Source organism: Nicotiana sylvestris, chromosome 12 (assembly GCF_000393655.2).
Source record: "Nicotiana sylvestris chromosome 12, ASM39365v2, whole genome shotgun sequence".
In the NCBI taxonomy this organism is placed as follows: Eukaryota; Viridiplantae; Streptophyta; class Magnoliopsida; order Solanales; family Solanaceae; genus Nicotiana; species Nicotiana sylvestris.
In genome coordinates, this window is record NC_091068.1 from 150,447,247 (window position 1) to 150,519,335 (window position 72,089).

At 39.8% G+C, this 72,089-nt stretch overlaps 3 protein-coding genes and 1 long non-coding RNA gene across 7 annotated transcripts; 2 read left to right on the top strand and 2 right to left on the bottom strand.

Annotated features, from left to right (window-relative positions):
* Positions 1–3,254: 3,254 nt before the first annotated feature.
* Positions 3,255–3,962, top strand: LOC138883935 (secreted RxLR effector protein 161-like). Its single transcript, XM_070164658.1, has one exon. It carries the CDS (start codon positions 3,255–3,257, stop codon positions 3,960–3,962), a length of 708 nt encoding a protein of 235 aa, XP_070020759.1.
* Positions 3,963–4,457: 495 nt separating this feature from the next.
* Positions 4,458–6,846, top strand: LOC104220244 (uncharacterized). The gene is made up of 3 exons (XR_709456.2): positions 4,458–4,746; positions 5,762–6,344; positions 6,425–6,846. It is a non-coding gene; the product is annotated as an uncharacterized lncRNA (long non-coding RNA).
* LOC104246306 (regulatory-associated protein of TOR 1) lies at positions 5,706–51,776 on the bottom strand. Of its 4 annotated transcripts, XM_070164954.1 has the most exons (24): positions 51,308–51,765; positions 50,834–51,140; positions 42,568–42,670; positions 40,899–40,981; positions 40,621–40,779; positions 40,427–40,543; positions 40,142–40,302; positions 39,346–39,500; positions 39,111–39,255; positions 38,952–39,030; positions 38,756–38,857; positions 37,598–37,681; positions 37,377–37,487; positions 30,626–30,979; positions 30,349–30,538; positions 29,132–29,728; positions 28,650–28,982; positions 28,411–28,534; positions 27,472–27,596; positions 27,218–27,363; positions 25,714–25,815; positions 7,279–7,364; positions 6,815–6,896; positions 5,706–6,595 (listed from the first exon to the last, which is right to left on the bottom strand). In XM_070164954.1, the coding sequence occupies exons 2-24, from the start codon at positions 51,101–51,103 to the stop codon at positions 6,260–6,262; spliced, it is 4,044 nt and encodes a 1,347-aa protein (XP_070021055.1). In that variant the 5' UTR covers positions 51,104–51,140; positions 51,308–51,765; the 3' UTR covers positions 5,706–6,259. The 4 variants fall into 4 exon arrangements, with proteins under 4 accessions (XP_070021055.1, XP_070021056.1, XP_009800404.1 ...); XM_070164955.1 differs by lacking the exons at positions 40,899–40,981; positions 42,568–42,670; positions 50,834–51,140; positions 51,308–51,765 and having other exon boundaries at positions 40,644–40,774; XM_009802102.2 differs by lacking the exons at positions 5,706–6,595; positions 6,815–6,896; positions 7,279–7,364 and having other exon boundaries at positions 25,772–26,640; positions 50,834–51,776.
* Positions 51,777–52,504: 728 nt separating this feature from the next.
* LOC104246307 (alanine--glyoxylate aminotransferase 2 homolog 3, mitochondrial-like) lies at positions 52,505–56,940 on the bottom strand. Its single transcript, XM_070164956.1, has 10 exons — positions 56,552–56,940; positions 55,703–55,933; positions 55,303–55,473; positions 54,723–54,866; positions 54,455–54,634; positions 54,059–54,284; positions 53,671–53,784; positions 53,496–53,582; positions 52,856–53,395; positions 52,505–52,755 (listed from the first exon to the last, which is right to left on the bottom strand). Exons 1-9 carry the CDS (start codon positions 56,783–56,785, stop codon positions 53,352–53,354), a joined length of 1,431 nt encoding a protein of 476 aa, XP_070021057.1. The 5' UTR covers positions 56,786–56,940; the 3' UTR covers positions 52,505–52,755; positions 52,856–53,351.
* Positions 56,941–72,089: the final 15,149 nt, after the last annotated feature.

Consider the following 72,089-nt stretch of genomic DNA (forward strand, 5'->3'; position numbering starts at 1 on the left):
AAGCTTCAGCAGCTTCATCTTCTCGACACAAACACACACACGCACAGCCCCTCTATCGACCACCCTATCTCCATCGTCGTCCTCAAGTAGCCATCGTCGTCCTCAAGCTGCTTCACTACTGCACAACCAAGCTGCACCCGCTGCGTTGCTGCTGCCTTAGCTCCGACCAACTTCCATCACTGCTGCGTCTTCATCTTCTCCATGGCGAGCTCAGGCTCGTCCATGGCTGCCCTCAACCTCGCGTCTGTTTCTACTCCATCTCCAAACGACCACCATCTTGCTAACCAAAACAGTCCCCGACGTTCGTCATCGCCATCGTCCCCAGCTACTTCCTGCTGCCTCTGTGTCGACCTTCTCCAAACGACCAGCTGCTTCTGCCTTCTGCTTCATCGACCTCCATCCCCAGCTACTACTGCTTCTTCTTTGCTGCATCCAAACAGACCCCATCGCCATCACTGTTTCTGCTACGCGGCTGTTTCATCGTCTTCGTCGTGGTTTGATCGAGTTTTGGTTGGGGTCGTCAAAACAGTCCATACGAGTTCGTCGTTGGTCAGTCATTGTTCGTCGTTTCGATCCGGTTAGTGGGTTTTGAGTTTTATTTTTGTCCGTATTTCGTTTTGATATTCTCGAATCTAAAATCGGTAAATGTTTGATTTTTGTTTTGTTCGTGTTCATGGTTTTGTTAATTTTTCAGTTTGTTCATGTGAAATTGTTAGTTTAATGTTTTTTAGATTCAAATTGAAGTTTGAGTAATTATTTCTTCAATTTGTTCCAATGTGTTTTATGTATTTTTCAGAAATTGTTAATGCTGTTAGATTCAAGTTTAAATTCATAATTGTTTCTTCTTCGTTTTTTTTTTGTTTTTTTATTTGTCTAAAAGAATTTAGTTGTAATAGGGAAATATGTTGGTTTAATCATTTGAATCCGTCATGTTTGTTATTTAATATGGATTTAATGCATGTTTATTCTTTGTTTGAAGTTCATCCAGTGATTTAATGTGAGTTTTGGTTTTGGTTTTTGATTTGTTGATTTAGTGTGAATCATGTATTTTGTTGTTGATGTTGTTGTTTCCTTGCTCATCCATTTTTGGTCTAAGTTAACCAGGATTGGTTCCCAATATGGTTAATTTATTTCCATTAATTTGAAGTTGTATGATTCATCTGTGTTCATATGATTTGTTGTTGAATTTGTTTAGAAATTGGTCATATTGGCTATATTTTGGTTGAGATTGATTAGGTGAATTGGTTATAGCTGATGGGGTAGTTTGGTAAATTGCAGTACGTTCAGGGGTAAAATGGTAATTGCAATAAGGTCGGAGGGGTAGTTTGGTAATTGAACATTTTGAATAATTTTTTATGTTAAGCATGGGGGACAAAATGTAATGGGGTGGGGCTTGATATAATTATTTAATATAATGGGGGACAAGACATAATGTAGTGGAGGGGAATATTGTAATTGTTTATGTTAGGCATGGGGGACAAAATGTAATGGGGTTGGGATTGATATAATTGTTTAATATAATGGGGGACAAGACACAAAATAGTGGGGAATAATTCATTTGTTTAAGAAAGTGGGAAACAAAGCATGTTTTGAGGGGAATATTTCGGGTTGGGGATTCAAGACAAGAGTCTTGTTATATATAGGGTCATTTGACACATTATTGAGGGAGAAGATTATTATTTAGAGAGACTTTTACACTTGATAGCTGAGGGGACTGAAAAAAACGGGCAGTTTAAAAAAGAAAGAGAGTTTTAGACTAAAACTTGGGACGAAAAAAAAGGGAAATACTTGAGAGCTTTTAGTTTGAGGAGAGTTTTTTTAGAAGAGGACTTTGGCACTTGAAACATTTTGAGAGTAAAAGAGAAAGGCAATTTGAACTTTCAGTTGAATAATTTCCGTTTGCCTTTCCTCGAGTGTGATTCAAAATCAGTAAACTACTGCATCTTGTATCCGTCTCTCTTCTGCTTTGACTGTGATTGCACTTTGGTATTGCTGATTTTTCAATCTGTTGCTGGGTTATTCTATTGGTTGTTACTGGTTTGGTGGTGTTGCTGAACCTGTTGTTGCTGTGTTATTACTGTTGCTGACTCCTACTTCTTTTCTTCTTGTACTGCCATTTCCAGGTACACATTTGTACACTCTCGGCTTGAAGCGAAATGAAATATTAATCAGGCTTTGTTCCTGTTGAATTCCTCCTGTTTAGATTTGTGTTTGAATATAATTTTCCTTTCTTTGTATAAAAATGTAGTTGACTGATTAATGAGTAACGAGGTTGCATAACTTCTTCATCTAATAATGTTAGTTTAAATTAATCAAAGAACAAGTAATCTGTTTTGATATTATTGTGCGTCAATCTCATGTTCCGGTGTTATTAAATAATAGAATATAGAACGGAAGCAATCTCTCTTTGTACAAACTCGATTGCTATTTTCCATTTGCATTAGCCGTAAACTAATAACTAATAAGTTCGACTTTTTCAGCATGTAATTAATTGAGGGATTTTCTTTTATTTTAGAGACAAACTTATAGAAAATGTAGTCACTGTAGGTTTGTTCTTTTAAATAAAAATGAGACGAGACTCGCCAAATAAATCACACATCGCTGGGGCCCTCAATAAATGTACATTTAATCACTTAGACTTCGGGAGGAGCTGTTTAGTGAATTTCACTGCCTTCCCCAAAGACAATAACGCGTTAGACTCTTTAGGCGCGATTTAATTAATCTTACCTTCTTAAACTCGGGTGCGCATTTCATGCGACCCAAATCCAAATCCCAAAACATTGAATAAAACTGTGTTCCGGATTGCGGGTGCATTTCATGTGACGCAATCCAAAGACATGTTTTTAAACGATGTTCACATTCTTTTAAAAATATAATAATAAAAGCGGTAAAGAGTTAAAACTTGCACATAAGTTCATAATTGTATAAAATCAGATAAACAAGCCGAATATGACAGTTGAGCGACCGTGCTAGAACCACGGAACTCGGGAATGCCTAACACCTTCTCCCGGGTTAACAGAATTCCTTATCCGGATTTCTGGTTCGCGGACTGTAATACAGAGTCATTCTTTTCCTCGATTCGGGATTAAAATTGGTGACTTGGGACACCCTAAATCTCCCAAGTGGCGACTCTGAAATAAATAAACAAATTCCGTTTCGATTGTCCTTTAATTGGAAAAAACTCCTGTACCCTCGCGGGGGCGGAAAAAGGAGGTGTGACAACATACACTGAAAAGGTTTTAAAGCGATTTTACATGGATAATGCACATCTATTGAGTACTGCAATGGTTGTAAGATCGCTTGACATAAATAAAGATCCATTTCGGCCTCAAGAAAATGATGAAGAGCTCGTTGGTGATGAAACCCCATATCTTAGTGCTATTGGGGCCCTGATGTATCTTGCCAACAATACTCGACCAGATATTGCTTTTGCAGTAAGCTTATTAGCAAGATTCAGCTCCTCTCCAACAAGAAGACATTGGAATGGTGTTAAGCATATATTTAGATATCTACGGGGAACCATAGATATGAGATTGTTTTATTCTAATGAATTCAAGTTAGAAATGATTGGTTATGCCGATGCAGGTTATTTGTCTGATCCACATAAAGCACGATCTCAAACAGGCTATTTATTTACATATGGAGGTACTGCTATATCATGGCGTTCAATGAAACAAACAATAGTTGCCACATCTTCAAATCATGCTGAGATAATAGCCATTCATGAGGCTAGTCGGGAATGTGTTTGGTTGAGATCAATGACTCAGCATATTCAGGAAATGTGTGATTTTCTTATGAAAACAGATAATCCAACTACACTATATGAAGACAATGATGCATGCATTGCTCAACTGAAAGGAGGATACATCAAAGGAGACAGAACAAAGCACATTTCACCAAAGTTCTTTTTTATGCATGATCTTCAACAAAATGGTGAAATTAATGTTCAACAGATTCGTTAATGTGAAAATTTGGCTGATCTGTTCACTAAGGCATTACCAACCTCAACATTTGAGAAGTTGAGACAGAAGATTGGAATGCGCCGTCTTTGGGAAATAAAGTGATGTTTTCATGAGGGGGAGTAAGATATGCGCTGTACTCTTTTTCCCTTAGCCTAAGTTTTGTCCCACTGGGTTTTACTGGTAAGGTTTTTAACGAGGCAGCAAATAAAGCGTATTACAGATATGTGTACTCTTTTTCCTTCACTAAGATTTTTTCCCTACAGGGTTTTTTCTTAGTAAGGTTTTAACGAGGCACATTATCTATGGACATCCAAGGGGGAGTGTTATGATAAATATCACATTATGGTGGATGTCTACTCTTCTTCCATGATTTTCATCTCAAATGCTTAATGACATATTCAATGACATATTTTGTATGTTCAATGACATATTCCATGACATATTTTCTTCACTTTTTATGCCTATATAAAGGCCTTGTAATAGATAGGAAAATACACACAATAGAAGAAGAGAATCTCTTCCTTTTCTCTATCTTTATTTTTGTTCATGTTTTACTAAATTACTTTTATTTCTTGTTCATGTTTTACTAAATTGCTTTTATTTTATAACAGCACGAAGTTATTTATCTAATGATAATTTTCATATCAGGGCACTGAAACCAGCTGACCAGTGGGAACGCAAGAAGGCAATAGACTACGTACTTATGCAAGAAAATAGCTCAGTTAAAAGCTTTCCTGCATGTTCTTAAAAGCTTTCCTGCATGTTCTTAAATCCTGTGGCAAAGGTATACACCATATTTATTATAAACCAAAATTATTTTAAGATATTATTTTCCATAGCTCATTTTATATTTTATAGCAAAATAAGTATTTATGATATATACTATCATTGAGGAATGAAATATGCTATTTATGTTACTGTATTCGTGAATACATGGCGCGAATACATATGAATATATGCACTTACAGCTAGACTGTTGTATTCATGAATACTTGGCGCGGATGCATGTGAATACATGCACGTACAGTTGAACTACCTTAATTTTTAGGCGCTTTTTATTACTGTATTCATAAATACAGCAGCGCGAATACAACGCATACACTGCCGTAACAACTGAATAGTAGCTATATAAAGTTAATAGCCACTAAACAATAGTGATTTCTAAAAATTCACTCTCAGAGAATTACAGGTAGAAGTTACATTTAGTTTTTTCTTTTTTTGAAGTTACATTTAGTTTGCGACATATCTTCACATATAATACTATTCCTTTAGTCCATCCAATTCGTAACTTAAAAGATAGAGTCACTTATTTGATTAAAGAGAGGAAAATATTTCGTAAAATGGTAAATTGTAATAACCCGAAGTCGTTGGAAAAAAAAAAGCAATAACAATTTTCTTCTTTTTTTGAAAATTAAGAAGAATGAACCAAATACAAATATAGAGAAAAAGCATTTCTGATTTATCATTAGTTTCTGCCCCCCCCCCCCCCCCCACCACAAATAAATCTGAACCTTTGATATTTAAATGTAGCGTCAAAAAAAAAAACCCAACTTTGGAAATGGAGAGAACAAAAAATGGACTAGCCTGATCCAATATCGGACATCAGTCGTTAAAAAGCTGTGCTTTATTGACGTAGTCAATGAATAGCTAAACCTATTCAAACTCATTATTGAAGTCGATTGCAGTCGTTAAACTGCTGTTTATATGAAAGTGAGCAAAAATAGGTGATCCAAAAGTAAAAGATTGTCCAACTATCATCCCTTTTGAGGACTGTTTTTAACATTAAAATTATTATTCAGGTGAAGGCATTACAAATGGAGGTTAGTTGATAAGTACAAATTGACTTAAATGGGTGAGAATGGAGAAAAGAAGGTAAGCTAAGCAGAGAGAAGATTGAACTAAAGCAGGAAACTAGAGAAAATGGAATTTACAAACTAGAACAACAAAGAATGAAGATATCTACATCTTTTTACCTCTGTATCAAATTATTCTCCAACGCTTCCCTCCAGTATGTTGATTCTTCTCAACTTTCCACCACTCTGAAGCTGACTCTCAAATTCTCAATAAATAAGTAGCATGCAACCTCAGTGAGCCAATCCGTATTTGAGAGAGGTTGACAGCAACTGACCAGAAGATAACTGCAATCTCAGTGAGTCAATCAGTATTTCAGAGAGGTCGAGAAGGGACCAGAAGATGTCAACAATGCATCCACCACTGACCACCTTAAAGGAATACCATAAGTCTGAAAATCTTGTCTCTCAATCTGAAGGTTTGTAGACGAAGCTATGAAGTTGTTATCATGGTGGCGGGACCTCATCAGCATAGATAGAAACACAGGCATCAGCTGCACCAGCAGCAAGCAGCATTTGATAGGGGTGGAAGGTAAGACATCTTACAGATCCTATCTTCTGAGCCATAAAGGTGGACAAATACCTAATGGTGCCTAACTGCTCACCCTCCAGGTTGAACACTTTGATAAGTTGCTTAGATGAACCGCTCGCTACAAGGGGTGCATGACGATGGACCGCCAGAGATGTAAGTGATCCCCTGTGAGCATAAATGGTCAAGTATGCCTCCTTGAGATTTCTCATATCAAGGAACTGAATATCACCAGCCTGAGATGCACTGACAACCTGAGAAGAAACAAGAGAAAGTTCATGACTTCTCATTTGCTTTGATAATATAGAACTTTTGTGTGAAAAAAACTTGTCACAAGAAGTAATTGTTGTAACAAGTGATATTAAACACAGAGAGTGTGTATGTGTGTGTACATTTTTTTCAAAGATGGTCTACTGACAAATCAGTAGCAGACAAGTTGACAGGCCAGATATGAAGAGGTTAATGATAATCACCTTCGCTGGTTGAAGTCCAGGTTGAAAGCCAACCCCAACAACTCTTTCCACTTCGGGGTGAGGTCGTGTTGCACAAACAAGCCTAAACAAACACAAATTAAACAGTCAAAAACCACTGAATATTGATGTATTTTATGCATCAAAAAATTACATGCATGTGTGGATAGTGCCTAATGTATGCATTCTGAGAGAAACCATGCAGAGCGGATACCCATCTTTGAGGTCCGAATTTGTCCTCACCTCATAATGCCAAAGACAACATTATTATCCTGATATCTATAAATCACGAACTCCAGGAGACGTAATTCCTACACCCTAACCCCACTCGAAAAACAGAAGACTTGTGGTCTAAGTTAATGCAAGTCCACACTACCAATTCGACTAATGTACTTGAGTTCCATATACAAGAAAAAGTGTGCGTTCGGACATATATATGCTCATGAATTACTAGTACTACATCTTACATTTCTGGCATCCGAATATCGAATAGTTTGACAGATCCATCCACGAAGCCAGTAACAAATTGACCCGCATGAACTTGAGAAGCAGACTGCACAAGGCATGAAAAAGAATATGTCATCACAAAAGTAAGTGGCATGGTTAGAGCATCCGGCAAAAACATGTAACATATAGACGTGGTAAAGTTGTTTAAAATGCCAATAAAACACTACATGTTTTAGCACAGAACCTGAGGATAGCGGAAAAAGGGGATAAAGCAAAGACGAACAAGAGATCCAAGAATTAGTACTACCAAAAGAGACAGGCCAGCCTATTTAATTGAAAACAAATATATATGTTACCTCCTCCTCCACCCAATGCAAGCCTTACAGATATATCATGACAATGTAAGCAGGTGTGGAAAATAGGTTCAGGTAGGTGAATGTACACTCCGTAGATGAGTGGTTTATACCACCTTCAATAATTGATTTATTCTTCATTGATTCTATATGAACACAGAGCATGACATTATTTGTTTTGAATTTAAATACACACAAGAGCTTATGATGGGTTCCAAGGAGTACATGATCATATATACTGTTACGCGGCGCCTTCCTGAGATTCCTTGGAAGGGCGACGTAAGGCTAAGCAACTGATGTCAGTGCAGTTACTGTCCGCCAACTGAGGTCCCCTCCGTACGCTAGACTAGATTGTCAGTGCCGTACGGGAAAACCAATGTCAAGAGAAATTGAGAGAACAGGAATGAGAATTGAGAATGAAAGAAAGCTTGATTGCATTAATGAAAGCTATTACAGAAAGGAAATGCGGTGTCGAGGGGGAGAGACACCAGTACAGAGAATTGTTTGCTTGCTAGAAAGTTTTGATTGTTTGGTCCCCCTTAATAATGCTTAAAAAAAATAATCCAAAGCTACAAGACTAGACTTGATTAAGCTAGAGAAACATAATGAAATTACATGGAATAAAACTACTCTATATTTACAATGAAAAAGACTTAGTTTGCTATAAGGCAGAAAACATGGCCGTTGTCGGCAGCATAGTCTTTGGCATCAGGATCTGCGCGCGCGGCATTGTCTGCGCGCGCGGCGCTGTTGGCATCTGCCTGCGGTTGGGCGCTGGCGAGGGATATCGGTGGGGCGACAGAGGCACATGCGCGCTTGTCACTTGGCGCGACCAAGACCACGGGGCCGTCCGTGGCGCTAGGCATTGGAAGGCTTGCTAGGACGCCACGGGGCGCGCCCAAGGGGTCATGGGGCACGGCTGGAAAGCCGCCCATGACATTCTCCCCCACCTGAGTTGGCGACGTCCTCGGCGCCTTACTTGCAAGATAATCTTCAATTAGGCTCTTGTAGGCTTTGAGGTTTGTTCCCCTCTCCCAAGTGTTCTCCTCTGTATCACAGCCCTGCCATTTCACCAAGAACTCCTGGTGATCTTTCCTTGAGGCATGAATCACTCTATCATCAAGGATAGCTTCAACACGCCTCTTCCCGGTTGAATTGGGCCCTCGAATACTGGGTATTGTGAGCTGGCTCCTTGAAGGATCCTCTGTATCTTCCCGAAAAGGTTTCAGGAGGCTGACATGAAAAACAGGATGAATTTTCCACCAAGCTGGGGTATCCACCCGGTATGCAACTTTCCCAATACGCCTTTCAATGGACAAGGGTCCAATATATTTTTGCAATAAGCGAGGGTCATGGACCCCTGCAAATAAGTAACGTTTTGGAATTTTGACCATCACTTTGTCTCCTACTTGGTATTCAACAAAGCGACGATTCTGATCAGCATGCCTCTTCATCCGCTTTTGAGCCTTGACAAGATAGCTCCGCACTATCTCCAAATTTTGCTTCCACTCTTTAGAGAAGCTAGCAGCTCGAGGAGATTTAGACATATTTGGTGCATTGACGGTGTGTGGGAGTAGCGGTTGCTGTCCGGTAACAATTTCAAAAGCGCTTTTGTTTGTACTAGAGCTCTTTTGTGAATTGAAACACAGTTGAGCAGCATCCAGAAGCTTCACCCAATTCTTCTGCGATCCGGTTACAAAATGACGCAAATATTCCTCCAACATACCATTGAACCGCTCCGTCTGGCCATCAGATTGCGGATGAAAACTTGAGCTGTGATTCAGCTTCGACCCAAGACACTTAAAGAGTTGGGTCCAAAAGTTGCTAGTGAAGCGTGAGTCACGATCACTAACAATATCTTTGGGTAGGCCCCAATATTTGACGACATGAGAGAAGAAGAGTCGAGCTGTATCTTCTGCTGATATATATTGTGGGGCAGCAATAAAGGTAGCATATTTGGAAAACCGATCTACCACAACCAAGATAGTTGTTAGATCTCCGACCTTGGGCAATCCGGTGATGAAATCCAGGGAAACACTTTCCCAAGGTCTCTTTGGGACAGCTAGTGGTTCCAAAAGTCCCGCCTGTGTTAAGCGGTCTGACTTGTCCTTCTGGCATACTAGACAAGTCTTCACATACTGAGCAACGTCATCGGCCATTTGAGGCCAATAATATGCACGGCGAAGTAACGCCATGGTGCGTTCTTCACCGGGATGGCCGGCCCACAGAGTATCATGACATTCCGCTAGAAGAGTCCTTCGTAGATCTCCTCCTTTAGGAACATAAAGTCGGTTCCCTTTCACTTTCAGAAAACCATCTTCCATGTAGAACTGGCGAGTCTTGCCTTGTCCTACCAAATCAACCAAATACTGTGAAGCAGGATCTCTGATGAGTAGATCTTGTATCTGGTCCTTGATGGAGGTGGCTACCTCGCTCCCCCTTAGGGTGGCGAGTAAGCACACTGATGCTAGATCAGCTCTCCGACTGAGCGCATCAGCAACATGATTGGTCTTCCCACTTCGGTATTCCAGGTTGAAGTGGAATTCAGCTAGGAGTTCCTGCCACCTGGCCTGTCGACCATTCAACTTCGGCTGGGTCATGAAATGGCTAACAGCTGTGTTGTCTGTCTTGACCACGAACGGGGTTCCCAGCAGATAGTGCCTCCAGAGGCGCAAGCAGTGGACGACAGCCAATAATTCTTTCTCATGGGCGGCATAGCGCCGCTCTGCATCTTTTAGCTTCCGGCTCTCGTACGCCACAGGATGCCCTTCTTGTAGCAAGACGCCACCGAGGGCATAGTCAGATGCATCTGTTTGTACTTCGAATGGCTTGGCCAGATCAGGAAGGGCCAAGACGGGGCTACTAGACATAGCCGCTTTCAATGCGTTAAAGGCCTCCGCTCGCTTGGGTCCCCATTCCCAAGGCGTGATCTTCTTGAGGAGTTCTGTCAATGGTACTGCAATGAGGGAGTAGTTTTTCACGAATCGCCGATAGAAATTGCATAGACCAAGGAACGCCCTCAAGGCATGGATATCCTTAGGTGGCGGCCAATCTGTGATTGCCTGAATCTTCTGCTGGTCCATCTTGATTCGCCCTTCCCCAATGACATGTCCGAGGAAGTCAATTTGCTTTTGAGCAAAGGAGCACTTAGATAGCTTCGCATATAGTTCATGCTCCCGCAATCGAGCTAGGACCTTCCGCAAGTGCATCAGGTGTTCCTCCAATGTTTTGCTATATACCACAATGTCATCCAAGTAGACCACCACGAATTCATCAATGTACTCCCGGAAGACTTGGTTCATCAAAGTGCAAAATGTAGCTGGGGCGTTAGTCAAGCCGAATGGCATAACTAGGAAATCGTACGAGCCATATCTTGTCACACAGGTCGTCTTGTGCTCATCACCCTCTGCAATCCGAACTTGCCAATAACCTGTCTTCAGATCTATTTTGGTGAACACTGTCGCGCCACCCAGTCTATCGAACAAGTCTGCCATTAACGGAATAGGGTACTTGTTCTTCACAGTAATTTTGTTTAGAGCCCGATAGTCCACACAGAGTCGTAGACTACCATCATGTTTCTTTTGGAATAGCACAGGGGACCCGTATGGGGATTTGGAGGGCACGATAATCCCTGTGTCTAGCATTTCCGTCAATTGTCTCCGAAGTTCGGTGAGTTCGGGTTGTGACATTCTGTAAGGCGCCCGGGCAGGTGGCTTCGCGCCCGGCACCAGCTCAATTTCATGATCCACAGTGCGCCTAGGCGGTAGTCGCTTTGGCATGTCTTGTGGCATGACATCTTCAAACTCTAGTAGTAGCTCCTTCACGGGTTCAGGAATGGGACCCGAGGAGCATTCTACATCTTCGATGCAGAGGGTTGCCAGGAACGTAGGTTCGTTTCTTTTGACCCCCTTCTTCAACTGCAAGGCCGAGATGTTTTCAACGGCCATCTTCATGGGCATGCACGGGATAACGCAGGGCTTGGCCCCGTTTGCTCCCATCATCAGTAACATGTCAGCATACGGTACAGGCATGGTGTTGGTTTGCCTCAGGAATTCCAATCCAACTATCAACTCGAAGTCATCTATGATCACCACACGCAAGTTGAATTTTCCTTCGTAAGGGCCAAGCTTCATCGGTACTTCTTTGGCTATTCCACCCACTGGCTGGGGAGGTGAGTTGATAGCCTTGACACGGCCTCTACCTTTCCCTACGACTAGACCAAGGCGCTCCACCTGAGTCGAGGCTAAGTAGTTGTGGGTAGCACCCGTGTCTACCATGGCCCGAATGGGCTTGCCATTCACCTTCATCTCAACGAACATTAAGGTCCTCTCGTGCTTAAGAGGAGTCTCATCATCCGCCTTCTTTTTCCCTTTCTTGGTGACGGGACATGGGTCCTTCTTCTTACGGATACCAGCACTAGTCTCTGCTAATGCCTCAGAAATGGAGCCAACAATTGCATTGAAGGCACCTACGGGTTCAGTCTGATCCGCATCGTCTGAATCGTCATCTGTCCCATCATCAAAAGTCTGATGGGCATTCATCTGTGCATGTGGGCACTCATTGTTCCAATGTGGTCCGCCACAATGACGGCACCCTGAAGGAGGCTTCCTCCCCCGATCATTGTTGTTAGATGCAGCACTGTTGCTGCCTGTGGAGGGAGCCTTAGGTTTGGTTGAGCTCCGATCTCCCCCACTTCTGCTAGGGCCACCATTGCTAGACTGGCCCCCTTTGAATCCCGCTCGGGTAGGCGGTTGAGGCCTATCCTTCCGGGCTTCCATTTGATAGTCCCCAAGGCATTCAGCTGCTTGGATCGCCTTGGGCAGGGTATCTACCCGTTGCCTTTGTAGCTCCATACGGGCATAAGGTTTCAGCCCTTCTAGGAAAGTAAAGAGCTTGTCTTTGTCCCCCATGTCGCGTATGCTTAGCATGAGCGCGGAGAATTCCCGCACGTAGTCCCGCACAGATTTGGTCTGACGGAGCTCCCGTAGCTTTCTCCTTGAATTGTATTCAACATTCTCGGGGAAGAATTGTAGGCGGATGGCTGCCTTCAGTTCTGCCCATGTTTCGAGAGCATCTTCACCGGCCTTGATAGCTTCGTATTTCACCCGCCACCAGAGTTTAGCATCACCCTGAAGATACATGGCAGCAGTTGCTACCTTCTTGGCTTCTTCTAGGCCCCCAACAGCATCAAAATATTGTTCGACATCAAAAATGAAGTTCTCCACTTCCTTGGCATTCCTAGCTCCACTGTATGGCTTTGGCTCAGGAATTTTCAATTTTTGTGTCGCGGAGGTGGGGTTTGCAGCGCCCCCGACCTGGTTTCCACCGCCTCGCAGTAGGCCCTGTAAGGCAGCATTGACAACATTGAGCTTGTCTGTCAAGTCGTCAATAGTTTGTTGCATGGCAGTCACCCTATCTGCCTCTTGTGCCCTGTAAGCTAAATCCTCGGCACGCTCCTGTTGGAGTCCCTCGAATTTGCCAAAAATTTCGGCTGCCTCTGTGGCTGCTGTTTGTCGATCTCCCTCGGAGTCACGACTGATGTTTTCTATGTCAACTTCGGCCTGGAGCACCCTGCGGTCCAGGTCATCCAACCTTTGCCCTAGGCTGGTTCTTAGTTCAGGCATCGTATCCATGATGGGCAGTAATCCGTCAACCGTCTGTTCAAGGGCCGCAATGCGGTCCCCATGATTCACCATGGTCAGAAATGGTGATAATGGCAATGCGTTCCCTCGTCCGATGTCGAGCCTAGGCTCTGATACCAACTGTTACGCGGCGCCTTCCTGAGATTCCTTGGAAGGGCGACGTAAGGCTAAGCAACTGATGTCAGTGCAGTTACTGTCCGCCAACTGAGGTCCCCTCCGTACGCTAGACTAGATTGTCAGTGCCGTACGGGAAAACCAATGTCAAGAGAAATTGAGAGAACAGGAATGAGAATTGAGAATGAAAGAAAGCTTGATTGCATTAATGAAAGCTATTACAGAAAGGAAATGCGGTGTCGAGGGGGAGAGACACCAGTACAGAGAATTGTTTGCTTGCTAGAAAGTTTTGATTGTTTGGTCCCCCTTAATAATGCTTAAAAAAAATAATCCAAAGCTACAAGACTAGACTTGATTAAGCTAGAGAAACATAATGAAATTACATGGAATAAAACTACTCTATATTTACAATGAAAAAGACTTAGTTTGCTATAAGGCAGAAAACATGGCCGTTGTCGGCAGCATAGTCTTTGGCATCAGGATCTGCGCGCGCGGCATTGTCTGCGCGCGCGGCGCTGTTGGCATCTGCCTGCGGTTGGGCGCTGGCGAGGGATATCGGTGGGGCGACAGAGGCACATGCGCGCTTGTCACTTGGCGCGACCAAGACCACGGGGCCGTCCGTGGCGCTAGGCATTGGAAGGCTTGCTAGGACGCCACGGGGCGCGCCCAAGGGGTCATGGGGCACGGCTGGAAAGCCGCCCATGACATTCTCCCCCACCTGAGTTGGCGACGTCCTCGGCGCCTTACTTGCAAGATAATCTTCAATTAGGCTCTTGTAGGCTTTGAGGTTTGTTCCCCTCTCCCAAGTGTTCTCCTCTGTATCACAGCCCTGCCATTTCACCAAGAACTCCTGGTGATCTTTCCTTGAGGCATGAATCACTCTATCATCAAGGATAGCTTCAACACGCCTCTTCCCGGTTGAATTGGGCCCTCGAATACTGGGTATTGTGAGCTGGCTCCTTGAAGGATCCTCTGTATCTTCCCGAAAAGGTTTCAGGAGGCTGACATGAAAAACAGGATGAATTTTCCACCAAGCTGGGGTATCCACCCGGTATGCAACTTTCCCAATACGCCTTTCAATGGACAAGGGTCCAATATATTTTTGCAATAAGCGAGGGTCATGGACCCCTGCAAATAAGTAACGTTTTGGAATTTTGACCATCACTTTGTCTCCTACTTGGTATTCAACAAAGCGACGATTCTGATCAGCATGCCTCTTCATCCGCTTTTGAGCCTTGACAAGATAGCTCCGCACTATCTCCAAATTTTGCTTCCACTCTTTAGAGAAGCTAGCAGCTCGAGGAGATTTAGACATATTTGGTGCATTGACGGTGTGTGGGAGTAGCGGTTGCTGTCCGGTAACAATTTCAAAAGCGCTTTTGTTTGTACTAGAGCTCTTTTGTGAATTGAAACACAGTTGAGCAGCATCCAGAAGCTTCACCCAATTCTTCTGCGATCCGGTTACAAAATGACGCAAATATTCCTCCAACATACCATTGAACCGCTCCGTCTGGCCATCAGATTGCGGATGAAAACTTGAGCTGTGATTCAGCTTCGACCCAAGACACTTAAAGAGTTGGGTCCAAAAGTTGCTAGTGAAGCGTGAGTCACGATCACTAACAATATCTTTGGGTAGGCCCCAATATTTGACGACATGAGAGAAGAAGAGTCGAGCTGTATCTTCTGCTGATATATATTGTGGGGCAGCAATAAAGGTAGCATATTTGGAAAACCGATCTACCACAACCAAGATAGTTGTTAGATCTCCGACCTTGGGCAATCCGGTGATGAAATCCAGGGAAACACTTTCCCAAGGTCTCTTTGGGACAGCTAGTGGTTCCAAAAGTCCCGCCTGTGTTAAGCGGTCTGACTTGTCCTTCTGGCATACTAGACAAGTCTTCACATACTGAGCAACGTCATCGGCCATTTGAGGCCAATAATATGCACGGCGAAGTAACGCCATGGTGCGTTCTTCACCGGGATGGCCGGCCCACAGAGTATCATGACATTCCGCTAGAAGAGTCCTTCGTAGATCTCCTCCTTTAGGAACATAAAGTCGGTTCCCTTTCACTTTCAGAAAACCATCTTCCATGTAGAACTGGCGAGTCTTGCCTTGTCCTACCAAATCAACCAAATACTGTGAAGCAGGATCTCTGATGAGTAGATCTTGTATCTGGTCCTTGATGGAGGTGGCTACCTCGCTCCCCCTTAGGGTGGCGAGTAAGCACACTGATGCTAGATCAGCTCTCCGACTGAGCGCATCAGCAACATGATTGGTCTTCCCACTTCGGTATTCCAGGTTGAAGTGGAATTCAGCTAGGAGTTCCTGCCACCTGGCCTGTCGACCATTCAACTTCGGCTGGGTCATGAAATGGCTAACAGCTGTGTTGTCTGTCTTGACCACGAACGGGGTTCCCAGCAGATAGTGCCTCCAGAGGCGCAAGCAGTGGACGACAGCCAATAATTCTTTCTCATGGGCGGCATAGCGCCGCTCTGCATCTTTTAGCTTCCGGCTCTCGTACGCCACAGGATGCCCTTCTTGTAGCAAGACGCCACCGAGGGCATAGTCAGATGCATCTGTTTGTACTTCGAATGGCTTGGCCAGATCAGGAAGGGCCAAGACGGGGCTACTAGACATAGCCGCTTTCAATGCGTTAAAGGCCTCCGCTCGCTTGGGTCCCCATTCCCAAGGCGTGATCTTCTTGAGGAGTTCTGTCAATGGTACTGCAATGAGGGAGTAGTTTTTCACGAATCGCCGATAGAAATTGCATAGACCAAGGAACGCCCTCAAGGCATGGATATCCTTAGGTGGCGGCCAATCTGTGATTGCCTGAATCTTCTGCTGGTCCATCTTGATTCGCCCTTCCCCAATGACATGTCCGAGGAAGTCAATTTGCTTTTGAGCAAAGGAGCACTTAGATAGCTTCGCATATAGTTCATGCTCCCGCAATCGAGCTAGGACCTTCCGCAAGTGCATCAGGTGTTCCTCCAATGTTTTGCTATATACCACAATGTCATCCAAGTAGACCACCACGAATTCATCAATGTACTCCCGGAAGACTTGGTTCATCAAAGTGCAAAATGTAGCTGGGGCGTTAGTCAAGCCGAATGGCATAACTAGGAAATCGTACGAGCCATATCTTGTCACACAGGTCGTCTTGTGCTCATCACCCTCTGCAATCCGAACTTGCCAATAACCTGTCTTCAGATCTATTTTGGTGAACACTGTCGCGCCACCCAGTCTATCGAACAAGTCTGCCATTAACGGAATAGGGTACTTGTTCTTCACAGTAATTTTGTTTAGAGCCCGATAGTCCACACAGAGTCGTAGACTACCATCATGTTTCTTTTGGAATAGCACAGGGGACCCGTATGGGGATTTGGAGGGCACGATAATCCCTGTGTCTAGCATTTCCGTCAATTGTCTCCGAAGTTCGGTGAGTTCGGGTTGTGACATTCTGTAAGGCGCCCGGGCAGGTGGCTTCGCGCCCGGCACCAGCTCAATTTCATGACCAGCTCAATTTCATGATCCACAGTGCGCCTAGGCGGTAGTCGCTTTGGCATGTCTTGTGGCATGACATCTTCAAACTCTAGTAGTAGCTCCTTCACGGGTTCAGGAATGGGACCCGAGGAGCATTCTACATCTTCGATGCAGAGGGTTGCCAGGAACGTAGGTTCGTTTCTTTTGACCCCCTTCTTCAACTGCAAGGCCGAGATGTTTTCAACGGCCATCTTCATGGGCATGCACGGGATAACGCAGGGCTTGGCCCCGTTTGCTCCCATCATCAGTAACATGTCAGCATACGGTACAGGCATGGTGTTGGTTTGCCTCAGGAATTCCAATCCAACTATCAACTCGAAGTCATCTATGATCACCACACGCAAGTTGAATTTTCCTTCGTAAGGGCCAAGCTTCATCGGTACTTCTTTGGCTATTCCACCCACTGGCTGGGGAGGTGAGTTGATAGCCTTGACACGGCCTCTACCTTTCCCTACGACTAGACCAAGGCGCTCCACCTGAGTCGAGGCTAAGTAGTTGTGGGTAGCACCCGTGTCTACCATGGCCCGAATGGGCTTGCCATTCACCTTCATCTCAACGAACATTAAGGTCCTCTCGTGCTTAAGAGGAGTCTCATCATCCGCCTTCTTTTTCCCTTTCTTGGTGACGGGACATGGGTCCTTCTTCTTACGGATACCAGCACTAGTCTCTGCTAATGCCTCAGAAATGGAGCCAACAATTGCATTGAAGGCACCTACGGGTTCAGTCTGATCCGCATCGTCTGAATCGTCATCTGTCCCATCATCAAAAGTCTGATGGGCATTCATCTGTGCATGTGGGCACTCATTGTTCCAATGTGGTCCGCCACAATGACGGCACCCTGAAGGAGGCTTCCTCCCCCGATCATTGTTGTTAGATGCAGCACTGTTGCTGCCTGTGGAGGGAGCCTTAGGTTTGGTTGAGCTCCGATCTCCCCCACTTCTGCTAGGGCCACCATTGCTAGACTGGCCCCCTTTGAATCCCGCTCGGGTAGGCGGTTGAGGCCTATCCTTCCGGGCTTCCATTTGATAGTCCCCAAGGCATTCAGCTGCTTGGATCGCCTTGGGCAGGGTATCTACCCGTTGCCTTTGTAGCTCCATACGGGCATAAGGTTTCAGCCCTTCTAGGAAAGTAAAGAGCTTGTCTTTGTCCCCCATGTCGCGTATGCTTAGCATGAGCGCGGAGAATTCCCGCACGTAGTCCCGCACAGATTTGGTCTGACGGAGCTCCCGTAGCTTTCTCCTTGAATTGTATTCAACATTCTCGGGGAAGAATTGTAGGCGGATGGCTGCCTTCAGTTCTGCCCATGTTTCGAGAGCATCTTCACCGGCCTTGATAGCTTCGTATTTCACCCGCCACCAGAGTTTAGCATCACCCTGAAGATACATGGCAGCAGTTGCTACCTTCTTGGCTTCTTCTAGGCCCCCAACAGCATCAAAATATTGTTCGACATCAAAAATGAAGTTCTCCACTTCCTTGGCATTCCTAGCTCCACTGTATGGCTTTGGCTCAGGAATTTTCAATTTTTGTGTCGCGGAGGTGGGGTTTGCAGCGCCCCCGACCTGGTTTCCACCGCCTCGCAGTAGGCCCTGTAAGGCAGCATTGACAACATTGAGCTTGTCTGTCAAGTCGTCAATAGTTTGTTGCATGGCAGTCACCCTATCTGCCTCTTGTGCCCTGTAAGCTAAATCCTCGGCACGCTCCTGTTGGAGTCCCTCGAATTTGCCAAAAATTTCGGCTGCCTCTGTGGCTGCTGTTTGTCGATCTCCCTCGGAGTCACGACTGATGTTTTCTATGTCAACTTCGGCCTGGAGCACCCTGCGGTCCAGGTCATCCAACCTTTGCCCTAGGCTGGTTCTTAGTTCAGGCATCGTATCCATGATGGGCAGTAATCCGTCAACCGTCTGTTCAAGGGCCGCAATGCGGTCCCCATGATTCACCATGGTCAGAAATGGTGATAATGGCAATGCGTTCCCTCGTCCGATGTCGAGCCTAGGCTCTGATACCAACTGTTACGCGGCGCCTTCCTGAGATTCCTTGGAAGGGCGACGTAAGGCTAAGCAACTGATGTCAGTGCAGTTACTGTCCGCCAACTGAGGTCCCCTCCGTACGCTAGACTAGATTGTCAGTGCCGTACGGGAAAACCAATGTCAAGAGAAATTGAGAGAACAGGAATGAGAATTGAGAATGAAAGAAAGCTTGATTGCATTAATGAAAGCTATTACAGAAAGGAAATGCGGTGTCGAGGGGGAGAGACACCAGTACAGAGAATTGTTTGCTTGCTAGAAAGTTTTGATTGTTTGGTCCCCCTTAATAATGCTTAAAAAAAATAATCCAAAGCTACAAGACTAGACTTGATTAAGCTAGAGAAACATAATGAAATTACATGGAATAAAACTACTCTATATTTACAATGAAAAAGACTTAGTTTGCTATAAGGCAGAAAACATGGCCGTTGTCGGCAGCATAGTCTTTGGCATCAGGATCTGCGCGCGCGGCATTGTCTGCGCGCGCGGCGCTGTTGGCATCTGCCTGCGGTTGGGCGCTGGCGAGGGATATCGGTGGGGCGACAGAGGCACATGCGCGCTTGTCACTTGGCGCGACCAAGACCACGGGGCCGTCCGTGGCGCTAGGCATTGGAAGGCTTGCTAGGACGCCACGGGGCGCGCCCAAGGGGTCATGGGGCACGGCTGGAAAGCCGCCCATGACAATACATATGTACATGCCTTAAAAGAAAAAAAATACATATGTAGATGTTTACGCGCGCGCGTGTATATGTGTTGAGGAATGAGGGGTGTTTTTTTTTTTTTTAAATGATAACATTTGAATATATTATAAAATCAGTACATAGGTTGTACTGGAAACCATATTTACAGGTAAATGCTAACTAGATTTGCTAGTGTGCAATCCTAGCAAGATCCTTATATGTCTATGATTAACAATGTATCTTCTGTGTAAATATGTTTACACCAAAAACAAAAAAGAAGAATACAATTGAGTTTGATCTTCTGTATTGAGTTACTTGTGTCTTCAAAACATCTAGCAGTCCTTTCCTTCCAAACTGTCCACCAGATGCATGCTGGGACAGTCCTCCATCTATCTCTGTTGGTTGCTTCAGCTCCAGCTTCTTCCCAACTAAAAAGAACTTCATTGATCCTATGGGGCATTGTCCATGAAATACCCCTAAGATTAATAAAAATTTTCCATAGTTGGTCTGTTATCTTGCAGTGTAGAAATAGATGGCTAACTGTCTCAACACTTTCCCCACATAGAAGACATCTTGAGCAAAAAGAGATTCCTCTCTTTATGAGATTATCCTGAGTTAATATAGCCTCCTTTGCTAGTAGCCAAGTGAAACAAGCTACCTTATAGGGAATCTTAGTTTTTCCATATATGCTTCCATGGCCAATCTCTTATCTGTGGGTTATTTTGGTTCAAAATCTTATATGCTGCCTTCACCTGATAGACCCCTCTGTCATGCCTCTGCCACCAAAATGAGTCCACCCCTTCCTGTATTCCTTTAAATGTCTCCAGCTTGTTATAAAGGTCAGTTAATCTTACTATCTCCCAGTCATTCAACTGCCTTCTAAGAATTAGTTCCCATCCTTGAGAACTCCACGTCTCAGCTACTGTCTTCTGTTGGTCTTGTGCCAAACCAAACATATCAGGGTAGAGTTCCTTTAGGCATCCATACCCCAACCAGTTATTATTCTAGAATGAACCTTTCCTTCCATTGTTCACTCTTATGAAAGTGTGGTTCTTCATTGTAGGCCCCAGTTCCCTGATGGATTTCCACACACTAACTCCATATGATGCACTAACTTCCTTTTGACACCCAGTTATTTTCCTCCCCATACTTTGCTTTGATCACTTTGCTCCATAAGGTTTGGAGTTCTTGAGAATACCTCCATAGCCATTTCATTTTGAGAGTCTTTCTTTGATTCTTCAAGTTTTTGATTCCCAGACCACCTTGCCTTTTCATCACTATGATGGATTTCCATTTGACCAAATGGAAGACCTTTTTCTCCTTATTCCCTTGCCAAAGGAAGGATCTTCTGAGTTTGTCCAATCTCTGTATAATTCCACCTGGAATTGGGAACAAGGACATCATGTAAGTGGGAATTGAATCTAAAACTGAGTTGATTAAGACTAGCCTTCCCCCCATTGATAAATATTGAGTTTTCCATCTTGACAACTTCTTCACACATTTTTCAATAACTGAATTCCAGATCTCTTTGGATTTTGATCTTGCACCCAGAGGCATCCCCAGATAGATGGAAGGTAGAGACCCTACTTCTCCTCCCACTACTAGTGACAGTTGCTCCATATTGTGGACTTCATCGATGGGGTAAATATGGCTCTTTCTCCGGTAGATGTGAAGTCCTGAAATTCCTTCAAACAATACTAAGATGATCCTCAAATATCTAAGCTGCTCCTCTTCAGCATCACAGAAGATTAGAGTATCATCAGCATATTGGAGATGTGTGATCTTTAGACTATCAGCACTATTCCTGTCAACCTCAAAGCCTTTGACCCATCTATTGACATTTGATGTCTTAACCATGTTGTTTCGACCTTCCATGGCTATGATGAATAGGAAGGGAGATAAGGGGTCACCTTGTCTTAGACCTCTATTGGCAGGGAAGAAACCTTAAGAAGATCCATTTATGAGGATGGAAAATCTGACAATAGAGATACAAAATTTCATCCAATTGATCCATTTCTGCCCAAAACCCATCTGTTCTAGCATTTTCAACAAAAAACTCCAATTGACATGATCATAGGCCTTTTCTATATCTAGTTTGCATAGATTTCCTGGTTTTTTCTTTTTGATTCTTGAGTCCACTGCTTCATTGGCTATCAACACTGCATCCATTATTTGTCTTCCTTTGATAAAAGCCATCTGTTGAGCATCTACTAGTTTGTCTACCACCCTCTTCAGTCTTTCAGTCAAAACTTTTGACAGCAGCTTGTAGAAACTCCCTATCAAGCTGATTGGCCTGAAATCTCTTAGTTCAAATTTGCTTTATAGAAATTCCTTCTCCAAATCTGAGATAGTGGGGTTGTCAAAATTGACTGCAGGTCTCCACTCTTCAGGTTCTGTGTATAACTTCTTATATAATTCAATGATCTCATTCTTTATTCTGCTTGGCTCCTCCACTGTTTCATCTTGGATCACCAGTTGATCAATATTATTGTACCTCTTGTGTGCATTAGCAGTGCGAAAAAAAAACTTTGTATTTCTATCCCCTTCTTTGAGCCACAGGGTCCTAGATTTCTGTCTCCATGTACTTTCTTCATTCTTGAGATGCTCCTCAAAATCCATGAGGGCAGCTGCCTTCCTCACTGACTCCTCCTCTGTCAAAGCTCTTGTTTGCTGTATTGTATCAAATTCTGCCAATTGGCTTATCAATTTAGATTTTTGCATTCCCAGATTTCCTTTACAGCTTCTGCTCCATTCTTTTAGCTTGCCTTTGAGGGCTTTTAGTTTGCAAGCTAAAATGTAGTCTGGTCTTCCTGAGAATTCAAAAGTTGTCCACCAGTTCCTGATTCTATCATCAAAACCTTCAGAATTCAACCACCAATTTTCAAACTTAAAGTATGATTTGGCTTGCTCCCAAACACCACAGCAGAGGGCCACCGGGGTATGATCAGAGATCAATCTTTGTTGGATAGTTTGCATGATGTTTTTGAAGCTATCATCCCATTCTTCTGAAATTAGAAACCTGTCAATTCTAGAAGCAGTTGTATGATTATCCCCTTTGAACCAAGTGTAGGAGCCTTCTTCAAGTTGAAGGTCTATCAACTCCATGTCTTCAATGCAATCCGGGAATTCCACCATCTCTTTTGACCTCCTAAGGCAATCCCTTTTTTCAAGGGGAAACCTTGTGACATTGAAGTCACCACAAACTGCCCAAGGGCCATTCAACAAACCCCTCACCGCACCAAGTTTCCTCAATACTGTTCTTCTTTCAATTCTGCAATTTGGAGCATATATTCCTGTTATATGACATTGAAAGTTCTGTAAGAGAGCCTCCAACTTACCAACTTACATGTCAGAGTGTACGCCCCAATCTGTAACACCTCCCCTTTCCATACTCTACAGTCCCATAGTAATAAAATTCCCTCTCTCGTGCCACTAGCTTCTAGACATGCATACCTCACCCATCTCCCCCCCACCCCCCAAACTTGACTGACAATTCCCTTGATATCCCCCTCCAGTTTTGTTTCCTCCATACAAATAATATCTGCCTTCCAGTTGCTTATTTGACTCTTTATGATCTCCCTTTTCTTCTTGTCATTTAATCCCCTAACATTCCATGATATTAGATTGATCTTCATATTGCAATAATTGATAGGTCTTTCCCCCTAGTTCTTTTCTTTTGACATCAAAGGAAGCTAGACCTTTTAATTCTAGTGAGCCTTTGAATCTTTGTTTCTTCACCTCCACCTCTGTCTCCACTCTTCCAACTTGTCTGCAACTGTCAATTTGCATCAGCAGCTCCAGTGCTTCTTCTTAGTGACCAAGAAAATCTATTCTGAACATTTTCCCCAATTTAATCATGTTCTGGTGAACTCATAGTGTTGTGTCCATCTCCTTATCCATTACTGAATTTTGGTGTTGAATTGAGAGAGGAGTAACCTCCTCCACCTCCTAGTTTTGTTCAGAATTGAGATGAATTAGTTGTTTTTGGACCGCCAGCCTGCTATCTGCTTGATCTTCCCCTAATTTCGTGTGAATAGTGAGCTCCCCTGCATTCTGTCCCAATTTTCCTGCCTCTTCATCACATACAGGCTGTTCGCATTCCCTTTCTGTTGTTGCATGTGCCATAATTTAGAGGGTTGCAGAGGAAATTGGATTCTCTGCGTTATTTTCTTGAATTTCGAACTAGAGACGCTACCAAGTTCCTCAAAATAAGGCGTCGCTCTTTTTTCTGCATTGGGCTCCCGTGAAATGTCATTAAAAATGACTTGGGCCGTTGGATCAGGCCCATTTAGTTTCAGACCAGTATTTGTGCTATTTAGGCCCAGATCTGCTGAAATAAAACTTGGATCTTGCATGTGCTGCACACGTGTCTCTCCTTTACTCTTCACATGCAGTGAAGTACACCCCACGTGCTTCCCCATCATATTTACAGCAGTTTGACTGCTTTTAACCGTTGGTTTCTCATAGGTCTCCTTTGTCCACTGGTCGCTTGTGAGATTTGTACTTTTCTCAGTTTCTTCTCCGGCACAGGCTAGGGTTTGCGATGGTTTTAGCTCGAATCTTGCTTGTTTTTCAGCCCAGATTGGGATGAAGAATCTGATCCCTTCTCTTTCAATCACCATTTCAGTGGGTATTTTCCTGCCATCACCAGCAACTTGGATTCTGACCCACTTGAGATGATTTTTGAGGTCGGTTTCTTCTTCAATAGCTATCCATGCCCATAGAGATCTCCTATTTCTTTGAAGATCTTTTGTGACCAAAGATTAAGGGGAATCCCCATGGCTCTAATCCAGCAGGTTTCCATTATTTGAGAATTTGATATGCAACCAGCAGTGTAGTTCCACCATTCCAGATGGAACTTGAACTTTTTCCATCTCCATTCCACCTTACAAAACCTGCTCAGCCATATATCTATTCGGAAATTCGAATAGAAACATGTTACCCGTCATCTCGTACATGTTGACCCCAAAAGCTTTGTTCCAAGAAGCAACAGCCCATCTCCTTATGTCTGTTAGTGTGGGTCGCTCAGTAATATCCTTTCCAAAGTACCCAATAATGTATCTTTTGAGCAGGCCAGTGTCCTCAATTCCGTGTGGTTCCATAATAGAAATGTCTCCTTTATTTGAACTGACTACTGCCTCTTTAAGGGTATTGGATTGCCATATACTCTCCTTAACTGCTTTGGCATAAGGGTAGTTGTCCACGGTGTATCTGGGAGGTATTTTTTCACTCAACTTGTGGCCATAATAAATGAATCTCTTTATCTTAAATGAAATGTCTTTCCAACCTGCATTCAAGGCCAGCTCTGGGATAATAATGATTGACCTTTCCTCTCCCTTTAATGACAAGATACTCATATACCTTCCGTAAGCATTGAATTTCCTAGTGCAGAAATATTCTGTCAGATGTTCCTTATTCTTCCATCTCCTCACTAGATTCCTCTGATCTTTCGAAGCTTCTTTAAGTATGAAGCACAACCATTTCATTGTCTTTTTGCCCATGGATGAGCGTCTCATCATATTGCGACTTCTCTTCAACCATTCAAACCATGTGTCTTTGTTGGAATTCCAGCTGGTGATGTCGAAAGATTTGAAGCCAGCATTGAAGTATATCCAGTTTCCTACCATATTAGATCTAAACAACTACTTATGTGAAAAGGAGAAGAAGGTTTGGCAGTAATCACAGTGGGTGATTACTGATTTAGAAGAAAGAAAGGTTTGGTAGTAATCACAGTGGGTGATTATTGATTTAGAAGAAAGAAGAGTTAGATTCCGGTGAAAGATTATGCCGAAAAAGGTATTCTGCAGTCCTAGGAAGTAGGAAAGAGAAGATTCTTGGGAAGAGTGCCTGGGAGCATTTTTGAAAGTAATGTTTTAGGAAACTAAATTTTGGAATGAGGGGTGTTCTTCGGAGGCCATTTCATTCATCAATACTTCATTGTTCTTTAGCAGTTTGCTCAAATTTTAAAATCGTCTTTATTCATTTCTCAAAATCCGAGCACAAGATAGAAAGCAAATACTTAAACAATGCTAAACGGTTTTTTAGTAAATGAACACATAAATTAATACTATAAACTCTCAGAGCAATGTGAAAAAACTAACCAATGCTGAGATGCTGTAATCCGAGGATGTTGGAGCAGTATTTACAAGCTGCTCTTTGTCAAGATCCCAAGCCATGATAGAAGAAATCTCACCAGATGCAAGCTGATGAGAAATTCAAATTGACATGTAAGCAAAATGTGTAAAACATCTACTTAAAGTTAACTTGTACGACGACATGTAATTAGGTGTGGGTGGTCGGTTCGGTGTATAGTTTGTTCGGTATGGGCTTGGTATGCTGGGCTATTTTCTGCTTCAAAAATAGGCTATACTTGGTTTGGGCCTTACGATCGGAAAGTAATTAACACAATAAATAAATTGAGTCAGAATTGATTCCAATACTTATGTATTGATTCAGATTCTCCACGAAATTGATCAAACAGTTTTTGATTACTGAAGTGTCAACATGTACCAATTTGCTGAAATTAAAGCTCAAGCATTAGCACAAGCTTTTTGTGCAAAAACACCATACAATCACGCTAAATATCCAACAGAAATACACCATGGCAGACTACTAAACCAAACAACATTAATAAAATGTAAATACCCAAACTTGATGATGAAAAATAAAGAGTCACAATTCACAACCAAAGCACATAAAATATAATAAGTCTAAAATCTATCACCGAATACTAAACAATAGCAGTCACAATCTAGGTCTAGAATTCACCAAATCCAAAATAACACTAATTGTCAACACATTAACTTAAACACAAAGTTGTCTTCCTAGATGCAGATGATGCTCAAGACATCTCTTAATATGCTTCATGCCTTCATCATAACCTTTTGTATCATTATATTTCTGACAACAATTAAACACGTCAATACACTGGTTTGCACTTTGTTTTGCGTCTTCATTGTCTTCAACCACCTCAAAATATTCTCAAACCGGTTAGCGAGCATTAGCAGCATGGCTGAACTTGAACCTAACTAACCATAAGATAAAATCATAAGATAGAATATATTTTTTATGCTTACCACTTATAACAAAATACATCAACAATGCAAGAATCTCTTCCATTATTTGCCATATTAAAGATAATTTAATCAAATGTTCATATTTAGAGATATTTATATATTTTATTTTTTTGAATTATTTTTAGCCTGCGTACATATTACCCAGACCTCTAGATCCGCTTGTGGGATTATACTGGGTCGTTGTTGTTGTTGAATTATTTTTAGCCGGATCCTTGCACCCATATTCATACTAGGATCCGCAACCCTAAATCTTAGAATTTACATCTCAAAGGATCCGACCTCTAGATCCGCACCCATGTCGGATATCCGCACCCCTGTGCGAGCAACTTAGCTCTCACACGTTGAAAATAGCTTTTGACACCAATTAGGTGGGATGTTAATGAAATGAAACTTGATTTATCAAAGAAAAAAAATGATCTTGTAGTGGATGCACTTAGGAAATAGGTAAGTAATAATAGAATAAATTAGAAATATCAGACAGCTTTGCATTCACTTACTAACTTCTTAGAATCAAATACGTTATACATACCAGGTATCCAGACTGCTGCTGCCAATCCACAACAGCATTCACACTGCGCGCAACAGGTCTGTCACCTTGAATTGCAGAGAATGCAGAAACTAGTTTCTGTTGACCTCTTTCAGTATAGTCTTTCCAAATCCGTATGTTGCCATCACCTTTTAAAGATAACTTTGTTAAAAATTAAGGCATCAACCATAAATCTTGATTAAATGTGTGCAACATCAAATACCAAAAGAAAAACATATGTCACAGCAGATGTTTACCTGAAGCAACAAGGAGCAAGCTCTCATCAAGCTCATTCACGAGGTAGAGCTTTGAAATTCCTTTATCAGGGTAACCATGGTTGTCGAAGCTGTTAAGAAGGGTAGCCTCCTTGTAATTCCACACCCTGTAATACACAAAGGCACAAGAACCATGATATTCCTGCAACTGCACAAAGAAATAAAACTAGTAGAATGTTGTCCAGTCATCTAACACGTACAAGAAGCTCAACATATCAAACCTAATCGCCAAAAACTTTACCATGTAAAAGAAACTCAACATCTCAAACCTAACTGCCAGAAAGTTGAGAAGTTGTTCTGACGTGTCGCGCGTAAGGGGTGAGAAGACTGAGAAAGAACTGAGAAAGAACAACAAAAATAAGCAACTGATGCAGCAAATCTGTTGGGAAACATAGCATGAATCACAGGGAAAGGTTTGAGATTTCTCGAGAATTGAGCACTCGCCAAATAGATGAGATTTGATTCCAATTAAGTGAAGTAAATAAGAGGTCACGATTCCCCTATCCACAAATTAGTCCATCACTCATATCCTCTAGACGTACCTTTTATGTTAAAGCATCATTAAATTTTATAACCAACAAGAACACCTGATCCTAGCACCATACAAGAGTAGGTCAAAGAAGGATTTCAATATAAATGGCTTCTCTTTCTTGAAGCTCCAAGAAGATGTGAATTATTTAAGACGAAGCATATTTCCTGGACTTGTGTCCTAACTTTGACCAGCATTTAGTCTTTCCACCAGAGAATGGTTGCTTACCAATAAAGCAGCATTGTTGGTCGAACTACAGATTACACATAGCTCCCATTGGACTAACCTAGTACTTGAACTAACCCACCCTTCCCGCAGTTCTGCAATAGAAGATCGTGAGGAAGGAACCATAGCAAACAATGCCTTCATTCAGGCCAATGAGATTCCTCTACCTGATCAATTCACGCTCATCTGAAGCAACCACAATTGATGAGAAGGGCTGCAGCAAAGCAGTTTTCGTACCACTCTCAAACTTTGTATCCCAACTGGCAATTTGATTATGCAGTCTGCTCACCGCTGAAGAATTGAAGTGAGCATTGACCATATTAGATGTGTTCCAGATAAATGATGACAAATACACATGACTGATGGGGGTAGAAGAGGGAAAGAAACATGAGCCTAGTCAACTCACAACAGTGCTGGCATTTTGCAATGAGGTCAAGAGCTAACTTTTCCTTCACTTCTCTCTTAGCAATGATCTCTTCACTATCATCAGCTGCAGTAAGAAGTGGCTTCGAGAAGTGGCCACAACTCCAATTATAGATGGTTGACTGTGGAAGAAAACTGCGTTCTGAAGCTCCAGAAGATCCACCAGAACCCAAGAGCGGATCAGCTAATCCTGAGTCTGGAGAGTTCATTAGGTGAGGCCTGAAGTCTAAAGAATAAACTCTTCGCATTCCTGTTAAGTAACTGGACCAAGGGGGACTAACAGGAGGAGTCCTAAAAGTCAGAGGTAAATGTCCACCTGCAACAGTTAAAATGATTACTTCAAAAGGCATAATGAGCATCTGTAGGAAAGTTGAACATCAAGGTTGATACTTATGTAGTGGGTTGTGGGTGTACAGAAACTAAAATAGTATTGACTCTTAGTCTCCTTCGAGTCACCAAATATACCTCCACTCATGTCAAACCAAGAAGACGATCGATTCAATCCAGCAAAATTACAGCCAGAAGCTGTTGTGGATTCAACAGTTGACTTGACAGACTTGGCAAGAACTTGGTCAATCCCAATAATCGAAAGCACTTTCCGGCCAAGACCTGCAACACGAGGTGATGGATCCTTTGCTAAGGCACACATGGCCAGCACACACTGAGAATAGAGTGAATTGTCTAGTGGCCTGGGTCTTCTATGATTAACAACACCATTGCTAACAGCACCACTCAATCTTTCAGAGTCAAAATGTTGAGAAGAATCATCGGACAAAGGAGATCCATGCATGAAGCCAGGTGTTGCAACAGGGCTGCTAGTTGAGACTCTCCCATCACGAGATATAGACTGACTGTCTCCTCCCACTCTCAATAAAGGAGCAATAGGAGATGGAACTACATTTCCATGTGGAACATAATGAGTTGGGGATGTATAGCCACTACCTGAACTCTTGAACACAAAAGAAGGCAAGGAAGTGATCATGGAATTAGACTGCGACTTCAAATATGCAGCTGCAACCGACTTCAGGTGCTTGTTATGTCCAAAGGCAAAACGTGCCAAAACTATAAAGTTGGAGCAATGTGAACTAGCTCAGTCATACATCGTATGCATAATGGTAGTACAGGCACAAGATAAAGAGGAGAGGAATGGGAGGAAATCAGAGAATTAGACGTGCTATGAAGGGAGTAGATATTCATTGGCAAAAATTATAACTCATGCAAACATGTATGAAACGATTGCCAGCTGAACTATTTGTTCTTTTGAATAATTATAGGGCAAGCACGGAAAATTATTTCACCACTCTATACTTATTTTTGCTTTTCGCTTCTCCTTTTTCCTGCGCTAGAGCAACTCAGAAAATTTTCAACAAGTAGTATGCTATTAAATAATGGGTACTATTCAGCATTAGGCTTTGTCTTCAAAGTGAAAAATAAACAAAACGCATAGTCTAGTCAGACTTAGTTCAGAAGGTGTCCTCATCATACAAGAAATGTATCGCAGGCTGTTTTAAGACTTATCGTCAAATTTATCAAATTGGTACAATACTGAAACCTGCAATATACTACTCTTAAAAGAAGAGATCAAATATGGGAGAAATCAGAAAGCAGGTTAGAAAACAACAGTAAGTGCATCACAGTGAAAAGTCTCCCGGGATGGGGGTGTTAATTCAGTGAAAACATACCAACAGCAACCTCCGCTCGTACAAAAGGGCTTCCATCAGAAACAACACTTAGAAGACTCCTAATTATGACGACTTCTGCCCTAGCTTTCTCCTCATAATTGCAGTGTTCATCCTCTATAATGTCGTCCCAAGATGTATCAAATCCAACATCAAGTAAAGTACCTAGTGCAAAAACAGATGCAGCTCGTACCTGAAATAAGTTGCTCCTCAGTTGAAGTCTAACAAATAATGGAGAACCACAGAATACACCAACTTGACATACAATTGAACTACAAACCTCAGGCTGGGATTGAGAAAGTAGAGGCACAAATATTGCTGGTGCATCTGCCTGCAAACCTAGCACTTGTGCCTCGGTGAAATCCTCCCAGAGCTTTCCCAGACAGAGGCACAGCCATTGAAGAAACAGTGGTTCAGTTTGTGCATCATTAGGAATTGATCCCTGAAGATGCTTCAGGCAGACATTAATAAGCCCTGCTTCAATACAGGCCTCCTGACCCTGTCTGTAACCATCAATAATGACTGCCAAGACAAATGCAGCCATTGCCCTTTGTTCTGGATAAGCGTCAACACTGTCGAGAAATCTAATGAAATACACATGTCCACCATCTTTAACAAGGTCAACCTGGCAAGACTGTTTTCTCACAGGAAAAGGTTAATCAAATGAATATTAAACTAGAGGATCAGATCACGCAGAGTGAATCAAGAAACACAAACTAGTAGAGATAGTTATCTAAGACAAATGACAGCACGAAGATTCTGAAAGAAAAGAAAGAAATTTGAACACTTTAATATACGTAGTTTCTACATAGTATATTCGATCAAAGAAAGAAAAAACACAGCGACAAGCATTAAACGAAGGAGAAAAGAAAATACCCTATCAACATATTAGATTCCACAAATATATCAGTAGATTCAGGTAACACCGGAATAAAGAATAAGAAAGTTGTGAGAATGCACAGGAGAAAAATATTATATTGATTAAAGTGTTGTACAACCCTATTTATATACAGTAATTACATAATAATAGGTATCTACTTCCCGATGTGGGACACTAAACATGACTAGCTACTTAACACTCCCCCTCAAGCCGGTGCATATAAATCATATGTACCGAGCTTGTCACAGATGTAACTAATAAGAGAACCAGTAAGAGACTTAGTGAAAATATCAGCTAGCTGATCATTCGACTTTACAAACTTTGTAACAATATCTCCTGAGAGTATCTTTTCTCTGACAAAATGACGGTCGATCTCAATGTGTTTAGTCCTCTCATGGAACACCGGATTTGACGCAATATGAAGAGCAGCTTGATTATCACACACCAGTTCCATCTTGCTGATTTCTCCGAACTTCAACTCCTTGAGCAACTGCTTGATCCAAACTAGCTCACACGTTGCCATAGGCATGGCCCGATATTCGGCTTCGGCGCTAGATCGAGCAACTACATTATGTTTCTTGCTCTTCCAAGAGACCAAATTACCTCCTACTAGAACACAATATCCAGACGTAGAACGTCTATCAGAAGGTGATCCTACCCAATCAGCATCTGTGTACCCAACAATCTGCTCGTGGCCTCGATCCTCGAATCGTAACCCTTTGCTCTGGAGCTGACTTTATATACTAAAGAAAGCGAACAACTGCATCCCAGTGACTATCACAGGTCGAATCCATAAACTGACTTACAACACTCACCAGAAAAGAAATGCCAGGTCTAATCACTGTGAAGTAATTCAATTTGCCAACCAACCTCCTATATCTCGTAGGATCTCTAAGAGGCTCCCCTGTCCAGGCAAAAGCTTAGCATTCGGATCCATAAGAGTGTCAACAGGTCTACAACCCATCATTCCAGTCTCCTCAAGAATGTCTAAGGCATATTTCCGCTGTGAAATAACAATACCTGAGCTAGACTGAGCGACCTCAATACCTAGAAAATACTTCAATCTGCCCAGATCCTTAGTCTGGAAGTGTTGAAAGAGATATTGCTTCAGATTAGTAATACCATCCTGATCATTGCTAGTAATAACAATATCATCAACATAAACCACCAGATAAATACACAGATTAGGAGCAGAGTGCCGATAAAACACAGAGTGATCAGCTTCACTACGAGTCATGCTGAACTCCTGAATAACTGTGTTGAACTTACCAAACCAAGCTCGAGGGTACTGTTTCAAACCATATAGTGACCTGCACATTCGGCATACAAGACCACTAGACTCCCCCTGAGCAACAAAACCAGGTGGTTGCTCCATATAAACTTCTTCCTCAAGATACCGTGGAGAAAAGCATTCTTAATGTCTAACTGACAAAGAGGCCAATGACGTACCGCAGCCATGGACAAAAAGAGACGAACAGATGCTACTTTAGCCATGAGAGAGAAAGTGTCACTATAATCAAGCCCAAAAATCTGAGTGTATTCTTTTGCACCAAGACGAGCCTTAAGACGATCAACCTGGCCATCCGGGCCGACTTTAACTGCATAAACCCAACGACAACCAACAGTAGACTTATATGAAGGAAGAGGAACAAGCTCCTAAGTGCCACTCGCATGTAAAGCAGATATTTCCTCAATCATAGCCTGTCGCCATCCTGGATGAGATAGTGCCTCACCTGTAGACTTTAGGATAGAAACAATGGACAAAGATGATATAAAAGCATAATGAGGTGATGGCAAACGATGATAACTTAAACAAACATAATGGAGATTAGGATTAAGAGTGGAACGTACACCTTTGCGGAGTGCAATTGGTTGACTAAGAGGAGACAAGTCCGCAATAGGTGCAGAATATGATGCAGGACGTGAATCACCTTAGCTTGATGTTGGACGTGGACGACGATGATAAGTCAAGAGTGGTGGAGCTATAGGTGGTGGAACTGAAGCTATAGGTGGTGGAGCTGCAACTGGAGCAGTAGGCGGTGGAGCTGCAACTGGAGCTGTAGGTGGTGGAGCTGGAGTTGTAGAGGAAGATTAATAGGAGATAGTGACTGAATCTCCAAAAGATGAAACTGATAGCATCTCAGAAATAAATAAGTGATTACCTGGACCTGTGAAGTATGATTGGGTTTCAAAGAAGGTAACATCAGCAGACATAAGGTACCGTTGGAGGTCAGGAGAATAGCATCGATACCCCTTTTGCTTTCTCGAGTAACCCAGAAATACACACTTAAGAGCGCGAGGAGCTAACTTATCTTTTCCTGGAGTAAAGTTATGAACAAAACATGTGCTTCCAAAGACATGGGGTGGAAGAGAGAAGAAAGATAAGTGGGGAAACAGGACAGAGAATGGAATTTGATTCTGGATAGCTGAAGATGGCATACGATTAATAAGATAGCAAGATGTAAAAAATGCATCCCCCCAAAAACGCAACGGAGCATGAGATTGTATGAGTAGGGTACGAGCAGTTTCAATAAGATGTCTATTCTTTCTTTCAGCTACCCCATTTTATTGAGATGTGTACGGACAAGATGTTTGATGAATAATCCCATGAGAATTCATAAACTGCTGAAATGGGGAACACAAATACTCTAGGGAATTATCACTACAAAATGTACGGATAGAAACCCCAAATTGATTTTGAATTTCAGCGTGGAAGGTCTGGAAAATAGAAAACAACTCGGACCGATTTTTCATCAAAAATATCCAAGTGCACCTGGAATAATCATCAATGAAACTGACAAAGTAGCGGAATCCCAAGATAGAACTGACCCGACTAGGATCCCAAACATCTGAATGGACTAAAGTAAAAGGTGACTCTACTCTATTACCAAGACGCCGAGGGAAATGGGAGCGGGTATGCTTACCGAGCTGACATGACTCACACTCTAGAGTGGACAAGTGAGATAAACCAGGTATCATTTTCTGAAGTTTTGATAAACTGGGATATCCCAACCGTTTATGTAATAAATCTGGTGAATCGGTAACAAGGCAAGTTATTGAAGGAAGACAAGATGCGAGTCCATGTGATTTTGCAAGGATAAGGTAATAAAGTCCATCTAATTCACGTCTGGTACGAATGATCCGCCCTGTACTGCGTTCTTATATAAAAACAAGGTCATCAAGAAATAAAACAACTCATTTAAGTGATTTGGCTAAGCAACTAACGGCTATGAGATTAAAAGACTATTGGGAACATAAAGGACTGAATCTAAAAGTAAGGAAGGAAGTGGGCTTGCTTGACCTATTGCAGTTACCATGGTTTGAGTCCCATTGGCCATTGTGACTGTTGGAAGAGATTGAGAATATGAAATACTAGTGAAAAGAGATTTGTTACCAGAAATATGATCAGATGCACCTGAATCAATGACCCAAGACTCAGAGGTTGAAGATTGGGAACACAAGTCACGCTACTATCTGTTTGAACAACGGAAGCTATCCCTGAAGATGTCTGTTTACATGCTTTGTACTGAAGGAACTTAATATAATCCGGTAAAGAAACCATCTGGATTGGATCCAATGCATTGGATCCAACGGATTGTGAGTTAAAAGATTCTGATACGAATGCCATTATAATATTGTGCCGAAAAAAGCAAAAAAATTCTGGGAATCACTGTTCACGCCGGAAAAATCATTGTTCACACCGAAAAAATAAAAAGGTTGTCGGAATTTGATGAAACTAAATGACAAGAATCCGAATAATCTCCTGAATAATCTGTCCAAAAGAAGCTTGTCGGGAAAATCACTGTAGCTGCTGGAAAGTCTATGTAGTTGCCGGAAAAATCTCAAAGTGATCGGAATAAAAAGAAAATGACATGGGTAGGCTCGGAATGGCCACGCGAACAGGTTGTCTGAAAGAAAAAATTAGGCCACACGCGCCGGCGCGTGGGGAAGAACTCGTCGGAAAATCATACTTCTGATCCGCACTTGAGGGCGCGTCAGAGGTCGGTTGACGGGAGATCTTTGGTGGGGTTTGGTCGCCTAAGTCTTGGGGACCCTGTGGTGGTGTTGGTTTTTGCACAACACCAATAGAAAGTGATTTTGTTACAGACAGCCTCTTTAGTCGCCGGAAAATTGCACGGCGACGAGGTCTTTCTTCCCGGAAGTCGCTGGATGATGCACAGCGATAATTTTCTCACCGAAGCTCTATACCATGTGAGAATGCACGGGAGAAAAATATTATATTGATTAAAGTGTTGTACAACCCTATTTATATACAGTAATTACATAATAATAGGTATCTACTCCCCGATGTGGGACGCTAAACATGACTAACTATTTAACAAAAGCATTCAAGATCTTCAAAATACTAAGAAAATATAAAAAACACAGAACTACTTCTGTAAATCCAGCGGTAATCTCTTCCTTTCCAAAGTACTTGGTCAATGGACCTGGCCGGAGGTTTTTTTTTCTGTAAGTTCATTACTTAGATAAAGCAGATTATGTATTATATTTAGATGTTCTGTACCAGAAAAAAAAAAGAATTTTAAAAATCCCAAAAGTTGGGAACTAACTTCCTACTGGTGATATTACCATAGTGAAGCAAGCATCCAAATGGATTGTGTCCAAGATCACAAAAAAAAAAAAAAAAAAAAAAAAAATAAGAGTAGCAACTAAAATTCCTTGTATGTGCTTAAGCACTTGCTTTTTAAGCAAGTTGTGTTGTTGATAGAAACAACACTAAGAGCCTGTTTGGATTGGCTTGTTTTAAGTACTTTTAAGCCATTTTGTAGTGTTTGGATAAAGTAAAAAAGTACTTTTAAGCACCTGTTTTTAAGCTAAAATGACAAAAACAAGCCAAAAGCCAAAAGTTAGAATTCCTAACTTATGGCTTAAAAGTTATTTTGGCTTACAAGTTACTTAAAACAAGCTCATCCAAACGGGCTCTAAGAAAATTCTGTCAACTGGACGCTCTAAAGACTATAGCTCCTTTTACTGTAAGATGTAATACATAGAACCCAAATAGGATCATTGAAATGGAAGAGCTCTACCAGATTGCTTTGCTATATGAAGATACATACCAAAGCAAAAGGTAAATTTTATCCAACATTTGCAGAACAAGCAATGTAACATGAGAGTGACTGTTGAGCATCTATGGCCCAGCATATCGACAAGATGAGCATTTTAGAAATGCGAATATTAAGATGATTGGTCATACAAGATTAGAGAAGATCATAATAATCACTTTAGATAGAAGGTACAAATAACACACACAAAAGATAAAATTGACAGGTCGTCTAAGATGAACAATGTCCTACAAAGATCTTCAAATGCACCCATAAGTGTACTATGATGATTCAAGGTGTTAACAAGGGGCTGGTAGACCTAAATTTGCATTAAAGAAAGTTCTCTCAAAATCCTTACACATTTAGCTAAGAATAGAACGCAATGGAAAGAAAAGATCCAAATAAACGACACCAAAGAGTTGTGATTAAGGTTTAGCTATGTTGGCACACTCTCGTGGTCTGGCATTTCGCATCGGAATAAATTATCACGTACTAGAACGAAATGGATCTAATGGAGTAGAATGGATACTGAGGTTCCATATGACCAACACAAACTAATTTGTGATTAAGACGTTGTTATTATTGTTGTGGAAGGGTCCCCTGCTTTCCCATCACAGCATCTAATATTTATTTTGTTCCAGATTGCAAATTAAACACAGATTTATAGCATTTCATAGAGCCTTATGCTGCTTCTTATCCTCTGTCTTTCAGCTGCAGATCACATCGAGAGATTTTCACCATTTAATACGAAATGGGTTAGTGAAGAATCCCCAGATTTGCCAGACATGGGACAGTGTAGGAACTGTTGTTCCGATGTCAAACAAAGAAAAGGCATCAACTCCACATGCTGAGTCCCCAAAGTTTACTAGAGTTGAACATGTTTTGTGTAATGCAATCTAGGTGGAAGCACGCTACTTTTCTCGCATTTTCTCTATTCTCTCTACCGTGTCTATTATTTTTAACTTATGGTAAATAGGTCCAGAAAGGGATGCTGAGACATTTATATGAGGAACAATATAGATAAAAATGAAACATAGGAAATTTAATATGAGAATGACACAGGTGATGAGTCGAAGCAATTCATGTACCTTATCAACGGCAAGGATCTTCGTCCAAATGAAGACAAGAATTTGCCTAAGCTCCGGAGCCGTGGTTTGCAAAAGCTTTAGAACGTAAGGAAATATTCCAACAGACAAGACCTGGAAGTAAAATTGCTCACTTAAGTATTACTTGAAAATTAGACGCAGAAAGTTAGATGCAACCAGCTTAATTAACAAGAAACTTGAAATGCAGCACCACTAATAAGTACCAGATCTACAGCCCAAAGTCCCATATTGAGAAATCTCTCAAGAAGAACCAGTGCACGGAACCGGTGGCATTGAGTATGTAACACCTAATAACAAAGAATAACCTGGTTATCATCCCATACAAAGAGAAAAGTGCACCAAAATAACAAAGCCCTCGAGGGTGTGAAGAGAACCTAATAAATAGGAAAAAATCGCAAGATAATTCGCAATAAGTTTGTATCTTAGGGAGAACTATGGTTTTTCAATTTATGCATCCTTCTGTCGGGTCAAGAGGATATACACCAAGTAAATCTAGACAAACTTCACAATTCAAATAAACATATTTGCTTGCGAAATGAACGGTACCGACTATTCTTCAGGAAAACCCAACAAAAAAAGACTAAGAAATTGTTTTAACTGAGACTAACATTACTAAAACCAATGCTTCTGCTGTTTTACCATCAGAAACTTTAATTACTTGCCTAGCGGTAATTTGCTTCTGCAACAGTAGGGAAATGGGATACACCAGAATTGACAAAAATAGTGCAATAATCTGCCATGGATTGTTAGATTACTCGAGCAAAAAATACACAGTAAGCAAAACATGAAACAAATGAAGACCCAATTGTGCTGAGAGGAGTATCCAATACTTGATGACCTTTTAAGTAATATAAGAGGAGAGTTAACTGTTCCTCATATAATGAGATGACATTCTGGTTACTTTTTTCTCCTTGCATGAGAACATTCCATTATTCTAAATTTTAGCATGATATCCAGAAAATTGTTCTCCTATTTAAACAAACTGAAGCAAATACAGAGAGGTCAACTGAGGCTTCATCAAGTAATATAAGAGAGTTAACCATTCCTCACGTAATGAAATGACATTCTAGTTATTTTTCTCTTTACATGAGAACATTCTATTATTCTAAATTTTAGCATGATATCCAAAAAAAAAACTCTCCTATTTAACCAAACTTAAGCAAATGCACAGAGGTCAACTGAGGCTTCATCAAGGAACAAGAATGCTAACAACCAAATGTTTTCACTCCACCTTTTATCATATTAAGTCATAAGTATTGAAAGGAGTGCGGGAATGAGAAAAGATGCACTGCTTAAAGCCACCATTTCATGGAAAGAACCAAGAATGCCATTCCTTTTATTTGAACCATAAGAATTCTTACCTGTAGAACAATGGGCAACTGCTCTGGTGGATTTTTATTCTCTGATCCATTGTCAAGCCAAACCTCAAAAGCTGTCAACTGTTCCGTGAAGAATGGGCTAGGCTGAAGAAATCAAAAGATGGGAAACATTTAATCTTGAAAAGATACATGGACCAAACTTTTGAGAATATAGTATACAATCAAATCATTACCCCACCTGAAATTCCACATTCGGATCATCAATCAAAGTAGGAAGCTGCAAAAGGCAGATTTCTGTTGCCATGTCCCAAGCATCCCTGTGGGACAAGTGCAGACCCCAATGAGGGGAAGGTAATACATGAATCTGTGTAGATTGTTGAGTGTTTTGTGTAGTTACCACATGTGGTGCTGATGAGTAGGTGGTAGCATTGGGTATGAAATTGGTGAACAATTTGCAGAACGCATGATTCTTTCAGCAAGTAAAAAATTTCTGAATAAACTAGCAACTAATAGGTCTTGCCTGAACAATTTTTGAAATAGATCTGTGGTTTTGAAGCTCACAGATTAGAAAGAGTTTAAACTGCAAAAAGGATTAAGAAAACTGCATCAAACTAACTAGTCTATCACATTACCTCGTGGTAGAACATTCCAGGCAATTGTGTCGGTTACTGCAGTGAGAATCCAATTCAATTCACCAAGAGGTGTCTTTCGATCAGTTTGGCGTCCAGGAATTCGATCTATTAGACCATAATCAAGTGACTCACGAATCAATGACCGTGTGCAAAACCTAACAGCCAAAAACAGAATTAAGTAGATTACGAGGAATGAATAACTAGTTATAACATATTTGACCAAAAGGTTAAAAAGAAAAAGAAAACAAAAAGGCAGCTCGGTGTACACAAAGCATTTCTTTTGAAATAAAAGATTAGTCATAACAGTTGAAAGAAAATAGCAGCTTATCAAGGAATTCTGACAACAAACATCAAACTTGAAGCAGGCACAGATAACTAAGAGTATATTCAAACATACTAAGTGGAAATTCCCTAAGACAGCATATTAATCTATAGCAACGGTTAGCATAATAGACAACCATGTGGTTCCTGAAATATGAGGTGCCATGTAACTTTGGGGCATCAAAGAGACTTGTCCTGTTGTTCAAGTATTCTTTTGGTGAGAAAGGCTGTTCTAACTTTCCAAATATATGGTTAAATAAGACATGATGTTTAAGATAAACTATGGAATACCATAAAGAGAGAAAAACATAATATTCCATCAGTCGGGAACCAAACCCACTGAAGGTATGCAACGTTTCCAACAATCAAGCATTGCAGCTAGTTCGGCCCATTGTAGATTTGACCAGGTTTAGCAGAAAGCAGGAAAAAGGGGGGAAGGATAAAGGATAAACAACTCTTGCTGAGAGCATGTCACCATCTCAATGCCATTTTGATTGGAGTTGTGAGGCAGGAAGTGAAAACATCAGCAGGAAATTCAGCACTTTGAGGAAGTGTCTCATGTGCTTCACAAGCAGCAAGCAGAATACAATCTCTCGTAGAAGGGCCAGAGGAATCAGAGACAGTCAAGTCTTGGAGCTGCATTAAACAAATCACCAGGTAACTGATTAGCCTCAAATTTTGTCTCCTTCCTTCAGCCTTTTTTAGCAGATGGGTAGATCACCTCATCATTAAGCATGTAATGCATTATTACAATATGTACCTCTATAAAGGTATTAACAATCATCCCAGCAGCTGAGCAGTCAAAGACATAGATCGATGGTGTCTTCAACCAAGAGTCCAGGTCAGTAATCGGCAATGGGATATACTGCGTATAACTCTAAACCAGATGTCCCAATAAGAAAAAGACAGATATCACAACAGCTCTGAGAAATCAATTTGAGTAAGAAAGAAAACCTTATTAAATAGCCAAATTTCACCATTGGATGTTGGTTTTGGCACACCATGTCCATTATAATGGAACAGAACTCGTTCTGACTTGGCATACTTCCTACATGTTGTGCAAAGTTTCTTAACTTCATCAACAGTAGGATCCAAGGAGATCTTGTAGCGTGCCTACATATAGTTAGATATTTGGGTCATTTATAATTGAATTATTGATTACCTCACCACAATAATATAGCCTAGACCTTGTCCACGCATGATATCTATTAACACAAAAACATTTTTCTTACCCTAGGTTGCCACCTCTCATATTGTTCATTCAATGTTCTCCCAATTGTTTCAAGGGCCTTTTGAGGTGCCACAGAAAATGGATCTGTCATATGGGAATAAGAGCAAGTGCTTAAATAACTGCTGGTTGACAAAATTTTCAAGCACCAGGATTTGAAAATTGCTGAATGCAACTAAGAGGTAAAATCTTAACTAAATTCATCCCCACTCCCCAAGAGAATATAAACTGTTTATTATGGAAGCCAGTATAGCTGATACCAAAATAGATTCAAGTAAAACAACAGATCAGACAAGAAGTACTATCAACTATTGTGTTGCCATAGCGATAACATAAGCAACAACATGAACACAGACCAGGAATACTACAAAGGTTCCCAAAAAGCTACTCCACAAGTATGCCACAGAACCTTCAGCAAATGCTATGAGACGGACTGAGAGTCCTGAAGAACCTGCAAAGATTATTATTCACAAAAGGGCAAAAGCTAGAGGAGAGAGATTCCTAGGGGGCAGGAGACTTTACATTAAATGGTTAAAATCATGAAAGAACAATGCAGGGTGTAAGAATTGGCAGAGGGAAATAGAGTGTAGGAATTTGTCACTGGAAGATGTATTGAGTCAAATCCAAAGGTAAGTAAAAAATGTAACCGATGTCCAAAATGAGAACATAATCTAGAGAAACAAGACGAAAGAAACGGGAGGATTGCCCATATTGCTCTTGATTGGACATGATGGACGAAAAATCAAGAGAAAGGCATTAAAAACAGAGCACTGGAAAGCTATTCATCCCCCCACAAACCCCCAAAAAAATCATAACGGCAAGCTCTTCGCCTAAGTTGAACAATGTCTTACTAGGAGAGGCCTATGTTGAAATCAGAAGTGGGAATCAGTAAAACACATCGACCAAAGGTGTCGAGTAGAAAGGATCACAGTTTTCCCACTATTCCCACACTTATGGGCATGCATTCTCAAAACTCCAAATAAGATCTGCTTTTTCACTTGGTTAGCAGTAAGGGAGACCATTCTCACAATGAAAAACTAGAGGAAGAAAGGACTACATAGGTCAGTTGGTGCTACATGTGCAGACGCTCGAGAAATTGATCACCTACTGTTACACTATAAGGTTGAAAATCAGTTATCGTTAATTGTGTTAAACTCCTTCTGCATCCAGTGGTTGACAGAAATCACAATCAATGATTTGTTATTCAATTGGGCCTTCAAACGAAGGTAAAGGAGGTGTAGAGCTTAGGATGTAACACCTTTGGCCTTAATGTAAGTTGTATTAAGAGAAAGAAACATGAGATTTTTTTTTTTATAATCTTGGTGTTCGGGCCAGCTTGCGTACACCTCGACTAATTCCACATGGTACTACCTGCTACCTCCTACCAACAGCATGTGAACTTTTTAAGGGTGGATATTACTTAAGTAGCATGTCTTTTGGTTCTACTCAATTTTTAGAGCACCGATGAGGTCCGGTTAGCATAGATGATATGGTGTTCTTCGTAGAGAATCATATCTTTGTGCATAACTATTTACAGCTTGTGTGACCCTATACCCAAGTATTCACGTCCGTAAAATATTCACCGTGTCTAAAAGATAAGGAATAGTAGCAAAAAAAAAAGGAAGAAATACTTGTTCTTTTAAAAGCAAAAGAAGAAGAAGATTTTAGCATACCAATCCAACACTGCATTCGAGCACAAGGAGATATCTTTATTACATCAGGTGGATCAACGCTGATGTTCAAACACAACACAAGGGCAACACATCCCGTCTTCATCTGCAAAACGTTTTGTACGCTTAGATGTAATAGAGGTAAAGATATCAAACATTTGTTTACTCTATGAGAACAAAGCCCATTGCTGTGTAAGATATTAGCTAGCTCAATAAATAAGATAGAAACAAAAGGTCATCAAGTACTGCATGTGTAAGATTTTCTCTTTTTACATAATACAACGAGCAACAGGTATAAATAAATCTAATCAAGCATTTGAAAATCCAAATCTTATCTTCAAAAATTTGCAAAACTGTTGTGCTGCAATAACATCTTAAAATCAACCTTTTCTTTTGGGTCCAAATAAAGCATCTCTAAACAACCCTTTATGCAAAGACGAAAATAATTACATAATACATCTTTAAATCATTTTTATTTCAATGGTTACTTAAGTTGAAGAAGATTGTAGCAACTAAAGCACTACAAGGTTAAAGCACGCACACCAGATTATTTAGTAACATCAATTTAGCAAAAGTCAGAAAGGGCACACAAGATGCATTACCATTAGACAAACTGTCATTAAAAATCTAAGAGAAGATAAAAGAAACTAAGACATCAGTACATAACAGCCTCGTCTCACCAAGCTCTACTAGATTAGAGGTCTAGGTAAAAGCTTAACTTTTTCACACAGCTTTTTTCAAGGTGTAAATCACAACTGGAAAATAAAATATCCCGAGATTAAACATGACTTTATCAAAGCCATAAGCCATTTTCACTCCCATGGAAGTTTTGAAAGAAGCCTAAATGACTCATATATTGCTCTTATTCCCGAGAAAGCAGGTGCCAAGCTAAAGGTTTATAGACCAATAGGTTTGATTGGTAATTTTTATAAGGTGCTGTCAAACTTCTTGCTAACAAACTTAAAACAGTTATGAGCAAGCTGGTTTCCCCTTCCCCAAACGGCTCCTGCGCGTGGCAGACAGATAACAGATGCTTCTCTTATCGTAAATGAGTGTCTTGACTGCAAACTGATGCAAGGAAAGGCTAGAATTTTGTGTAAACTAGACATTCCGAAAGCTTTTGATATTGTGCATTGGGATTCCTTATCAACATGCTAAAGTCTATGGTCTTTGGTGAAAAATGGGTCAAATGGATTCACTTTTGCATCTCCACTGTAAAGTTGCCCATTATCATAAATGAATCTCCCAAAAGATTTCTTTGCATCACACAAAGGCTTAAGACAAGGAGATCCCATCTCTCCTTTTCTTTTCACTTTTGTCATGGAAAGCTTAGTTAAAATGTTGGCAGCAGCTGAGGTACGGAAATGGATTAAGGGCTTTAATCCAAGCATGAGGAACCAGGGAGAAATGCACCTCACTCACCTTCTTTACACAAATGACTCTCTTATTCTCTGTGATGCAGACCGTGTGCAGAATTTCTATTTATGCGTGGTCCTCCTCTTTTAGAAGCGGTATGGGGCCTCCACATTAGTTACTCCAAAAGTGTTCTTTTCCCTGTAAATGATGTTCCCCTATAGGAGATTGTAAGCATTATCGATTGTACAGTAGATTCCCTCCCTACCAAATATTTGAGCCTCTCTTTGGGAAACAAGGTAAATACTACTGCAATTTCGGATGATATCTTGGAGAAGTGTCAAAAGCAACTCTCCTGTTGTAAGAAGAAATATCTCTCACTTGGGAGAAGGCTAGTGCTAATCAATAGTGTAATAGATTCCCTACTCACATGCACTATGTTCTTGTTCCCTCTACTGGCTTCTGTGGCGCAAAGAATGGATTAACTAAATAGAGATTTCATGTGGCAGGGTAATAAAGAACATACAACATTTTAACCTGGTAAACTCGGTTGGGGGGGGGGGTATCCACCGATAAAAAAGCAGGACGTTTGGGTCAAGACTTGAGGGCTCACAGCATTAGTCTACCATACAAGTGGCCTGGAGGTTTAACAAAGAAGGAGCACTATGTAGGCCTGGATTTTGGAGGTTCTTACACTCGCTGGACTCCCTAATGACCTTGATTCAGTACGTGACCAGATTTTGGCTACTCCGACTGTCCCCACAGTTGATGAATTATTCTCTCGATTACTTCGCCTTGCTGCAGCACCAAGTCACCCAGTGAGCTCATCACAGACACTTGACTCATCTATCCTCGTATCCCGGTCAGTGGACAAGCGGGCATCTCAAACTATGGAGAATAGACGAGGAGGAGGTCGTTTTGGAAGATCTAGACCCAAGTGCTCTTATTGTCATAAACTTGGACACACTCGTGACGTGTGCTATTTTTTACATGGTCGTCCACCAAAAAATGTTTATGTTGCTCAGACCGAGACTACAGGTAACCAGGGATTTTCTTTATCTGAAGGGGAGTATAATGAGTTCCTTCAGTATCGAGCAAGTAAGTAGACATCTCCACAAGTAGCCTCTATTGCTCAGACTGATACTTCTGTTGTTGGTAATTCTTTTGCTTGTGTTTCCCAGTCTAGTACTCTTGGACAATGGGTTGTGGACTCAGCCGCTTCTGATCATATCTCTGGTAATAATTCACAGTCTCTTCCCACTGTTACTTTAGCCAATGGGTCTCAAACTAAAGCAAAAGGAGTTGGACAAGCGAATCCCCTACCCTCTGTCACTCTAGATTCTGTTCTTTATGTCATTGGCTGTCCTTTTAATCTTACATCTGTTAGTCGTTTGACTCGTGCCCTCCATTGTGGTATATATTTTATTGATGATTCTTTTATTATGCAGGACCGCAGTACGAGACAGACGATTGGAACAAGACTTGAATCAGATGGCCTTTACTAACTCACTCAATTCCTCCAAGGCATGTCTAGTTACAGATCCTCCGGACCTAATTCACAGACGTTTAGGACATCCAAGCTTATCCAAGCTTCAGATGATGGTGCCTAGTTTGTCTAGTTTATCTACATTAGAGTGTGAGTCATGTCAGCTCAGGAAACATACCCGAACCTCTTTTCCTCGTAGTATTGAGAGTCATGCAGAGTCTGTTTTTTCTTTAGTTCATTCTAATATATGGTGTCCTAGTAGAGTCAGTTCAACCTTGGGATTTCGTTATTTTGTTAGTTTCATTGATGATCATTCAAGATGTACTTGGATTTTCTTAATGAAAGATCGTTCTGAGTTGTTTTCTGTATTCCAGAATTTTTGTGCTGAAATTAAAAATCAATTTGGTGTTTCTATTCGCACTTTTCGCAGTGATAATGCCTTAGAATATTTATCCTCTCAATTTCAGCAGTTTATGACTTCTCAAGGAATTATTCATCAGACCTCTTGTCCTTATACCCCTCAGCAAAATGGGGTTGCTGAGAGAAAGAATAGGCACATCATTGAGACTACTAGCACACTTCTCATTGAATCTCATGTTCCGTTGCGTTTTTGGGGCGATGCAGTTCTCACAGCTTGTTATTTGGTTAATCGGATGCCATCCTCTCCCATCCAGAATCAGATTCCATATGCAGTATTGTTTCCCCAGTCACCCTTATACTTTGTTCCCCCTCGTGTTTTTGGGAGCACTTGTTTCGTTCATAACTTAGCCCCTAGAAAAGATAAGTTAGCTCCTCACGCTCTCAAGTGTGTCTTCCTTGGTTATTCTCGTGTTCGGAAGGGATATCGTTGTTACTCACCTGATCTTCATAGGTACTTTATGTCATCTGGCATCACATTTTTTGAGTCTAAACCTTTCTTTACCTCTTCTGACCACCTTGATATATCTGAGGTATTATCTATACCGACCTTTAAGGAGTTTACTATAGCTCCTCCTTCACCTTCCGCCACAGAAGTCTTACCCATTCCAACCGTTGGGGAGTCTAGTGTGGCTCCTCCTAGACTCCCCGACACAGGAACAACACTCTTGACGTATCATCGTCGTCCGCACCCAGCATCAGGCCCAGCTGATTCACGTCCCGCACCTGACCCTGCTCCTACTGCGGACTTGTCTCTTTCTAGTACACCGATTGCACTTCGGAAAGGTATACGGACCACCCTTAATCCTAATCCCCATTATGTCGGTTTAAGTTATCATCGTTTGTCATCACCCTATTATGCTTTTATATCTTCTTTGTCCTCTGTTTCCATCCTTAAGTCTACAGGTGAAGCATTGTTTCATCCAGGATGGCGACAGGCTAGGACTGACGAGATGTCGGCTTTATATACGAGTGGTACTTGGGAGCTCGTTCCTCTTCCTTCAGGTAAATCTATTGTTGGTTGTCACTGGGTATATGCAGTCAATATTGGTCCGGATGGCAAGATTGATCACCTTAAGGCCCATCTTATTGCCAAGGGATATACTCAGATATTTGGGCTCGATTACAGTGATACCTTCTCTCCCGTGGCTAAGGTAGCATCAATCCGCCTTTTCTTTCCATGGTGGTTGTTCGCCATTGGCCTCTCTATCAGCTGGACATTAAGAATGCCTTTTTACACGGTGGCCTTGAGGATAAAGTTTATATGGAGCAACCACCTGGGTTTGTTGCTCAGGGGGAGTCTCGTGGCCTTGTATGTCGCTTGCGCCGGTCACTTTATGGTCTAAAGCAGTCTCCTCGAGCCTGGTTTGATAAGTTCAACACAGTTATCCAGGAGTTTGGCATGACTCGGAGTGAAGCTCATCATTCTATGTTTTATCGGCACTCTGCTTCGAGTCTCTGTATTTATCTGGTGATCTATGTTGATGATATTGTTATTACCGGCAATGATCAGAATAGTATTACTAAATTGAAGCAACATCTCTCTCAACACTTTCAGACTAAGGACCTGGGCAAACTAAAGTATTTTCTGGGTATCGAGGTCGCTCAGTCTAGCTCAGGTATTGTGATCTCACAACGGAAGTATGCCTTAGATATTCTTGAGGAGACAAGAATGACAAGTTGTAGAACTGTTGACACTCCGATGGATCCGAATTCTAAACTTCTGCCAGGACAGGGGAGCCTCTTAGTGATCCTGCAAGATATAGGCGGTTGGTTGGTAAATTAAATTACCTTACAGTGACAAGACCTGATATTCTGTGAGTGTTGTGAGTCTGTTTATAGATTCTCCGTGATAGTCATTAGGATGCAGTTGTTCGCATTCTTCGGTATATAAAATCAGCTCCAGGCAAAGGTTTATTGTTTGAGGATCGAGGCCATGAGCAGATCGTTGGATACTCAGATGTTGGTTGAGCAGGATCACCTTCTGATAGACGTTCTACGTCTGGATGTTGTGTCTTAGTAGGAGGAAATTTGGTGTCTTGGAAGAGCAAAAAACAGAATGTGGTTGCTCGGTCTAGTGCCGAAGTAGAATATCGAGCAATGGCTATGGCAACATGTGAGCTAATTTGGATCAAACAGTTGCTTAAGGAGTTGAAATTTGGTGAGATTAGTCAAATGGGACTTGTGTGTGATAATCAAGTTGCTCTTCATATTGCGTCAAATCCAGTGTTCCATGAGAGAACTAAACACATTGAGATTGACTGCCACTTTGTCAGAGAAAAGATACTCTCGGGAGATATTGCTACAAAGTTTGTGAAGTCGAATGATCAGCTTGCAGATATTTTCACCAAATCCCTCACTGGCCCTCGTATTAACTACATATGTAACAAGCTCGGTACATATGATTTACATGCACCAGCTTGAGGGGGAGTGTTAGAATAGTTATGTAAATAGGAGTAAATAACCCTAATCCCATATGTATTAGGAGTATGACATGTTATGTATATACATATATAGGGCTCACTGTATCATGCTTAACATATGAGAATAATATCAATAATATTTTCTCTCGTGCTTTCTCACAGAATCTAACAAGATCATGCAGTTGAAGATGGAGCTGTAACAGTTAGCAAAAGCTGAAGAGATTTCATGGAGACAAAAGTCTAGATGCTTATGGTTGAAGGAGGGAGACGGGAATACTAAATACTTTCAACGAATGGCCAACTCTAACAGGAGATACAATTGTATTGACAGGTTACAAGTAGGAGATGATTTAATTAAAGACAAGGAACAAATCAAAAATAGGATTCTAGATTTCTACAAGGAGCTTTACTCTGAGAATGAAAGCTGGAGGCCTAGTGCTACTTTTGAAGGACTGGGATGCCTGAACACTGAACAGAACGAAGCTCTCGAAGCTGCTTTTGAAGAGGAGGAAGTAGTAAATGCAATCAATTGTTGTGCACCTGACAAAAGCCCTGGACCTGATGGACTGACTATGGCTTTTTATCAAAAATGCTGGGATGCTATAAGGCAGGATGTCATGGGACTCTTAATCACTTCCACAATCACTGCCACATAGTCAAGTCCTTTAATGCCTCATTCATAGCACTTATTCCTAAAAGGAAAGGAGCAATTCAACTCAAAGACTTCCGACCTATCAGCCTCATAGGAAGTGTCTGCAAGATTGTGGCTAAAGTTCTGTCAGAAAGACTTAGAAGGGTGATGCGGAACCTGATTTCAGGATATCAAAATGCCTTTTTAAAGGGGAGACAGATTTCAGATGCTTCACTTATTGCAAATGAAGCCTTAGAATGGAGACAAAGAACAGTACCCGAACTGCTATTCAAGCCTGATATTGAGAAGGCATTCGACAAAATCAACTGGCAATGTCTTATTTCAGTCCTAAGACAGATGGGATTTGGGGATAAATGGATCAAATTCTCCTTCTCTACTGTCAAGTACACTATCCTAGTGAATAGAAGCCTTGTTGGTTTTTTCTCTCCTATGAGAGGAATAAAGCAAGGGGATCCTTTATCCCCTTTTCTCTTTATCCTAGCAATGGAGAGTCTGAGCAAAATGTTGGAGAATGCCAAACAACTACAATGGTTGGAGGGATTTGGTATTGGCAGTAGATCAGAGTGTTCAGTCTATGTGCCCCATCTTCTATATGTTGATGATACTCTCATTTTCTGTGGTGCAAAGGAGTCCCAAGTTCAATATCTCAACATCACCTTGATGATTTTTTGAAGTCTTGTCTGGGCTATACATTAACTTGTCAAAAAGAGTAACATACCCTGTTAACTGTGTACCTAACTTGGAGGTGCTGGCTGAGATCATGAGTTGCAATACAGGTTCATTCCCAACCACTTACCCAGGCTTTCCATTGGGGGCTAGACATAGATCAACTGAGGTATGGAATGGGGTTATTGAAAATTTTGAAAAAAGGTTGGCTTCGTGGCAGCAACAGTATCTCTCCTTTGGTGGCAGACTAACTCTTATCAGCAGTGTACTGGATAGCTTACCAACCTACATTATGTCTCTATTTCCCCTACCAGTAAAAGTTCGAAAGCATCTTGATAAACTTAGGTGCTCATTCCTATGGGAAGGTAATTCCAAAGATCACAAATTCCACAGTGAAATGGGATAAGGTGATACTTCCTAAATCACTTGGGGCCTAGGAGTTAAATGATTTGTCACTGCACAGTAAGAGCATGTTGATGAAATGGCTTTGGAGGTATGATCAAGAAGGAACGACTTTATGGAAGGATGTAGTACAAGCTAAGTATGGTAGTGATAGTCACTGGTGCTCCAATATGGTTAATACACCTTATGGCTGTGGTCTATGGAAGGGTATCAAGAAGCTGTGTAACACCCTCTCTCTTAATACAACTCTACAGGTGGGCAGTGGGGAACACATCCTATTTTGGAAGGATCTTTGGAATGGTCAAAGCACTTTGAAGGATGCTTACCCGACACTACTCGTAACCGGAGAGTTGGGCCAATGTCGTCTTCTAACTGGAGAGTGCTTTCGGTGTGGCCAGTTGGGACATCACATGAGGGATTTCCCTGAGCCTCCCAAAAATTTCAACCAGGCTTCTATTCAGTCAGCTGCACCGACTCAGACTACTCGTAATACTTTAGGAGCTACAGGTACAGGAAATAGAGGTCAAGGTGCTAGAGACCATGCTATTGTGAATCAAGGACCATGAAAAATTGATAATTTGTGGGAGAAATTTTGAAAACCTCAGTGCATAAACCAATTCAAGAGGCCAACCATTATCCATACTTTCATAAATGCATTGATCAGGGACCTCTTTGCACCCATAGTACCGGGAAGACGAATAGAACAATCACTTTTCATATGGAGAAGAAACATTTATTCAAGGAAGTACCTAAACATTTAATCTAACGTCATCAATCATTAAAAATGTGCTTCCAAATTCACACAATATCTTCTACTCCTATAAAATTGACAAACACTAAGATGTGTAAATGAAAAGAATCACATCTTACTCGATTCTTAATCCGCCACTTCGAGATTAAACCGCTACGAGACGGTCCAGAAGGAACATATTCCTCAAACCGGTCATGCCGAAGCTCACAAAACACTATATTCTGCGGCAAATAAGCCATACTTGTCGTCATCGTCGTCGTTGCATTGTCAGCAACATAGCTACTGTGAGCAGTATCTGAATCCCCATCATTAATCCTCACTTTATCTTCGTGATTCGCAAAGTCCTCCACAATAACTGTCGTCAATGATTGCGAAGACCGAGAAGTCATTAAATCTCCCAATGCCCTTCAAAGCTCAAAATTTGACCTGATCGAACAAATTTTGGACAGAAAAATCATAACATGAAGGATAATCCAGCATTGTAAAGCTTCAAATAGTGTTCTGCTAAACCCTAGAAGGAGGTACTGAGGGGAGTAGGCGCATGTACATGGGAAGAAGAGGGAAGAGAGAGGAAGAACAAGGGAACAACATACACTGCGACGACGAGAAGCAACAAAAAGGGAATTGAAGTTGAAGGAAAAGGAAAATCGAATAAGTATTACATATTGAGGATATTTCGCGCGATCATGAAAGAATGACAGTAAATTTATAAAAAGATTAGTATGCTTATAGATATTATCTCTTTTTAATTTTAACGAGAAAGAAAACACCCTTTTCCTCTATAAATAATGGAGTATAATATTTGGGTTAATTCATAAATTTAATTTAGTAGTTAGAACATACGAACTTCATGATAAGCAACAAAAAATAATTAGGTAGATCATGTCATCTTGCCATTGCATCACACTGTATGGAAGTATTTTTTTTTTGGAGATATGTATTTTGTATGTGAAATAAATAAAACAAAGACCATCTCGTATGCCTTATTTTTATGTAAGTCAATAAGTTTTGACATAACGAAAAGAAGTATAATAATATCGCAATCAATAAAAGGACAATGAAACATGAAAGATGTATTAAAACAATGTAGTACCATTTCTTTACTTTAATAATTAAAATGAATTATCGAATCAGCCAATTGAATCAAAATAATATCAAAATCAAAATCATAGAAGGAAATGTGAAGTGTGAACCATATCAGATTTAATTTTAGTACAATTGTTAAGAAGTTGAATATCAAAAATACCAAATTAAAGTTTTTTCAAAATTATAACGCCGTCTTAGTTCCAAAATTCACAAAGAATAAAATATTAAAAAGAAAACATAATATGATTGTTAGAAAATCATTGTCATTTATAAATATTTTATAGGTGTAAAAATAAAATTTTAAAATATTAAGCGATGAATCAAAAAATCATTATATATTTGTCAAACCTCAACATCTACTGTATGCGATGTGACTGCCATGTCATCCAAAATTGTCGCTTTTAGGTGATGATGATATTAGGCAACTAATTGCTAACTCGTCACTATGTAAAGATAAAGCAGACAACAACACTTTGAGTTCAATAAACCTATGTTCATTGAACTAAACCTATGTTCAATCATAAACCATGAGAATTAAATATTAATTAATGTTGGTTTTAAGTCAATATCTTAGTCGCATTGTCTTGCTAATATTATCTTTCGTGTCTCTCCTTTTCTTTTGGTATATAATTGAGGGTCATAGGAGATATGATTGTAGGTGACAAGATGGTGTGCTTGCGTAGAAAGATAAAGAAGATAGGATATCGAGAGACAACGAGTTGTTGACTCATTATATGATCACTAGATACTGTACGTACTAAATCAGTCCATACAGATACATTTGGTTGTTAATTTGCTACTGACATAAGAACATAAAAGCTGTATATGAGTTCAATTTAACTTTGACATTAACATATCTTAACCATCATATATAGGAGAAAATGTAATAGCCAAGCTGTAGTGAAGAGTTCTTATATCTTTGACAGTGCGTAGTCCATGACATCCACTAGAAAATCTGCAATCAAATTTTATTGTTGAAACTTATTGAGTTGAAAATAAATAAGATAGGAAATTGAGAGCTTGAATTCGATAAAAATGTGACTTAATTCCTTTACCTGCATCTTCTTTAGTGAAACATAGTGGAGGTGTAATTCTGAAGACATTTCCATAGAATCCACCCTTGCCAATTAATACTCCCATATCTTCAAGCCAAAAATTAGATGAACTTTGTTAATATGTAAGATTCTGAAGATATCTTCAAGTCAATATCTTAGTCGCATTGTCTTGCTAATATTATCTTTCGTGTCTCTCCTTTTCTTTTGGTATATAATTGAGGGTCATAGGAGATATGATTGTAGGTGACAAGATGGTGTGCTTGCGTAGAAAGATAAAGAAGATAGGATATCGAGAGACAACGAGTTGTTGACTCATTATATGATCACTAGATACTGTACGTACTAAATCAGTCCATACAGATACATTTGGTTGTTAATTTGCTACTGACATAAGAACATAAAAGCTGTATATGAGTTCAATTTAACTTTGACATTAACATATCTTAACCATCATATATAGGAGAAAATGTAATAGCCAAGCTGTAGTGAAGAGTTCTTATATCTTTGACAGTGCGTAGTCCATGACATCCACTAGAAAATCTGCAATCAAATTTTATTGTTGAAACTTATTGAGTTGAAAATAAATAAGATAGGAAATTGAGAGCTTGAATTCGATAAAAATGTGACTTAATTCCTTTACCTGCATCTTCTTTAGTGAAACATAGTGGAGGTGTAATTCTGAAGACATTTCCATAGAATCCACCCTTGCCAATTAATACTCCCATATCTTCAAGCCAAAAATTAGATGAACTTTGTTAATATGTAAGATTTGATTAAAGCCATGTCAAAAGGATGAATATTCAAAATTAATTTACCTTTTATCTTGTCCATGATATGCAGAGTTTCAGCTCTCGCAGGAGTTTTCAGTTCGCGGTCAGTGACTAGTTCAACACCAAGCATCAGTCCTTTTCCCCTCACATCACCAACAACTGCATAAATGTCAATGTTGAGACTTTCGTTAATATAAGAACAAAGGAGAATTTAGGATCTTGAGTTAGTGGATTCAGAATGAGTGTGATCTTATTATATGTATACATTTTAATTAGATTCAGGCAACTGTGCATTTCTATCTATTCTTATTCTGAATCCACTAACTCAATAAGATCACAGAGATGCACAGTTGCCTTAAAAAGAGAGATTTGATCATCTTCCGGTTGAGGTAATAATAATCACAAGGGTGAAAGGAGAAATGAAAAATCTTACTTTCATACTTATCCTTGATAGCCAAAAGCCGCTCTTTCAAGTAGGAACCAACAACATGGGCATTTTCTTGAAGCTTTTCTTTTTCGATCACTTTAAGAACAGCAAGTCCTGCAGCAGTGCACACAGGGTTTCCACCAAATGTATTGAAGTAATTATGCTGAGTCAAGACTTGTGCAATCTCAGGAGTTGTTACCACAGCCCCAAGTGGTATTCCATTTCCAATGCCCTGGATATAACAATTAACAGGAACATAATTAAGAAGTTCATAAATCATAATCAAGAGATGGATGTCTCTTTTAGCACCAAGTATAGGAGATTTAGAGAATAATTCATCGAAACATATCATTAGTAATGCATGCATACAACAAAGAAAGAGAGGTCGCGGAAGAGACTGACTTTTGCCATTGTCACTATGTCAGGAACCACTCCTTGGTTCTCAAATCCCCAGAAGTGGCTTCCTATGCGAGCAAATCCAGCTTGAACCTCATCTGCGATACAAAGGCCTCCTGCTTTTCGTATAATGTTGTATACAGCAGGCAAGTAACCAGGAGCCAATTCAACAATTCCACCAACTCCCTACACTTAAAAGGAACATCTTAGAAGATAATGCACGCGATGTTGTATTAATTTAGATGGACAAGTTGATATCAGTGAGGGAGATTACCTGTATGGATTCAGACATAAAAGCAGCAACTTTTCCAGATGTTCCAAATTGGATAAGATCTTCAACGTCCTTCGCATACTTCTCACCATCAGAACCAAAAACACCTCTGTATGGGTCAGGGTTTATGGTATGATGCACTCCACTCTGATCACCAAAGTAAATAGCAAGTGAATAAGAGACGAGTAACAAATATACCAATGCTTTGTACATTATAGCACCATTCTATACTATCACTAGCTAGTACTGTTGCATGTTATCTGACAGTATTATAGATAGATAATCATATATACCTTTAGAATGGATAGGAACAACCTTTACAATTCTACTAAATATCACATCTAACAAAAGGAGAAATCAGCATAATAAGGCTAACATTTATATCTCACACCAAGTAAAATAACAGTCTGTCCTGAACTTTATAATAGTCATTTGTTAACAACATAGATGGTTGCACAAATAGCAGGGATGTGATCTTTTCGCATTAAAATGGTCAAGAAAATTTGTTCTGCATAGGACATTTTGATGGTAATTCATAAAGCCGACACAGAGGATTAGCAATATGCAGAATAAGAAGTTGTACCTGTACTACATTGAACTTCCATATGCTTTGTCCAGTGGTGCCCATAGTGGCAGCTGCATTTCCATGGTAAGCATTCCTTAGAGAGATGATATCATGACGACCCGTGTATAGTCTTGCCATCATCATTGCTAACTCATTTGCTTCAGTCCCAGAATTAGTAAAGAACACAACCTGGAAAAGCAATGATCTGTCACAATTAAGTTGTAGACATGGATTTAACATATATACACTGACAATCCAATCTAAAGACCTGTTATAGCAGATAACCGCCTAAGTAGTTATCTATAGTTATCTGACCTGGTTGTGTCAAAGCTTTTTTACGTTGTCCGTCTATAGAAGTTAAACGCTGTAGGCATAAGTTGGTGTTAGATAATAAGTGAAAGGTTAAGGAAGTCTATACCTTGAGATCACCAGGCAACTTAGAAGCAAGTGCCTCAGCAAAATCAGTGATTGTGTGATTGAGGTATAAGATGGTGGAATGCTGTAAGCGTTTGGTTTGGTTTATGATTGCTTCTACCACATCAGGGTGGCAGTGTCCACAAGATACAGTTGCAATTCCTCCGAATGCATCAAGATATCGACGTCCATTATCGTCATATAAGTATTGCATCTTGCCATGTACCAGATTCAGCTGCACATATATAATAACCACAATCATCTCAAAGCACCTCCTTAATCTCAATATACAGTGAATAATGTCAAAACTAAAAGAATACTCAATCTGGTAATTCTCAGACTAGTGATAACCATAGTTAACTGGTGTGTTAAATATAACACCGAATCTGAAGATGAAACTTTATATGAACGAATACGGATAGAACAGAACTCAAAATAGTTCGCCGGATTACGTAATCAGATTTACTAAGACTTTCTTGCATAGAGACTACAAGGTTGAAATTTCAGGGATATTTTTATCGTACAACATTTACCACCGTAAATTATTTGTGCTTTTATAATAATATAGATAATTAGGCCGAAATGAGCTTATATAAAGTGAATTGCCAAGCCAACTTGTTTGGGATTAATGCATAATTATTGTTATGGATTTCAGCGTCAGAATAATAATTTATACCAGCACAACCAAAACCATTAAAAATGTAATCTTTGTGTTCAAACAACATATAATCAACTATGTCTGTCCCAAATTATATTATTAGTTAGGCCCACTTATTATATAAATTATTTATATTTTTTTCATATTTTTATTTGAAAACTGATCATCAATTTACCATAACGATAAATTACTCACCGGTTTTTCATAGAAGTAAAACATGGAAGGGCTAAGAAACTCTCTCCGTTTATTCAAAATTTCATCGCCGGCGGGCCCGTCGTACGGCGGAGGAGAGTAGTCGAAATGAGGCATCCGAGGTGTGATCATATCATCGTCCTTTTTGGATGCAAGGCCTAATTGAGAATAACAACGTTGTGATCCACCTCGTACCTCTCCAAACCATCTTGCTCTTCTTATTACAAACCTCTGCATGTTGGTGACGATGCCAGACGCCGGGAAGTATTGGTTGCCGGCGATGGCCTAGAAAAATGCCGGAGAGAGATGGAATGTTAAAACAGAATGAGACACAGAGGAAATTTGTACGTGTACGCATATATATAGGCGTAGCGTTTCTAACTTGTACATTTATTACTCGATGCTTGCATTATTGGAAAGAATTTAAGTAATATGCATTGTAAGGAAAGCTTTATATTATTAGTGCAATTCAAGTGACAATAATATGTTAGTTTACCTTATTAGGCTTGCACCTATATTATGCACAGAACTTCTACTCGGAGAAGAAACAAAATTGTACGTATTAAATTCGACACCTAATTTCGTACTTAAATTACCTTAAAAGAAAATCAAACATCCGATTATTGATGTACGTACAATTATAGTAAAATCACTTACTAACAATGTGTTAAATTTTGGTTAGGTTGATTACAAGCGTTATTGGAACGAGTTGCCCATAAGGTTGAGTTAATTATAATAAATCATGTTAACTTATTATAGTTAAGCGATTTAATGTGGCAAAAATGGATATTAATTAGTTATGGTTAAGTTCTGGAAGACCATGTACAAATACAAAGGCGGAGCCAAGATTTGAAGTTTGTTGGGTTCGGGATTTTAGTCCTTTTAAATTACTGAATTCTAAATTAATAATTTATAGTACATATTCAATGATTTTTTAAGACAAATACATGTATTGGTTCAATGTAAATGCTGGATGTGACAAGTTCTTACCCGTAGCCCGTAGGTACGGACGGTATTAAAATATTTATACAAATTAGATCACTTGTAAATCTATTACTAATAAGTATTACTTGGTAATCGGATAATATAATACTCCTTCCGTTTCAATTTATGTGAACCTATTTCCTTTTTAGTTCGTGCCAAAAAGAATGACATCTTTTCATATTTGGAAACAATTTACCTTTATGCAATGATTTATAGCCACACAAAATATATGTGCTTCATTTTACACCACAAATTCAAAAGTCTTCTCTCTTTTCTTAAACTCCGTGCTCAGTCAAATGAGTTCACATAAACTGAAACGGAGGGAATAACTAACTTGCTTTCACAGGTTAGCTCGTTAATACTGCAAAAAAATCTTTAGCATAGAACTTAAATTCTACTAAGAATAATGTGCGAAGTACATGCTGAAAATGCTAAATTAAACATAGATATTTGGTTTCCATTTTCAAGAACTAACCAAACTGCCGATTATTAATGCGGGTATTTAACTTACAATCTCTTACCGACACGGCGACACTTATATATTACGTTTAGGTAATTCGAATTAATGATTTCGTGTATTGTTGGAAATTATGTGACATTTGTTTCTAGTTAGGCATTTGATTACCATTTAAAAAAGGTATTCAATTACCATATTCAAAATAGTGCGAAATGTAGGAAACAAATTGACTATGTTTAGCAGAATATATGTTCCTATATGCAGGTGCCTTCGAATACTGTGATTTTTTTTAGGCAGAACTTCAACTAGTATATAATTTGGAAACATTGTTAGTAACACATTTAAAGTTACGTTATTAAGTTCCATTATTACTTCCCACTTTAATTAATTAAGTCATAGACTGTACTTCTTCAGGTGAAAGAATTAACTTTTTTTTATACTTTATATTTGTACGAGGAAATTTATTAAATATATATAAATATTTAATTGAAAAAAGTCAGTAGCTTTGACGAGCTATAAGTTCAATGACAAATCAAAAATAGAACATATAAACTTCAAATTTGATTGTAACATTTGCTTCATATATATAAGAGGTAAAAATTGATTTTAGTCGTAGTATATGCAACAAAACGAAGATAGATAGTTTACAACGAGCATTATCGCTCGAAAACTTCCAAACGTCACGTAATCTTTGCCTATTCATTCCACCAAAATCTCATTCAACTTTAACAAACTCAATATTGTCAAATTTTCAGTGCTTATAATTAACAAATTAATTAAAAGTTCCTAAATCATAATTAATCAAATATATTTTTTAATTTTTTGATGATGGCACCAGTTTACTCTTAGTGATCTAGTAAAAAAACAAAAACCGATTTCGACTCGAGCACTTTTGATTATTAACAATGTAACAAACCATGTAACAAAAACAAGCAGACAGGTGAAAAGAAAAAGAAATGAAAAAAGATAAAAGAAATACGTACGTGAACTTTTATTAATTTTTATTACTGTTTCAATGTCTGAGAATTCATGAGCCTAGTGCAGCTCCATTTTAGGTAAATGAGTCGGATCGCAAATTCTCAATTGGGAAGAGTAAATTTTAGTTGATTAGTTAATGTAAAAGACCAAATGGAAGGTAGCCAAAATAAGTGTATAATTAGGCAAAAACGATAGAAAAGCACATGCATAATGCATTATTGCATTTATTTCGTTTAATACTTGTCTTATTCACTCTTCCTCAATATAATACCAATTCAATCACCCATATGCCAATTGTCATTACTGTTTCCGGGCTATTACTCCCTCCGGTCCAAAATAAGTGATTTTTTGGTCTTTTTCTTGTGGTCCAAAATAAGTGATTTTTTCAGATTTCAAGAAATTAATTATTTTTTTTCCTATATTGTCCTTGGAGTAAATAATGTTGGAATATGTGTTATGAGTATTATGTGAGATAGTAAAAGTTAATATAGTCAATTCCATTGCTAATTAATGTTAAAAGGTGAATTTCTTAATCAGTGTGAAAACATCTAAAAATCACTTATTTTAGACCGGAGGGAGTATTATTTATTTGGGTCGTCAAATTTGCATTTTAAACTATATTTAATTTATAAATTTATTATAAATATCTACTATAGTACTATTTTCTTTGTTTTAGCTAGGATCGATATTGTATTGTAATTGAGACTAAATAGAGATGGGAAGATATGAGATCGGCCTAAGATATGATACTCTTTACTCGCTAAGTATTTCGCTCTAGCTCTCGAGTTCTCTTAGCTATTGTTATATGTTTTATTTACAGAAAATGAGAAGGTTAAAGCTTCGGCTATAGTAGTCGCAAATTACTTGACGTCATTATAGTGATATAGGATAGACTAATTAAAAATTAGTAGTAGTATATTATGACAATAATTTGCTACAAATTTTTGAATTTTAAATTGTGATTTATTGACTTTTATGTTGTTTTTATATCTAGAAGTTCTATATAGGAAAAGGGAAAGAAAGAAAAGCAAAGTATATGCTAAAACTAAAGTGTATACAATAATTATTACTATAATAATTGTCACTCACTTTCAATGTATTTGCCCAGCTTTCTGAACCACTTTCAAAGATGAAACATGGGGTTCTCAATTTTTATACTAAGCAAGCAGGTAATTAACTCTCCGTTTATTTTTAGTTATTCATTTTTGACTTTATACTCCCTATAAAAAATAAATAATGTATGTATTGTACAATTTTACCCATAATAATGATAGCATTTTCAAAAGTCTTGAAAAATAATTATGAAAATGAGTAGTTAATAATAAGGGTAAAGCAGAAAAAAAAAGTTATTTTTCTCTTCATTTAGTATAGTAGAAAAGTAAAAATGAAAATATATTTTTAGTATAATGGATAAGTAAAAGTGAACTAAGGGAAGAGAGTATGTGGTTATATTGTTCAGTTACGCTGGCAATAATGCTAGAGATTGACACATTAGTCATTTTTGTGAATATTTAATATTTGGTTCTACGATATAATTGATAACTAAGAGACCAATCAATCACGACACGAAGTTGAATCATAGGAAACAAAAAACAAAAAAAACCACCAACACAACTATTTAATCAGTGTGATGACGTTTCTTTATCTATTCCGTGTCCGGTATTTGTTTGTAGTTTAATTCAGGTTCACCTCATGAAGTCTCACAGATGGGATAAATCGCTTCTTATCAAAAATGACTTTACACCTACATTTCGAACCCAAAATTTTTAATAAGATAAAAGAATACTTACTATTTCAGTGCGGATAATAATGAAATGACGTTATGTGTTCATATCTGCCTCGTAATGTTTCCACCCAAACCAGTAATTGGCTGTTTGCTTTTAACACATAGACATAATAGAGTCATCAGTTATCTAACGACATGGATTTCCAATAACTTAATAAGTTATTCTTAGACTTTGGTTAACTGATATAGGAAGTGCCAATTTTATTGGTTCTGTTTAATTAAAAGCTTCCAAAAGCTGAATTGATTTCCACCAACTTTAAGTCACCATTCACTATAATCTTGTTTAGGCTGAAATGGCTGAGTTAATCATTAGTTTTTTAATCGTAGTCCAACTAGATTGCTTAGCAGTGAAAGTGTGTAATGCCATGTGTCCCAAATAAAGAAAAATCACGAGATTTTAAAGTACGAGGATCAAATCATCTAATTTTCAATGAGAAGATGGACACCAATTCCTCTAGCTTTTTGACATATTTATGATCTACACAAATAGCTAGTACTCTACATAACAAATTTTTACTTCATAATTAAGATGTTTTAAAATGTTGGAAAAAATTCATAGTAAAAACAAGGAACTATTTGTCTCTTCAAATAGTAACACTTTTATATAATATGGGTTAAACAAAGTATATTTTATGTCATTTTGAAAGTATAGTCTTAATAATATAAGAAGAATTAACCTAAATAGTCGCCCACAAAACTGCTTAAACTAAAAATAACAGATGGAGATAAAATATAAATGTAATTCATGTACAATATATACATTAACTATGTATAATTAGTATATAATTTATGTATACCGAATAAAAAAAGCAGATAATGAATCTACCCGGCTATTTATGTAAACATGCCCTTATATAAAGGCTTTTCTTGGTAAAGGAAGAAGCCTAGAAGGCAACTAAGCCCAAAGGCTAAAACCCATTCCACTTCGAACTTTATGTTTCAACTTTCAAGTATGTCGATATTTGATTTTAGTTTTAACCGTAAAGAGGAAACTATTTATTCACAAGAAGTTCAAAAAACTCTTGAAATAGCGAAAGTTAATGTGAAAAAAGTTGAAGGAAGGAGACAAAAAAATTGAGACAACTCTCCGACGAGTTAGAACAAGTTCATCTTTTGATATAAAACTGATGTGTATATCATAAATGGCTTTTCAAAGAAATAAAAAACAAAGTTAATCTAGGAAATAATAATGATACATAATACATTCTACGTTAGGTGTATTTGTCTCCATCTTTATATAAATAATTGGAGTTGGTTTATTTGCAACCCAAAAGAGGAAAAGCAATTTTTTTTAAGTCTAATAAAAGGAAGCAAAAGATCTCCTTTGTCTAATGCTAATTATAAATAGCAACAATCAATCTTTCTTTAACACTTTGCACGCTTGAAGACTCCTGCTCGACGAAAGGATGCAGAGACAAGACCTTTGATCCAACTCTTTTTAACTCTGGGACATGCACTAGCGCCCTTAACAGGCACTCCAAAACCTGCAAATGCTCGTGAAAACAGGAGTCGGTTGGTCCTCTGTTCGTTGGAATGTGATTTTTAAATCCTTGACTGCGATTTCACGTTGAAGAATACGACTTAAAAAACTTATAAATCGCGTTGATCAAATGAGACTTATAAATCGCATTAGTCTAATACGACTTATAAATCGCATTTATCAATTGCATCTTATACCTCGCTTATCCGACTTACGTCCAGGGGCGGATCTACCTTATAGGGTAGGGGTAGTACGCCACCCGAACGCTTGGACAAAAATTCTTAATAAGTATGTTATATCTATGAAAAAATGATTATATACATAAATTGGCACCCGGATTACACAAGTGACAGATGGGTGCCATGGTTCAGGCTTGCTTTTTAAGTCTCTCATTTGCTTCGAGGGCCTAGATTCAATTCCCGGCGGCTGCATCTTCCTCTTTCTTTTATTGTTTTCCTACTTATTAGCCATTTCTTTTTTTCTCTATGGGCCGTGGGCCCTCACCTCTTCTTCCTTTTCTCTCCCCCTCTTTCTTTTTTCTCTTTTTACTTCGTGTTATTTGTTACTAGATCTCTGTATCTTCTTTCTTTTTTTAAATTTTCTTATATTAGCCTTTATTTTACTATCTACAATTACACCTTATTTCATGAGCAACTTCTTTCAATATGTAATTTTAAATGATACTAGGTAATATGTAGCTTCTCTCTTTTTAATGGTACAATATTAATTTATATATTGGAGTATAATTTGAGCAATATCATTTGTTGGCTTTTAAAAAAAGAAGTCCTAATTAATATAGGTTTTGAGTTGATTCTCACAGATTGAAAAATTGACACGTTTGCTTTGAAATAATTATCATATAACTCGACAATTAAATTGAAAAAATTAATTCAAGAATAATAACCAATTAATCAAATCAAACAAATAATGTATAATAATTAAGCTACACTTTAAGAAAATTTTCTAATTGGAGGTGTACTTTCATGCTATGTTGCTCGGACTCTTTAAAAAGGCTTCTGCACGTGTGTCAGATGCTTCAAAAGTTTACTACTTTTGAACGATCTGGCACACATCCTCTAATATTTTCGGATAGTCCGAGCAACATAGCTTTCATCAATATTTTTTTTTTGTAATTTTATTCTAGAATATATTTATATCAAGTGTAAAAAATTGAACTAAAATCGAACTTATTTGCCTATTTATGAATAAAAACCTAACTGGATGAACCGAAAACTAACTGAATCGATCTATTCTTCTTATTCGGTCTTTGTGGCTAGCGGTAAGTATACTATATACGTATATAGTGGCACTCGTAACCTTCAAATCTTGGATCCGCCTCTAGACTTACCCTACTCAACAAATTATTCAATGACATGATTTAGATTTTCAACAGTTGATTATAAACCCCAACCCTGTTTTTCCACCTCTATGGGTTTAAGCAGAGAAAAAAGAAAAATGGAAAAACCAGCAAAAGAGCAATTGAATAGAGCTCTCAATGAACTTCTCAATACCATTCATGAAACTCTTTAGGTATAATTATAACTCCCGTAGTTGTTTTGCAATTTTTGTTATATTTGTAAGTTGTGATTGATATGAGCAAACCTGCTATTGTATGTGAAAGAAAGAAAAGTAGACAAAATTAAAAAAAAAAAAAAAGTTAAAGAGAGAAGAAAAATGATAAGCGGAAGAATTTATGTCACGACCGGAATCCCCACCACCGAGACCGTGATGGCACCTAACATCACACTTGCTAGGTGATAACTAGGGATTATGATGCATTTTACACTCCTTCTTACTTGAGTTTTGATTAGAAATGTGTACAAAATAGTCCCAAAGGCTTACATGTTGTACTTGATTGCAGGGTTTGGTCAACAAGGTGACAATTCGTCAAAACCAGCTCAAAAAGGAGTGAAACATGCATAAGTACCAAGAACAAGTCCAAGCACAGTGTAACAGGACCAATGCGGCCACACTCAATTCTGTGTGGTCCGCAAAGAGGAGGTTCAGAGAGGTGCTCATTTCAGGCATTCAAGCAATGCGGCCGCAAAGCATTTCATGCGGACCACATTGGCTTCATTGTGGCTGCGCTCGATTTTGTGCGGTCAGCAAAGCTAGAGTTCAGAGAGTGCTGCTTTTGGGAAATATTTCCAATGCGGTCCGCGTTCATTTTGTGCGGACCGCAACAGAAGCCACCGCGACTGCGGTGCATTTTGTGCGGCCCGCGGTGGCCAAGTTCAGAGAGCAGAAGTTTCAGCGAAAAGCCTCAATGCGGCCGCACTCGATTTTGTGCGGTCCGCACTACCCCCGTAGGGGTATTTTTGTCCAGAAAATTCGGCCTAGTATAAATAATTTTTTCCCCATTTTTAGGTCATCAGTTGTATTCTAGACAGCAGCTGCGTTCGTGAATAGTAACCTTTTACCATTTTGAGTAATTTTACAATAGTTTTATCATTGAATCTTCAAGTTTTAGTTAGTAATTAAATATTATGGGGTTTTCTTCAATTATCATGAGTAGCTAGACCCATTAGCTAGGGTTGTGGCTCAACCCTAGTGTGGGTAATTGATGGGACTTGTGTTTTAAGGCTTGAATGTGTATGGGTGTTTGATATCTGGACTAATTTATGATTTTAATGTTGAATTAGTGGTTGCAAACACTAGTTTATACCTATTTGACTTGGGCTCTTCTTGAGAAAGAGAGCCTAAGTCTAGGAAAATTGGTCCAACAAGGAATTGGGGCGTATTCAAGATATTGATAGCCCCAATTAAAAGGTTAAACCTAGAGATAGTAATACCCGACTTGAACCCCAATTGCTTGCACAAATTATCATACTCAATTGGTCTTGAGAAAGTCAATTAGGGAAAAATTACTTAAACTACCGAGAGGTATAGAGTGAGAAGTTTCGTGCAATGGTTATATCATAATCCCCAAATAAGACAACCTAGACTTAGACTCGAGAACCCGTCAAGTATCCACCTAGGAGAAAGTCACTTCCCTAGTGCCTTTTAACTATTTAGACAACCCTCAATAGTTTACTCTTAGCTTAACTTAGCTTAATTTAGTATCTTAATAGTATAAATTTAGAAGTAATATCAAAACCAATTATGAATAGAAGTGTAATTAGGAGCAATTACGCAACTCCAATTTAGATAGAAACTCAATTCCCATTTCTAGCTTCCTGTGGAAATCTATCCGGACCTTCTCGGGTAAAAGCTGATTCGGCCACTCTTGCTACTTTGTAGTAGTGCAGGGTTGGCCTCGATCACTTTTTGGCGCCGTTGCCGGGGAGCTAACGGTTTTGGCTATCTATCTAAATGGTTTTGTGTATTGTTCTTCTTTCCTTCTGTGTAATTAATTTGTGCGTGTCACAACTTCAGGTACAAAATGGCAGCAAACTTAAATAGCGCACCTCTTGGAGATCTTCCGTCGGGGGAGGAGGTAGATGATAATGTTGATGATGAGGTCCCTATTGTGCCTCAATGACAAAGGAGAGGCCGCTAGGACAATGATAATATTCCAGAACCTCCCCCGCCATCTCCAAGAGTGGCTCCTCGAGTGCTTCCCAACCAAAGCAATGCAAGTGCAATTGTCCCATCCTGGATCCGGGCGGGAAATTTTCAAATTACCAATATGATGCTGACATTGCTGGAGAAATGTGGATATTTAACAGGCACTGCCAATCAGAATGCTTACAAATATCTCAAGGATTTCATGGATACCTGTTGGGGGAGCAAGCAAACTAATGTGTCCGAGGATGCACTTCGCTTGAGACTCTTCCCATTTTTACTTAGAGGGAAGGCATTGGATTGGCTTGAGCGACTTCACAACCATTCCATCACTACTTGGGATGAGTTGGCGGATAAGTTCATTGCAAAGTTCTTCTCACCGGGGCATATGACAGCATTGAGAGATGAGATCTTAGCCTTCAAGCAGGAGCCCACCGAACCATTACATGAGATTTGGGAGCGCTATAGAACAATGGTGAAGGAATGCCCCAACAATGATATGACTGAGGCGATGATCCAACAAACTTTCTACCGGGGCATTAACACTACAAACCAATGCATAGTGAACCAACTTGCTAGAGGCAACTTCATGAGACTGTCTTATGATGAGGCTTGTGACATTCTTGACGAGGTGGCTGACACTTTCTCCGCTTGGCAAAGTAGAGCCAATGTGCCTCAGGGTGACCCCACGGTTACTCATTTGCACAAAGAGCTACATAACCATGGACAGACTATAGCAGAACTGATAACAACAATGAACCAGCTCGCAAAGGCACATTTGCAATAAGTTCAAAATCCGCGCCAAGTGAATGCCATGGAAGGTGTCAATATGCAAGTGAACAAAAGAAGACAAAGAGGTCAATAGAACCAAGGGAGTTTGGATCAATTTGACAATGATTGTGGTGGATTCCAAGATAAGGGTTATGATGGGTAGAATGAAGAGGTGCAATATATGAACAACTATCAAGGGCAAAGGGGCAATTCTTCCAACCAAAAACAATGGAGACCCCAAGGCAATTGGGGCAATCAACAACAACAAGGCAATGATAATTGGGGGAACAACAACCAAAATTCCAATTGGGGCAATCAGAACAATCAGGGTAATTGGAATGGCAACAATAACAACTGGGGTGGTAACAATAATAAGGGAGGTTAGAACAATGTCAATCAAGGAAATAGGGGGCAAGGCTTTCAAAGGCCCCCAATGTATCAAACAACCAAAAAATCCACCCCATTTCCATCCCAAGGTCCTAGTTCTTCCAACAATGATATGGGGAGAATTGAAATGATGTTTGAACAGATGATGAAAAAGAATGCGAACTCTGATGCTCAGTTGTCTTCCCACAATACTTCAATTAGAAATTTGAAGGTTCAATTAAGGCAAATCTTACAGTCCTTGAATACTCGCCCTAAGGGGACTCTACCAAGTGATACGGTAGTAAACCCGAAGGTTGGCAACATTCATGTTATGGCAGTAACTACAAGGAGTGGACAAGGTGGTGATGTGACTACCTCCAAACAAAAGCAAATCTTGAGGGATGAAATTGAGTTACAAGAAAGTGAAGTTCCTTTGGTGGTTGAAAATGTGATTGATGAGAATGTGAATGAAAAAGTGAGGATTGATATTCAAGATGCCGAGGTGGAAACTCAAAATGACGTGAACCCGTCTAGGGAACACGTAATAGACATGTCGGAGCCGTTTGTTCCTAAAGCCAAGGCTCCTTTGCCAATGCCACCTCCACCTTATCCTCCTCAAAGGCTCGCAAAGTAGAAAAATGAGAATCGGTTTAAAAAGTTTATTGACATGATGAAGAGCTTATCCATTAACGTGCCTCTGGTGGAGGCTCTCGAACAAATGTCGGGCTATGCTAAATTCATGAAAGACTTGGTGACAAAGAAAAGATCCATGGATTGCGAAACTATCAAGATGACCCACCAAGTTAGTGCAATAGTGCATTCAATGGCCCCGAAGCTTGAAGATCCCGGTGCTTTCACCATTCCTTGTACCATTGGGAGTGCGGACTTTGCTAAGGCTCTATGTGATTTGGGGGCAAGTATCAACTTGATGCCCTACTTAGTTTTCAAGACTTTGGGTATTGGGCAACCGAGGCCGACTTCCATGAGATTGCAAATGGCGGATAGAACGATGAAGAGACCATTGGGTATTATTGATGATGTGCTTGTCCGGGTGGACAAATTTATCTTGCCAGTTGATTTTGTAATCTTAGATTGTGAGGTAGATTATAAAGTTCCGAACAAATTGGGGAGACCTTTTCTTGCTACTGGGAAGGCCTTAGTTGATGTGAAAGAATGGGAACTCACCTTCCGGGTGGGTGATGAGAAAGTAGTCTTTCATGTGTGCAAGTCAATGAAGCAGCCCAACAGTTCTGAGGTGTGCTCTTTTGTGGACCTTGTCACGGCAGTGATAGTTGATGATACAAGTGCAATGATCAATGTGGAGGACCCTCTAGAGGCCGTATCGTAGAATCTTGATGTCAATGATGATGAAAGACGAGTGGAGTGTGTAAATGCTTTACATGGGATGGGCTCCTACTCTTATAAGTCTAATAAACTATCTTTGGACCTTGAGAATAGGAAGACTCCACCAACAAAACCTTCAATTGAGGAACCTCCGGTGTTGAAGTTGAAGCCGTTGCCTCCACATCTCAGGTATGAGTTCTTAGGCCCTAGTTCTACTTTGCCAGTTATTCTTTCCTCTTGTCTTACTAACATGCAGGTTGATGCCACATTGGCAGTGCTTCAAAAGAGGAAAAAGGCAATTGGATGGACTTTAGCTGATATTCGGGGGATAAGCCCCACATTCTATATGCACAAGATTAATTTGTAAGATGATGCAAATCCCTCCTTGGAACATCAAAGGAGGTTGAATGAAGCAATGCAAGAAGTTGTGAAAAAAGAGGTAATCAAGTGGTTGGATGCCGAGGTTGTGTACCCCATCTCTGATAGCTCTTGGACTTTACTGGTGCAATGTGTACAGAAGAAGGGTGGCATGATCGTGGTTGAAAATTCACAAAATGAGTTTATTCCTACCAGAACAGTCACCGGTTGGAGGGTATGCATGGACTACCGCAAGTTGAATAAAGTGACCCGCAAGGATCACTTTCCATTGCCTTTTCTTGATCAGATGTTAGATCGACTTACTGGGCGTGCCTTCTACTATTTCTTGGATGGGTATTCTGGATACAACCAAATCTTGATTGCTCCGGAAGATCAGGAGAAGATCACATTCACTTGTCCATATGGCACCTTTGACTTTTCTAGGATGCCTTTTGGGTTGTGTAATGCACCAGCTATATTTCACCAATGTATGATGGCCATTTTCACCAATATGGTGGAAAATATTTTGGAGGTGTTCATGGACGACTTTAGTATTGTGGGTGATTCATTTGAGGAATGCTTGAAAAATCTTGATAGAGTGTTGGTGTAATATCCCATAAATTTCAAACAAGGACAAATTGGTCATTTAACAAAAAAAACAAAACAAAATAAAATGATTAAAGATTCAAATAGAAAAGGCCGAAGCCCATTCTGTGGCAAAATCAAAAAAAGGACGAAAGGCAAAAAGGGGGAAAGGAAAAAAAAGGGAAATTTTCTATTTTAAAAACCTAACAGAAGCTACAAGGAATCGGCAAAAATAACAAAAGCGAGCAGAAGAAGAAAGAAAGAAAAGATAAAAGAAGGAGGAAGAAGTGGGTGCACTGCGTTGGAGCCATAACTATAACTGTTGAGGAATCTTAAGCACTAATTGTCTCTTACGAGTATTACTTGAACTTTTTCTTCTGGTAGATTTAAATTTCGGTTCTCTTGATTAGAAGATTCTACAGAGTAATAGAAATTACACTAGTTCATTCACACAATTGGGAATTTTCTTTCTAAAGAATCAATAGAACTTTATAAAATTTGGAGTAATAAATTTTACGAATAGGTTGGAGTTGATAAATTAGTAATTACTCATATGTGGGTAAATATAAATCCACAAATTAAGACCCAAACATGAACCTCGATGATTGGGTATTCTAAAATAGCTATGAATTAGCCTAAATAAGGAAATTAACATGAGATCGATATTATGTAATTATAGATTGATTGGAGGAATTTGTACGAGTTGCATGAGGTGAAGCAGTTGGTATTTCGGCACGAGTACTGTGAGTAGTAATCTTACCGCAATTTGTGTTTTCATAACTTGCATGATTTACACATGATTTTTAATATGAATATGTTACCGATTATTTTGAGGTGCATGTGGGACAAGTCTTTTACTCGATATGATACGGAAATAGTTATTTGAGATGATTACCGTGGTTTTAAATATTTTAATTGTAACTAGATATTTTTTACGGTTACTTGAATTTACTGTTATCGAAATGAAATTATATGATTTGATAAGAACCGAAATGCCCTATATTATTTTAAAATATTTTCTACGAGTATATATGGATTATAGAGACAAGTATAAATGTGAGTAGTCATTGAAGGAAACCGTAGCTAACGGCGGGTTCGTTAGACCTGGTGCACCTTGTAATTACAGATTACTGTTATAGCTCTCGTTAGTGGGAAGGTAGAACTAGCATACCGTTACCGATTTTCCTTGAGTAGGGACTACCGTTATATTTAACTTCTTGCGAAGAAGTCCACAGTTATACTGATTACATGATCCGTTCATTGAAACCTCCTAAAAATATGAATATTGATATTATACTGTGGTTACCAAGCTTATTACGGAATTGTCAATCGTATTATACTACAAGAAAGATATGATGAGACTGAAAATTGTTTATTGTTTCTGAAAGGGGCATTTTTTTGTTATTTTCTGTTTGATATACTAGCATGTTTTCTGACTTGTCCCCAATAAAAACGGTTGTGGTTAAGTGTTATTACTCACTGAGCTAGCAACTCATTCCTGCTAATTTTTTTTCCAGAGATAACAGTTAACGGGGGCGAGGATTTCGTTAATTAGAGCGCACAAGTTGATATTTCTCGGTGAGCCTCACACTTGTTCGCGGGGGCAGAGATTTTATTTATTGTTATGGTCTTTTCATTGAATTCTTAGAGTTGCTCCATAGTCATTATTTTAGTGTCATGAGTATTCTTTTGTTATTATAATCTTATGTTAAGTATCGTTCTCATTTATCAAAGTTGGAGATAAATTAGTATTTCTAGTGGTTAGTTGGTGGTTTAGTTATGGTGGAGACTTGTATTGGTTAATTGACAAGTTGTTGATAGTTTGGTATGATATTAGGATGTTTGGTTGTTGATTTGAGATAGGAAAATTTTTGGGATGGTCCAAAAACAGGGAAAACTCTGTCCGATTTTCTGTAAAATTTCCGATGAGGCTTACTTGGGAGCACTAGTTCCCGCCGGTCACGATCCTAAATTGGGTCGTAACAAAGTTGATATCAGAGCTTAGGATTCAAGTCCCGAGTCATGGAGCAATGTTTAGTAGAGTCTTGTTCATGGGTATGTAGGCGCCCATACTTATGACCTTGAGGCTACTGAACATTTAGGAATGTTTTCCCTTCTTTCATTCTTTGATCGTGCGTTGAGATAACTTGAGATTGACTTTGGAATATTTCTTTCGCAGATGGCTAGGACACACACACCCTCATCTACTGGACGTGGTTCTACCTGGGGTGGCGGTCAAGTTGGGGTTCATCAAACTAGAAGACAGACTGCTCCTCAACTCCAAGTTGGGAACATGGGTCAAACCCAAGCTGTTATGCCAGGTCAAGTGCAAGAGCAGGGAGTTCAGAACACTCCACCAGCAGTGCCAACTATTGTACCTACTGTTGCCTTACCTGCAGATGCAGTGGCAAGGTTATTGAATGTGTTAGAGGCATTGGTGCCTACTCAGGGTGGAAGTTCAGCTCCTCAGGCTACTTTACAAACACAAGCACCTACACAGACTCAGCCTTTCGGGAATAAGGAAGTATCCCTACACGAGTTCCTGAAATTGAAATCACCAAAATTCATAGGTTCCGATAACTCAGCAGATCCTCAAGGTTTCTTGGATGGGACACTCAAGGCATTACATGCTCTTGGATGTTCTAGTAAGAGAGCCGTGGAGCTCGTAGTATACAAACTAGAGGATATGGCTAACACATGGTATGAAATGGTATTGCTAGGAAGGCCAGCAGGAGCACCACCACTGACATGGGACGAGTTCACTACATTGTTCAAGAATCATTTTCTTCCAGACAGTCTGATGCAACAATATGCTAGAGACTTTGAGAGATTGGTTCAAACTCCAGATATGGATGTGTCAACATATAACACTAAGTTCTGTAAGCTGGCTATATATGCTCCTCACTTAGTGCCTACCGAAGAAGCTCGA

What these genes read in the sequence shown, in the direction of transcription:
- LOC138883935 (XM_070164658.1), top strand. Translation starts at nt 3,255, where the DNA reads ATGGATAATGCACATCTATTGAGTACTGCAATGGTTGTAAGATCGCTT.
- LOC104246307 (XM_070164956.1), bottom strand. Translation starts at nt 56,785, where the DNA reads ATGCAGAGGTTTGTAATAAGAAGAGCAAGATGGTTTGGAGAGGTACGA. An exon ending in TTATGTCTGAATCCATACAG is followed by an intron (nt 54,635 to 54,722) that starts GTAATCTCCCTC and finishes TTTTAAGTGTAG; the next exon opens with GGAGTTGGTGGAATTGTTGA. An exon ending in TTTCACTAAAGAAGATGCAG is followed by an intron (nt 53,396 to 53,495) that starts GTAAAGGAATTA and finishes ATTTGATTGCAG; the next exon opens with ATTTTCTAGTGGATGTCATG.
- LOC104246306 (XM_070164954.1), bottom strand. Translation starts at nt 51,103, where the DNA reads ATGACTTCTCGGTCTTCGCAATCATTGACGACAGTTATTGTGGAGGAC. An exon ending in AGTGGCGGATTAAGAATCGA is followed by an intron (nt 42,671 to 50,833) that starts GTAAGATGTGAT and finishes AACGTTTTGCAG; the next exon opens with ATGAAGACGGGATGTGTTGC. An exon ending in ATTACAGCATCTCAGCATTG is followed by an intron (nt 7,365 to 25,713) that starts GTTAGTTTTTTC and finishes TGCCTTGTGCAG; the next exon opens with TCTGCTTCTCAAGTTCATGC.